Here is a 72089-nt window from a genome sequence, read left to right on the forward strand (position 1 = left end):
CATCGGTGCATAAATCCTATTCGATGTTTTATTTTAAAGGAGTGCATCGATGCACCTTGAACAATTTTTGGGATTTATCCTTGATGCATCGGTTCACATTGAATGTGCATCGATGCACATAGCCCAGAAATTGTATTTTAAGCCCGAAAATCATCCATTCTTCACTCAATTCTTCTATTTTAAACCCCTATAATGTCATTAAACTCAACTACCATTACTTAAACCAACTTATGTCCATATAAACCATCTTTATCTTCCATATCTCATCATGATTCTTAAAACTTAAGAATCTTACTAAATTTTCAACTTTGTTATTAATCCTTTCTAAATTCATAAATCTCTTACTCTTATTGATGGCAAGTCAAATTCAACTTTCAATTCTTATAATAAACTCTATTTCAAGATTTCACCCAAGAACTCCAAATCTTTAATCTTCTCTAACTCCTTTATCTTTTGATTTTAAGATAACTTAAGCTTTCCTTAAGCTTAGTTATCATCTAATGATCAAAACACATACTAAAAATCCACAAATAATCCACTAATTAGAAAACTTACCTTTGCTATGGAGACACGGGAGGAAGGAAGAAGAAGAAGAAAAGAGAGTTTATGGAAATCTCTTAAACTTATCCCATAAATATTATTATCTTATCCTTTCCAAGTCAAATGACCCCTTTGCCCTCTAATTCCTTTAATAATTACCAACAACCCTTTATCAAATATCTCCAAATAATTCTTGAACTATTCAAATATTTTATTTTAATCACCAAATTCTGAAATTTTATAATTCGGTCACTAACTCATAGTTTGGGATGTTACAAATCTCCATCCCTTAAGAAAATTCATCCTCGAGTTTTCATTGCACAAAAATAAAATAAGATACAATCTACACGTCTACTATTCATTTTCCCATATCACCTCTTCAATAAATCTTTCGTGCTATCATAACTTCACTTCATTACTTTAATCCTTCCATTACCTTTTTCTTTTATGCTCTCACATTCCTTTAATATCCCTTATATTTATCCCTCTTTATCATTTTAAGCATTTCTATCAATTCTTACTTCCGCCAAACATACAAATCATTTAACTTTATTACACTCACTATCATACTACTTAATTATTCAATTCATTTATTCCAATAAAACATACCCCACCATCAAACTATTCATATACTATACATTCTTTCCAATCAAAAATAGTTCGTCATTCATTTCCTTAACTCATCAAACCTTCATTCTCACTTATCCATAATACAATTTCCTTGGCTCGCATTCAAACATTCCATTTACCTTTGTCTTATAAACTGATTAGTGATGTACATATTTTCTAATTCCTCCAAAAATAATAGTATCCATCACTTGTTCTTTTAATATTCCCCTAATAGCACACATTCCTTTTACCTTATCTTGTCACTGAAGTAAAGAAACTACTTTATTTCAGAACGATAAAGATCCTCTAATTCTATAGTTTCCAATCTTACTTCAAATCATTTGAATAGTAATTCCATCAATTTAACAGGGAATTCACTTTTCTGAATTCTAATGGAACATTCTCAACATATCTTATTTATCCCAACACTGTACCCTAATAAATTTGTCACTTCCATATCACTATAAATAACTTCTAATTGAATTCTCAATTCTCACATCAATTTACTACTAATATATATACAAGTCCAGATCAATCATGATCTTAACGTATCTGTTACATAATAAAAGATACCTGTCATTATCTTGGGATCATCAAAATCTTCATTAGCATTAATATAATATACTCGAGTAGTGGAACGTATTTCCTGTTGAGTAAAGGATTCAGGTTGACTTCTACCTCTTCCTCTACCTCTTCTCCTTTGAGACATCGAAGCAGATCGCTCCGATTGTACTGGTTTTCCTGTCCCCAATAGAAAATCTCTCATGAAATGTCCCACTTCACCACATCGGAAACAAGCTCCAGTAACTACCCTACACGTTCCACTATGGCTTCTTCCATAAATTTCACATTGTCTAATTTGACTCTGCTGTGCTCGTCCATAACCAGACCCTACAGATTGAGTCTGTCTAGCTCTCATCTGATTTGATTCCCTTGCAACGGATTCCATCGACTCTGATTGTGCTTGAGATCTCCGAATTTCTACTTCTCTTAGGTGGTTTAAAACTTGATGAAGCCCCAGTTCTTTTAGATGGTTGGATTCTTTGATTCCCAAATCTTTCATTTTGAGCTCTCTCTAAGGCTTTAGCACGATTTACTACCTCTTGAAACGAGGATAAGTTCAACACTATCAGCATCTCTTTTAAACTCGGGAGTAAGCCCTCAACAAACCACTCGCAAGCATCTTTCTATGTAGGCACTAACTCTGCTGCAAAGCGACTTAATTTATTAAATTCGCACTCATACTCATATACAGTGCTGTCCAATTGCTTCAGGTTCAAAAATTCTTGTTCATTTGCCTAATAAACTGGTCTCCTATATATTTGTTTTGAACTCTTTTAAGAACAATGACCAGGTCACTTCATCACTTGTCATTCTCATAGTGACGTTCGTCCACCAGATTCTTGCTTGCCCACGAAGAAAGGAGACCACTCCATCTAACTTCTCTATATTAGAACAGTGGAGACCATCTAACATAATTTTTACATCATTAAGCCAAAGGTCCGCAACAACAGGACCTTCTTCAACTTCGTCTTAAACTCTGGAGCTCCTAAACCCTTCAACTCCTTTGCAACATTCATTCTCAGAGTTGAAGTAGCAAGAGGTTGGAAACGTGTCAATACGCATCTAATGTTCTAAAGAACACATCTTGATCAGTTACAGGCACTCTAGAAGGTGTCTGTTCTTCACCTTGCCTGGCCAGGGCAGGTGAATTACTACTTTAAGAGGGCATATCATCTCCCGCTTCACTTCTAGAGCTACCATGTCCGGACATCTATAAGAACATAACCATACCGTTTTATTAGCAAAAAACATACTTACTATTATATCATATCAAAAGTTTTCACTATTTTGTTGGCATGAATACTTTATAAGATACTCTAAACTCTGATTTATGCCAATAATCGACTAAACCGTAGCTCTGATACCATTAAATGTAACACCCTTAACCCGTACCCTACCCGGATACGAGTCCGAGATGTCACATTGACTTTTCAAACTTTAACTCTTGACAAAAAATCCAGGAAAATTTAACATTTCATTTAAAATAACAATACATTTAAAATAACATTGTTATTTTACACAAGTTAACCAAAACAAGACAAAATTGATCAGGGCATTTGTAACAGACACTTTTCTTACATGCCAACACTATACACAACAAAAGATATACTTTATCTGTTACTTCTGATCTGATCTTCTAGTAGTGTTGCTGTTCTTGCCACCCTATTTCCACTCTTCCTGATTCTTGGTACCTACGTGTAAATCACTTACACGCTAAGTCATAGACTTAGTGAGACATATAAATATAATAATAATGCATTCCGTATAAATATGAACATGCAATCTATCCATTCAATCATGTCATATACAAATCAATGTAATCAATAATAATATGGTAACATATACTATAACAATGCAATTACCTTTGATATCCTTTTATAGGCCCATGTACATTTTTGAGAACTCAAGGTATTCGAGTACATTGAGGTTGTGCACTATGCTGTCACCACAGCTCGTATGGGTCTCACTAGGGGCTATGAAATTTGTCCTGAAGGACTTATGTACTGTATTTGTCCCGAATGACCACTCCTTAAGAACCATATACATATTCTAGTGGATCAAATCTGTCTCAAAAGATTCTATAAATGTTCCAAAGGATACATATATGTCCCGAAGGACCACGTAGAACCCTCGACTCTTAGCATGCCAACTATACCTATAGCTCTCATATCGTATACCATGGACATTAATCTTATTTTTCATATATTCATGTATTCATGTCATTTCTCTTGTGATCATATAACTCATATCATTTACCATGTAACATATGTATTTGAAAGTATACATGTCATTTCTCTTGTGATCATATAACTCATATCACTTACCATGTAACATGTGCATTTGAATCTATTTACATATATCATTTATCAAATCATATGAACATATATACTTTATGCATGTATCATAATAATTATCATGTATGCATGTTCATAACTATTATGCTATGAAAATCAACATAGGAATTAGACTTATCACAAGTCTTATTCCATTGTACCATACTTATAATATGTACTCACCTTAGCCTTGCTTTGACTTGATTCTAATCCGTCAATTGTTCCAGAACGAGATTACGTTCTAATTCTACATAGTAATACATTGATACATATCAGTATACTAATTGATATATTCTAAACTATCGCTCCTTAGGATAAAAAGAAAGCTATTTTCAACTTTTAATGAATGCATGCATCGATGCACTACCCTATGTATCGATGCATCCCTATACGGGTGCATCGATGCACTATCTATGCATCGGTGCATAAATCTTATTCGATGTTTTATTTTAAAGGACCTTGAACAATTTCTGGATTTATCTTTGATGCATCGGTACATATTGAATGTGCATCGATGCACATAGCCTAGAAATTATATTTTAAGCCCGAAAATCATCCATTATTCACTCAATTCTTCTCTTTTAAACCCCTATCATGTCATTAAACTCAACTACCATTACTTAAACAACTTATGTCCATATAAACCATCTTTATCTTTCATATCTCATCTTGATTCTTAAAACTTAAGAATCTTACTAAATTTTCAACTTTGTTATTAATCCTTTCTAACTTCATAAATCTCTTACTCTTATTGATGGCAAGTCAAATTCAACTTTCAATTCTTATAATAAACTCTATTTCAAGATTTCACCCAAGAACTTCAAATCTTTAATCTTCTCTAACTCCTTTATCTTTTGATTTTAAGATAACTTAAGCTTTCCTTAAGCTTAGTTATTATCTAATGATCAAAACACATACCAAAAATCCACAAATAATCCACTAATCAGAAAACTTACCTTTACTATGGAGACACGGGAGGAAGGAAGAAGAAGAAGAAGAAAAGAGAGTTTCTGGAAATCTCTCAAACTTATCCCATAAATATTATTATCTTATCCTTTCCAAGTCAAATGACCCCTTTGCCCTCTAATTCCTTTAATAATTACCAACAACCCTTCATCAAATATCTCCAAATAATTCTTGAACTATTCAAATATTTTTATTTTAATCACTAAATTCTGAAATTTTACAATTCGGTCACTAACTCATAGTTTGGGATGTTACACATACGTATTAACAATAGAATTTTTCGTATGGGGTGAGCATAGATAAATTTCCAGCATGGGCACCTTCAGTAAAATGAACAACGAATATAAAGAAATTCGGATTTCAGGGTGGGTACATACCAGACCTAGGTAATGCATATATTCCCCACTACCCCTTTATAGTTAGAAAATATTAGTTAACACACGATTAATGCTCTAAAATAAGATTTTTTTACTCGAAAATAAAATGTTGAGGGTCAAAAATGTTCTAAAAATAGAATATGAGTCAAAGTGACCAATGGCGGATCTAGAAATATTTTTTAGGGTGGGCACATATATGTTAACAACATAAAATTTTTGAATGTGCTGGGCACAAATAAAATTTCAGGATGAACACCATCAGTAAAATAAGTAACTAATCGAAAACAATTTGGGTTTCAAAGTGGGCACAAACAAAATTTCAGGGTGGCACCATCAGTAAAATAAGTAACTAAGGGGTTGTTTGTTTACTTCAGAATGATTAAGCACTGGATGATTCAAATGCTGAATGATTCAGAGGCTCTGTATGAATTAGCTATGAATGTGAAATGCTATTTGATAATGGCTCTGAATCATTCAGAATGTACTTCTGTGTTGAATCATTCAACACTGTTTTGCTGAATCAGTCAGCACTGAATCATTCAGAGGTGCGAAACAAACACGCTGAATATTGAACGGTTCAACATTCAACGATGAACGGTTCAGCATTCAACGATGAATGATTCCATTCAGAGCCAAACAAACAACCCCTAACCGAACAAAATTTGGATTTTAGGGTGGGCACGCCTCAACCCTCAATGAATTCGCTACTGAAAGTGACTATTCTTTCAAATGTTAGAGGTCTTTTACCATAAAATAAAACGCTATAGGTCAAAATACTAAAAAAAAGAGTTAAAACAATCATTTTAATAAATGTTAAGGGCTAATTTTGATATTATGCCTAAAATCTTTCAAAAAAGATCGAATTAAAAGTTGACGTGAACATATATCTACCAACTCCAAAAGGTGCAACAACGTCTAAACCACAGAATATCTTGCGATGGTACGATCAAATTTTTTCCTGGTTCTGGAAAAGCTATGAAGAATTATGTATGGTTCATGAAAATCTTTCACGTGGCTCCTCTTTGGCCTTGTCCTTGCTTTTATTAAACAAGAGTAAATACAGTTAGACTGGTTGTTGAACCATGACTGCTCATTATTTTCCCATTGTTTTTATTATGAGGCTAAGAAAATTTTGGACTTGCTTTCATTAATGCATCAAGGGAAGTGCAAGTCTATTTGAATATGATAACGCATATATTTTATAAACGGAATTGTTCTGAAAAGAAAAATATATATTTTAATCACTTAAGTCGTTTAATTAATTTAGTGTAATTTAATTTCTTTGATTTATTTATACAACCTCAAATGATAAATTATAGTACGATAAATTACATCAGATACCACCAAACTTTAGGTATTGTATCGTTTATACCACTAAACTTTTAAATTTGTCAATTATAGCATTGAACTTTGATTTTCATTTCAATTATACCACTGAAACGTTAAATCATTAACGACACGATGGCTGAAGGTTGCCGATGTAGACATTTTACCAAAACGATTTCGTTTTGATTTGACTGTTAACAGTTTAATGACTCAGTGGTATAATTGAAACGAAAATTAAAGTTCAATGTTATAATTGATAAAATTGAAAGTACAAGAATATAAACGATACAACGTCTAAAGCTCGATGGTAACTAATGTAGTTTACCTATATTATATTAATTTTGTAAGTTTTATATGAATAAAGTTACAAATCATCTTCACGATAAAATGTAACTTCTACACAAATAAAATTATAAACTCTCTCACATTAAAATTATTGATTGCAATTTTTGAGGTCTCAGATTCGAGCACTCGGAATACTAGGGGTACGAACATTTAATGTTAAAAGACTGAAGGTTATCTTTGAACAACTACTACATTATATTTACCCTAGATTAATAAAAAAAAATTATTAACCGATTATATCATTTTCAACTCTAATTCAAAAAAATCAAATCTTATCCTTCATTTATGAAAAATGTTATTAATGAAAAAAAACCTTAAATATAAAAAAAATCTTTTACATCAGGATCTCTTACTATTAATGAATATTTATTACTTTGATTATTTATAACAATCTAGTAATTGAATATTAACAATTAAAATTTATGTGTGTGTACGAATCAAGTTATTTTAGTGGCTAAAGAGATGATTGTTATCTCAAGAAGTCCTAGGTTTGAACATCAGAGATTGTAAAAATGTATTTAAACTTTTATTGTCAAAGGGTTGAAAATATTTAAAATAAACATTATCTTATAATTACATTAAATTATTAAAAATATATTTACGTCATATATAACATTGAGAATATGAGTCAGAATTATCATCTTGAGGTCTCTATAGGCTTCATAAAGATTTGTCACTCTTTTTACACTTCCAATAATTATTCTCACATATGAGTGTACATTTTATAAAAATAAATAAAAGATAATTTAAGATCAAATTCAAAATTTAATATCAACTGAAACTTCATTTCAACGAAATTGTAAATAAACATATTAAAATAACATAACGATAGGTCTAAACATAATTAATAAAATAGAATTTTTGACACAAATGCAAAATCGTGTACTATGCCAATAATGCAACATCAAGAATAATATTAATAAAACTTCAATCATGGAACTGAAACATTCCCCATAAAATTATTAACATCTTAGCCCATGTGTCTTGCCCTAAATAAGAACCCCAAATAAATTACTTTGAGAAGCTTCGTGGAAGCTGCATCCAGTGTCCTCTATTTATAACAGTCTGCAACTCACACTTGAAACTCATCCAAATAGAATTTGAGTCTTTTGATTGCTTTTTGTCACCTCCCTCCATAGTGTTTTTTTGTTGTCTGAGAGATAAATAGTGTGGCAAACATACAAAAATGGCTTCCCTTCAAGAACCATGGCTATTGGAGAACGGGAACTTGAAGGGTTGTAGCAAGGAGATTCGCCATGGAAGAACTGCACATAACATGTCGTCTTCCTCGTTGAGGAAAAAATCGGATTTGACCCTTGTCTCCAAGGTTCGGTTTGTCATGCTTAGGCAGTTCCTCACCAATCTTCAAGAGGTCATTTTGGGGACAAAACTTTCGGTTCTCTTCCCTGCTATTCCATTGGCCATTGCTGCTGAGTGCTATGGCTTTGGAAGAGTGAGTTTCTTTCTTTCTTTTTACTCTTCTTTTTATGGAAGCTGGTTTTTGATGAAACAGTGAGTGAATACTAATTTGACTTATTTGGAAACTAAGTCGAATATGATTTGAATATTATTCCCACTTGATTCAAGGGCTGACATTTATGAGTTTTCCTTAAAATAATCAACAGCCCTGGATTTTTGCATTGAGTTTACTTGGACTTACACCATTGGCTGAAAGAGTCAGTTTCCTCACCGAGTAAGCCATATTCATATTGATTTCTTCTTCTTCTTCTTCGATCCTTGATCTCTAGAATTCAATTTGATTATCCATAATTTTTTTTTCTGCAGGCAAATTGCTTATTACACTGGTGCGACAGGTAAATTATTATCAGCACACTGCACATACATATATATGTTTTTCCATGATCGCCAACCTTACTAATCTTGATTTGATTTTGCAGTGGGAGGGCTGTTGAATGCAACCTGTGGCAATGCAACCGAGCTGATCATAGCTATATTTGCACTAAGCCAAAATAAAATAGACGTGGTCAAGTATTCCCTGCTGGGTTCTGTCCTATCGAACCTGCTTCTGGTCCTTGGGACCTCTCTCTTCTGTGGCGGTATTGCCAACCTCAGAAGGGAACAAAAATACGATAGAGTACGTATCAAACTTCAACATGCACCATCTTACCTAACAAATCTTCAATTTTGTTGAAAATTTTACTAATTTGGGTGTTAAAACATTGTTGAATTTCGACAGAGACAAGCCGATGTGAACTCTCTCCTCCTTTTGCTCGCATTACTGTGTCATTCGTTGCCGTTGTTGTTCCGAATGAGTGGCGCATCCGCCGCTCTCACGGCCGATCCTACGCTGCAGTTGTCGAGAGCTAGCAGCATTGTGATGTTGATTGCGTACATCTCGTACCTGGTCTTCCAACTATTCACACACCGGCAATTGTTTGAAGCCCAAGAGGTAGTTCATTAATGTCATAAGCTCATCTTCGAAAAACTATAATTTCTAGAATTTTTGGTGAATAACCCTTTATAATGCAACCGATCAGGAATCGGAAGACGGCGATGGAATATCAGAGGAAGAGCCGGTGATCGGATTTTGGAGTGGATTTATATGGCTTGTTGGAATGACTGCTGTCATTTCTCTCCTCTCTGAATATGTTGTAGAAACAATTGAGGTAACTTTGTTGCTGATAATGAATTAATCATCATTTAACAGAGCCTGTTTATTGAAAATTAATCAACTAAATATTCCAGGACGCATCGGATTCTTGGGGAATTTCTGTTAGTTTCATCAGCATTATACTGCTACCCATTGTTGGAAATGCAGCAGAACATGCAGGAGCTATCATTTTTGCTTTCAAAAACAAGCTGGTGAGTAAATACTAAATATATCACTGTGTCATCAGCAACTGTTTTATCAATAAACCAAATATGTTGACACATAAATTTCAAATATTGCAGGATATTTCTTTAGGTGTTGCATTAGGGTCTGCAACACAGATTTCCATGTTTGTGGTACGAAAACTAGAATAATTGAACCCTTCATTGTCGTTTACTAAGAAATTTTGGAGCCTTCTGAGTTTAACTCCACAATTTTCAATGTTGTTGACTCAGGTCCCACTCTGCATTGTCGTGGCTTGGATTATGGGAATCAAGATGGATCTCAATTTCAATCTCCTTGAAACCGGCTCACTCGCTCTATCCATCATCGCTGTTGCCTTCACTTTACAAGTAAAATAACAACACTATCATCTCTTTCATTTCAACCATGAATAAAACATCTTGAATCTAAACATTTTGTATTACCAAATTTGCAGGATGGCACTTCTCACTACATGAAAGGACTGGTTCTTCTACTGCTCTACATCGTTATCGGGGCTTGCTTTTTCGTATCGAAAATGCCTCTAAGCAACGGCGGTATTGACACGATCGTCGGAGTTTGACAGTGAAAATGTATCGATCATTTGTTATTCTTTTTCATATCTGGGGCCTGCCTGAAAGCTGACGAATTTGCAGTTACTACGCTGCATATTAGTTGTCATGACATCAAAGTTGAGATGGATATTATGTTATAGTAGTAGGTACTATGGTTAAAGATGGGTACATCGTTGAAGCTTGATGAAGACAGGCTACAATTACTACACAACAGCAACATTGTTCTGTGTGTGTGTACTGATCTCTCTTTTGTGTGTTTTCTAAATTATGTCCGTATATATTAGTAGTTGCAAATGAGCTTATCTTATGGAGTTTGTTTGTTTCCGTCTTGTAATGCATGCAGCTATCAATAAATGAAATCCTTGTTGTTTTTCGTTTAGCAATTTAGCTTATGCTTACATTTAAAACAGTACATATACATACACACGTGTATATATACACACATACATACATATATACATATCAACACAACAAACGTACGAACGTGTGTGGAGAAGTAAATATTTGTAGCTACTTCCCTGCAGGTGATTAAGATGGGTGATGGATCTGCAGCAAATGCATTTGTAGACCACATGGTTTTATGTGATTCTTACGAGATGAAGATGATCACGAATGGATCGAAAGGGTTTGGTGGGGATGGTCGTTTTTAAAATTTTTAAATTCTCATATAAATTTAATATTTTCTTTATATGGAAAATTTATTTTTGTGTTTTAAAATATTGTAAGTTCGTCTTTTTGACATAAAATTGTGTCCATTAGGGACATGCTCCTGTTTGTGTCGTGGTGCTCTCTAATTTCCCTCTATGTATGGATAATATGTTTCGTCTTTCTTCTACCCTGTGATTATCCAACTTTTGGTAGTTAGATATCCTTTTTATATCAACATCATTATTATTATTTTTTATAAAAATCACTAATTTTATTTAAAATAAAAAATATCCTAAATTACAATAAATATTTATAATTATAATCATAAATTAAGTATAAAATTAGGATAAATTCCTATGATAATTGAAACAAAACTAGCAAGTTAAGATCACATAAGGACCATACAAAGAACGATTAAAATCTAACCAATAAAACTCGAATAAAGATAGATACAAACAGATTTGATTGTATCGGTAAATGAACCACAAAAGAAGATCAAACAACTGAAAGACCACCGACAAATCGTAAATCAGACTCGAGCAACGTAAAAAGCTATCCACGAACGCATAATAGGTATCCAAATTAAATATGATGGTTCAAAGCAGGAAAAATAAACAATATAACATATAAGCGACATCTTAATTAGTTATGATGATGTCAAATTATCCCTTAAAAAAAATAAGTGAAAACAATAGTTAAACGATCGAAAAACACGTCAAAAGACGGAATAAAATGTGTCATAAATGCATATGAAAACTTGTCATACAAATAGACTTATTAAAAAAAATAAAGATATAATATAAAATAAAAGAATAAAACGAACACCGATAATAGGCAACCAATATTAAAATTGTTGCCGTCACCAATTAACAAAGTCGGGGAATGAACGGTTTAACCTCATTAATTTTTAGAAATCAAAAGCATTATTTTCTTGAGTTAATAAGGCTTATTTCAAGGAGAGATACCCAAAGTATTTGAAAGTAAAACATATCGAAAGCTTTATTCAAAAAGAGATCATACGGTAAAGTAAATCAAAAAGAATAATTTTGAGTTACTAAGGCTTATTTAAAAAATATATATTCAAATTAGATCATTTTTAGGTATATATATATATATATATGGGTACGAATCCCAATGATCTCGGCTGTAAAAGAAATTATTGTTATTTCTTAAGGTCTCGGATTCGAATACCGGGAATGCTAGGGGTACGAGCATTTAATGTTAAATGGTTGAGAGTTATCTTTGAACAGATAATACCTTGTATTTACCCCAAATTAATAAAAATAGTTTATATGTGAAAAATAGATATCTAAAATATTTTTTTGAATATCAATATCTAAAATTGTCTTTAATTCTTGTACTCATACGAGTCTAATTAAATTTAAAAAATTATGTTTGACAACTTAAAATCAATAAATTTATCGTGATATTATCAAATATTGTCTTGTTTATATATGATTTTTTAAACCGTCTAAATATAGTCTTTAGAACACAACATATTGAATGATTGAGTACAAAATTTATATTTTTTTTTTGTTGAAAGATGGGTACTTTGTATTGATAATGATACAAGGTGGAAAGAGCATAGAGGCAGGACTCACACAACATCACACAAAAATAATCGAAACCTACCAACGTAGTAGCTCTAACCATGCTACTAGGAAACACACAGCCTAAGAACAGAAGACAACAGAGAACCAACTAACCAGAATAAATGCAAAAATCTACAACACGAAAAACAGAAACCAGTCGAAGTGAACAAATCAGTAGGAACAGCAGTACAACTAGACACAACCTCCGCTAAAACAACAAGAAGAACCCAACACAGAACTCTTCGAAATACTCCAAAACTTGGATTCGGGAAAAGAAAACAACCATCAGCACACCAACCAGTCAACCCTATCCGCCGAACGAGCCTCCACTGAAAGAGCAAATAAAGGACTACCTAGCTCAAAAACAACAAGCACAAATCCTAATAAACAGAACCCTGACCTTCGAAACGAAAAGACCACCATAACACCCCGAATAACAAGATTTCACACCCATGGAACTTCCAATTAAAACACTCCCATCTACCTTCTCGACAAAAACCTTTAAAGACCAAGACTCACACCATCTCAGACAAAAAGCTTAGGCGTTTTCACACTATAGAATCCTATGATACTCCCCGAACCTGACACCCCACTGCAAATCGAACTAAAACACATAGAATCCATAATAATAACCAATACCTTCAAAATCACTTAATAGAACTCAAAGACCGAAACGCTAGAATCTTAAGAACCCCTACAGTAATGTAACTACCCTCAACACCTTACAAATACAAGATTTATATATATATATATATATATATATATTTTGTTGTTTTCCAGTTTGACTCGTGCTTAAGCATATCTTGAATATTACTGTGTATATTTTTTTAAATAAAATTCATATAATTTTTTCACATTTTTGGCCTATTATTGTTATTTTAATAATGGATGACATCAATATGAGAGTTATTATTCAAAAAAATCTACCACATTGATAAAGAAATGTCCAACAAAACGTACTTTTTAAAATATGTTTTTTTATATACACGTCTTTATCAAAAAAATCATTTTAATAAATAATATTATTTGAATATCATTATGATAAATGATGTTATTTTGGGTATTAATCCATTAATATTGTCATGTACAATGTTATCGTTTATATACACAAGGACAAGCCTTTGCTTTCCTAGTGTTAAAATAGTCCACTTCACTGTGAGAGACATCTTATCTTCTTTGAAGTGCGGAGCACGACACCGTAGCCTTAATGGGAAATTTTCAACATTAACCTTTCTAAATTTGAGAATTTAAAGATAAGGTAATGGTAAATTTTCAATTTGACCTCCAAAAATAATAAAATTTCAGTTTAATCTCTTTAAAAATGTTTAATTATATATTTTTTAATAAATTTGGGTTGTATCCAAGGTGATATCTATTTAAAGACTTTTAATTATTTGACAATGAACACTTATATTTTGACATATTCGATGCTTGAACCTGAGATCTCGAGAGATAACAATAAATTCCTTAACCATGAAGATAATTAAAAAAATATTTTTTAACAAAAATTTAAAAGTTGACGTGAAAAAAAATAATCATTAGTACTAAATTTATGATTATGGCATCATGATCTAAAACTATAAAATGTTTTTATATATTGACGAAAAAAACAAATCATACAAGTCCAAAATCTTCCACATGCCGACAAAATTGGCTGAAATAGCTTTCCCTGTTCCGCCAAAACCTAGCAATACCAATGTTCTTCTCTCTGCAATTCTCCTCGCCTACGGTCATCACCCATCTTCCCTCAAAACCCTTCTCGCACGTGCCACACCACCACCACCTCGCATTCAACATCCTCCTGTCAACACACATTTTTCGTCCTATTAGGATTCAAACTCTCAAAAATAGGATAGAATTCTGCTATGATTCAACTCCTAAAATAGGATAGAATTTTGCTATGTTTTAAACTCCTAAAGATAGGATCCACAAGAACTATAAATAACCATTGTAGCTCACGATTTACACACAAAAACATAGAGGAAAGCACGGAAAGATACAAAGGCAAAACTATTGTAAAGGATTCGAAAAGGAAATAAAAGGTAGCATTTTCTTTTTTCTTTCTTTTGCATGTGCACGTTATTTTTCTTGAAATTTGGTTCGAATAACCCAAAACGTAGGTTGCGCCGATGACCAAAACGGGTGGGGTTTCGAAGTTTCGAACCTAGATCTACCCCGAGGCTTATTTTTAAAAACTAGTTTGATTTTCGGTTAAAAGAGGGGAAGAGCTTTTTAAAAATCTATATTAGTCCCTTTATTTATTATATGGATATTTTATTCATTTATTTTTATTATTCATGTTATTATTATTATGTATATATATATATATATTAAATTATTTTCATTTATTTTTACTATATTTTACTATTATATATATATATATATATATTTTCTTTAATATTTTACTTATAAGTCTAATATTACTATCTATATATATTGTAATTATCTTTATCTAGTCATATTTTTTTTATACTTTAATAGTTTATTTATATACCTATTATTAATATATATATTCTTAATTATTTTTATTTGATTATTTTTTTTATTTACGTAATATATTTATAACTTTATATATATTTTTTATTATTTTCGTTTTTTTATTTATTATTATTATATTATTTTTAAAAAAACCTTGTGTCTTTATCATTATTATTATTAAACATTATATTATATACTACTAACCTAGAGGGTCTATTTTTTGTCTTATTTCTTACTAAAGCCCCCACTTTCGGTGAATTGAGAGGGTATCTATTCTATTTTTAAGTATTTGGTGTACATATATAGCTTATTTATTTATTAATACTTTGATATATATATATATATATATATATATATTTATATTTTTCCTTTTTTCAAATATTACTATATACAATTATTACTTTACTATTTTTTTTCTTATCTTACTTATTTATTTTATTTTTCCCTTGTATCTTATTTGTTTTCTTTACCTTGTTTATCTAACACATTTCTCGATTTTTTTTTCAAATCAATCAAGGGTAAGTAATTAGGATCGAAACTTTACTTTTTAATTTAACTTGTCATTTTTCTTAATTAAGACAACTGGAAATTACGTAGTACCGAAAGGGCGGTTCAAGGGTGCTAATCCTTCCTTGACCGTAACCGACTCCCGAGCCCGACATATTTCTGGTAAGACGCAGATCAGGTAAGAAATAGGGTATCCGATCTACCCATTTATTTTTAAATAAATGATCGGTGGCGACTCCAATCCACATTTTTCAAGTCGAAGCCCAATTCTGGGGCCCAACCGAAAGACGGTTACGACAGCTTGGCGACTCCGCTGGGGACACAGGTAAGTGAGTCAGGCTAAGGTAATTTCCAGTTGTCTTTTTAACGAAAAGGGTAAGTTTAAATTTTAAGGTAACCTTTCGATCCTTATTGCTTACTTTTGATTATATTTTTTTCGAGTAAATAGTTGTACTAACCGTTTTCTCAATGATTTCAGCCCTTAAAGTCTTTTTTCATCTAAAGCTCTAAACCCGAGCTCTGAACCCATTTTAAATGGGGGTGAAAGTGACGCATTCGTGTGAATTTATTCATCGCATATGCCTAGCAAGTAGCCTTCGGGATTCATATACCTTATGTCTTCGTGTGAATTTATTCTCCGCATAGACATAAGGGAATGTGTCCTCTCGAGTTTAACTTAGTCCACACAAGCTTGTAATAGGCTTAGGACTAAGGGTCTGGCAAGCCCAAGGGGCACCAGCAATGAGAACTCAGGTACCATTTTTTTTAGAACCTAAACCGGGAGACGATGGAGAATTAGAGCCCACCCCAAAACCTCATTCCAAACCTTAGGCCGCTTTGATTTTATTTCATGCCTTACTTTCTGTTCAAAGCATGCGAACTAGACAAATATGCGGTTAGGATTTGTTTGAGATTAGCATGCGGGATAGAGATCATGTCCGGGTAGGAATAATAAGCATGTGGGGTAGATATCATGTGGGGTAGGACTTTCATTTTTATGATCTTTTTTTATTATTTTTTTCACCTCACTAACTCTTTTCATCTTTCTTTTATTTTATTTTATTTTTATCACTTGCATCATAAAAGAGGTCACTGATCCACTAAAACGTGTTTGTTAAAACTCGAATAATCTGAATCCATGAACAAAGGTGTTGTAATACAAGAGATTAAAAACCCCGAGGTACGACTATGGTCCGAGAAGACTCAGAAGGAAAAATGGAGATAGTCTTCAAGGAAGCTATGTGTCAGAGCTAGTTAGCTACGCCTCTATCAGTTTAAAACAGAATAATGTGCAAGAACTTCGAGACATATGAGATAGTTGGAAGAATGATCGGAAACAGAAGTTCAATCAGCGGTATGGTGACATTGCACTTTTGCTTCATGTTAAGACCAATGAGCCCTTAATCAGAGTCTTGGTTCAATTTTGGAACCTGGGATACAGTTGCTTCACTTTTAACCAGGAGGACATGGTACCTACCATCGAGGAGTATACTACACTATTGCACTGTGAAAGCATTAAACTGGAGCGAGCCTACATCAAACACATCAAGAGTCAGCCTTTCAAGAACGGACTGGCTAAGATTGCAGGAGTTGATGAAAAATGGGTGACTGACAGACTCCGAAACAAAGGTAACGGGCAAGACTATAGACCTTTTTGCACTAGGTCTGTATGGCTTGATCATCTTTCCGAAGGTTTTAGGATGCATTGACGCAGCCGTGGTGGAACTGTTTGAGCAACTTCCGAAACGAGTCAACCCATCACCGACCATCTCAGCCGAGACCTTTTGGTCTCTCAACCATTGCCGAAGAGCTGGCGGAGGTAGATTCATTGGATGTGTTCAGTTCCTTCAAGTCTGGATTCACATCCACTTCTAGAAGACTAATGGGGTTGCCTACTGTAGATTTAACACTACGTATTCACCTTTGAGAGAGTTCATCACCATGACAGGATATGAAGGCGCTTCAAAAGAGAATGGATGAAAGTCTTCACTCATCTACAGGACCGGGATATTACCTGGAGAGCCCCCTGGTTGTTCCTCAGTGATGTTCTTTTCAAGTGTGGGAATTCTGACACTATGACCCTATTTGGACTTTGAGGTGCAGTTGGGTATGCTCCGTTGTTGACACTTAGACAGTATGGGGCACATCAGTTTGTCCTAGTAACATATGGATTATCTATATCAGAGTTTATGTATCACGGTGACAGTTCTAAGAAGATGATCAAAGAAGCAGTCGAGTCATGGAAGAAAGTATCTCGGATAGATGTCTAGAAGATTTAGTCCGAACATACCTTTTATTGTTTTTATGTCTCTTACAAGATAAAACATTTTTGTCTGAATAAGGATTATTTATGATAATGGACACTTTTCTGGATCAATGCCTCGAACATTTCATGCATTTTTGCATTTTGCATATACATTTCATTTTTTAAGTATTTTCATAAACATGAAATCTCTTCATGGAGAATTCGATGAAGTGGTTTTAACCACATGACACCACATGGAAGCAAGATTGTAACATCATAAAAAAACTATCACAACGAATGAGCCCAATCAGCTGGTTGTACGACTAAACCTGCCAAGATGATCTGAGAAAAAAGTCCACATATCCTAAGGGCTACAATGTTGAAGCTATTTGTAGTTGCCACATAGGATGCTCCAAACATTCCTCTGAGAACTATAAGGCGCTGAAGCGCAAGATCCAAAACCTGATGGATTCAGGGGCATTGACAGCCGAAGAAGGGGGCATGGCATATACCATTTGCACTTAGAGGATTGTTTTGTTTGAACACGTCACTGATATTTCATGTTTGCTTAATCTTTTAAACGATTGAATTTATGCTACTTTCTAAGGTGGAGCAATTGAACAAATTTTAATCTTTAGTTCTTCGAATATTAAATGAATTAAGGATTCTTTTAACTCTTCAAGAATTATAGATTTTTGACATATGACAAGATTAGACCTTTCTTATCATGTCTCAAACCCCAAAATGAAATACCTTGATCATTACCAAAAAGACCAAATTTTGACATAACTTCCCTTTGAAATTCTTGAACATTGTCTTTATCTTTTTGATACACCCATACCTTTCTTTGAGTCAAATAAAGTCACACCATTAGACTCAAAATTGACATTTTAATACCCCAAGGCATTGAGTTGTTCATTTGAACATGAGCATTCTTCTAAGACACAATTTGGGGCATCTCGCCGGGAGCCTGAACATTGAGATATGTTGGGAGCAAGGAGTAAAAAAAACAATTCATTCGAAATAATTCTATCACGTTAACTACACTGTTTTCATGTGAATGAAATTAATCCTGAAAATCTATCCCCCTGGGGATACCTCTTCTGTGAGGACTTCCATGTATGAAATGATGAACGACTTTCTTTCTTTATCCCTTTACAACAGGAGAAAATATATATCCCTTGTGTCCCCTTTTGAGCCTGTAGTATTTTTCTTCTGATTCAACCCTAACCAAGGATCACCCTCCACATTGGGGGGTAAGGTGGAAGAAATCTGCTCACATGAGTGAAGACATCAATCAAAAGGTGGACCAAAAGGCAAGTGCGAAGATCCAATCAAGAACGAAAAAGAAAAGAAGAAAAAAAAACAAAGAAAAAGAGAAACAAGAACAAAAAAAAGAGCAAAAATCAAAAAGAAAAAGGGACAAAAAGCACATGCAAAGATTCCCTAAAGACAAATGGCACATCAAGCTTCAAACTATGAGATTGATCAAGCACAATCATTCTCGAATCTCTGAATCACTTCACTCGAAGATCATGGAATATCCAGAGAAAATCCAGAGAAACATATGAGCAGATCCAATTGAGCAAGACAGATTGAAGGCATCAGAATGAATTGATCCTTGGTTCAACACCCTGAAACACTTGTTTGGGCCTATTTATCCTTTTCTTTCATAACCATGAGCCTTGGCCTACATTACGTGCCTTAAAAGTCCTTTCTAATCATACATGGATTTCTAAACAGAAGATACTATCTTCAGATTTCATCCCGCCCATCAGGATTAATCTTTGTTTGCAAAAAAACAATGTAATTAATGCATGGTAGAAAAAATAACAAAGGGGGTTCAAGACGTAAATCCTGAATAACGTCTTGAAACCAAAGGAGGGTTCGAGTTGAAAACCTGAAAAGGCGGCTCGAATATAAAAATTGTGCAACTGAGGCGATCACACAAATTCCTTGATAAGGCATCGCATAATCCGAGTATGACCACGAATACTGGGAGTCGAAGAACACTTCCAGTAGAGGAGCATGCAGGCTATCCCATCAATCCTTTGAGCATCAAATACCAAACCTTTGAGCATCAAATGCCAAACCTTTGACCAAACACAATGACCTGGGACTTTTTATCCTTTCCTTACTTGACCATCTCTGAAAGATAGCTTTGATATTGACACTTGTCAAATAGCTATAATTTATTGAAGGATTAACATTGTAATTAATTCTTTGATATCCAATGAACTCTAGTTTTATGATTCGTCTCAATTGTAAAACCGTGAAAGGGGCAATATTTTTTTTCAAACAAGACAGTCTCTCTAGAGTGGATCTTGGTAAATGACATGTGACTCTTAGACACAAAACTCATGCTCAGAATCAATGCTGAAGCAAGAATTGAGGAACATTTGAGGCATCTTTGAAGATTCAACATGAAATATTGGGGCATTTTTTTGGGCATCTTTGGGGATTCAACATCCTAATGCGAATTATCAGGCCTTTTTCAAGAGATAAAATATAACCAATTCATGTTATATGCATCTTATGCATACATTTTAGAGCATCATTTTTTCCCACATACATAATTTTTGCAGCTTTTAGAGTCAAGTTTCGACTTCAAGACAAAGGATACTCGATTCAAAAGCACCTTTAAAGATTGATGTTGGTTGCTTAACTCAGCAGCAAGAAGCTACACTTCAACCAATTTGACATATTGGAAGATCGACAGATCTTAGAATCAACTTCAGACGAGTTCGAGATATAATTCAGAACCGATCCAGTTCGCATTTTCAAGTTGGATTTCAACTTCACGACAAATGATATCCAATTCCTGGCTCAACTTCACGACGAAGGGGCCACCCACGATTTCAACTTCACGACGAAGGGAATCGTGCTCACCATTGTCTCTCTTGAGACAGTTTCCCTTAAAACAAACTTTGTCTCTCTTGAGACAGTTTCCCTTGAAACAAATTTTTTTCTCCCTTGAGACAGTTTCTCTTGAAACATAAACATTGAAAACATTTCCCTTGAAATGAGTTTTGTCTCTCTTGAGATAGTTTCCCTTGAAACAAAATTCTGTCACCATTGAGATAGTTTCTCTTGAAACATAAACATTGGAAACATTTCCCTTGAAATGAATTTTGTCTCTCTTGAGATAGTTTCCCTTGAAACAAAATTTTGTCTCCCTTGAGACAGTTTCTCTTGAAACATAAACATTGAAAACATTTCCCTTGAAATGAATTTTGTCTCTCTTGAGATAGTTTCCCTTGAAACAAAATTTTGTCTCCCTTGAGACAGTTTCTCTTGAAACATAAACATTGAAAACATTTCCCTTGAAATGAATTTCGTCTCTCTTGAGATAGTTTCTCTTGAAACATAAACATTGAAAACATTTCCCTTGAAATGAATTTCGTCTCTCTTGAGACAGTTTCTCTTGAAACAAAATTTTGTCTCCCTTGAGACAGTTTTCAATTGAATCATCATCTTTGAATATGTTTTCCTTGGAACTAATTTCATCTCCCCGTGAGACAATTTCTTTTGGAACTAAGTTTTATCTCTCTTGAGACATTTTTCTTAAAACAAAATTTTATCTCCCTTAAGACCGTTTCCCTTGAAACAACAAATATCTTTGAGATCGTTTCCCTTGAAACGAGTTCTGTCTCTTTTGAGACAATTTCTCTTGAAGCATCATCTGAACCGTTACACTCAGCTCAGGCACATACTTTGGATAGCATTTCTCAAATCAAAAAATAGAATGTGCACATCAGATTTGAACATTTGAAGAATTTGAGACCATGGATCAGAACTTGAAGATTCCAGAACCAAGATTCCAGAAAAATAACCAGAGATCGAGATTTCTCTCATGAGCCCCAAAATAACATATGTTGCATATGCATTTTAGGCATACCTAAGAGCATTGCATCCATCTCATCACATATGCATAACTTTTTAGGTTTTAGCTAGAGTCAATTTCGACTTCACAGAGAAGGATATTGGACTCGAGACAACACAAGTTCAACTTCACAACGAAGGGACGGCTGGTTGTCAACAATAATTTCCCAGTTTCAGGGCCAATTTCAACTTCACAGTGAAGGATATTGGACCCAAGGCAGCACAAGCTCAACTTCACAGCGAAGGGGCGGCTGACTGTCGACAAACAATTTTGGAGCTAATCTCAACTTCACAGCGAAGGATATTGAACTCGAGACAACACAAGTTCAACTTCACAACGAAGGGACGGTTGTATGTCAACAATAATTTCCCAGTTTCAGGGCTAATTTCAACTTCACAACGAAGGATATTGGACCCAAGACAGGACAAGCTCAACTTCACAGCGAAGGGGCGGCTGACTGTCGACAAGCAATTTCGGAGCCAATCTCAACTTCACAGCGAATGATATTGGACTCGAGACAACACAAGTTCAACTTCACAACGAAGGGACGGCTGGTTGTCAACAAATAATTTCCCAATTCCAGAGCCGATTTCAACTCCACGACGGAGGATATCGTGCTACCCGAGACAACACAAGTTCAACTTCACAACGAAGGGACGGCTGGTTGTCAACGAATAACTTTTCAGTTTCATCCGCGATTTCAACTCCACGACGGAGGATATCGTGCCACTCGAGACAACACAAGTTCAACTTCACAACGAAGGGACGGCTGGTTGTCAACAAACATTTTTCAAATTTCAGAGCCAATTTCAACTTCGCAGCGAAGGATATTGGACTCGAGACAACACAAGTTCAACTTCACAACGAAGGGACGGCTGATTGTCAACAAGATTTCGTTCAGATTCAATTTCAACTTCACAGCGAAGGATATTAGACTCGAGACAGCACAAGCTCAACTTCACAGCGAAGGGGCGGCTGACTGTCAACAAACAATTTCCCGGTTCCAGAACCAATTTCAACTTCACAGCGGAGGATATTGGACTCGGAACAATATTTGGATTTCAACTTCATGGCGAAGGATATCCAATTCTCAGGCTCAACTTCACGACGAAGGGGCCCTGTACGATTCCAATTTCACAAACAGATTGACCCAACTTCACGACGAATGAGTCATCTGTAACGCATCAACACCGAAGTCTTCAGGTCAAGTTTCACCTTCACGACGAAGTATCTTGATCCAGAAGATGATTCAAAGGCCACTCGCCAAAAGCTTTGAGTTCGATTCCAACTTCACGACGAAGGATATAGTGCTCAGAAGCTTCCAGATGAACTCGACTTCATGACGGAGGAGTCATCCGTAACTCAATTCGACAGGGAGTTATTGAAACATCAGAGTCAATTTTCAATTCCACCGAACGAAACGCGTGTCTTTCAATCTTTGCCCTATCCCCGTTACACGACTATGGGCAAAGAGGGGCAGCTGTCAACACACATTTTTCGTCCTACTAGGATTCAAACTCTCAAAAATAGGATAGAATTCTGCTATGATTCAACTCCTAAAATAGGATAGAATTTTGCTATGTTTTAAACTCCTAAAGATAGGATCCACAAGCACTATAAATAGCCATTGTAGCTCACGATTTACACACAAAAACATAGAGGAAAGCACGGAAAGATACAAAGGCAAAACTATTGTAAAGGATTCGAAAAGGAAATAAAAGGTAGCATTTTCTTTTTTCTTTCTTTTGCATGTGCACGTTATTTTTCTTGAAATTTGGTTCGAATAACCCAAAACGTAGGTTGCGCCGATGACCAAAACGGGTGGGGTTTCGAAGTTTCGAACCTAGATCTACCCCGAGGCTTATTTTTAAAAACTAGTTTGATTTTCGGTTAAAGGAGGGGAAGAGCTTTTTAAAAATCTATATTAGTCCCTTTATTTATTATATGGATATTTTATTCATTTATTTTTATTATTCATGTTATTATTATATGTGTATATATATATATTAAATTATTTTCATTTATTTTTTACTATATTTACTATTATATATATATATATTTCTTTAATATTTTACTTATAAGTCTAATATTACTATCTATATATATTGTAATTATCTTTATCTAGTCATATATTTTTTTATACTTTTAATAGTTTATTTATATACCTATTATTAATATATATATTCTTAATTATTTTTATTTGATTATTATTTTTATTTACGTAATATATCTTATAACTTTATATATATATTTTTTATTATTTTCGTTTTTTTATTTATTATTATTATATTATTTTTTAAAAAACCTTGTGTCTTTATCATTATTATTATTAAACATTATATTATATACTACTAACCTAGAGGGTCCATTTTTTGTCTTATTTCTTACTAAAGCCCCCATTTTCGGTGAATTGAGAGGGTATCTTTTCTATTTTTAAGTATTTGGTGTACATATATAGCTTATTTATTTTATTAATACTTTGATATATATATATATATATATATATATATATATATTTATATTTTTCTTTTTTCTTTTTTCAAATATTACTATACAATTATTTTTACTATTTTTTTTTCTTATCTTACTTATTTATTTTATTTTTCCCTTGTATCTTATTTGTTTTCTTTACCTTGTTTATCTAACACATTTCTCGATTTTTTTTTCAAATCAATCAAGGGTAAGTAATTAGGATCGAAACTTTACTTTTTAATTTAACTTGTCATTTTTCTTAATTAAGACAACTGGAAATTACGTAGTACCGAAAGGGCGGTTCAAGGGTGCTAATCCTTCCTTGACCGTAACCGACTCCCGAGCCCGACATATTTCTGGTAAGACGCAGATCAGGTAAGAAATAGGGTATCCGATCTACCCATTTATTTTTAAATAAATGATCGGTGGCGACTCCAATCCACATTTTTCAAGTCGAAGCCCAATTCTGGGGCCCAACCGAAAGACGGTTACGACACCTCCTCTCTCCTCACTCGCCAAAATCTCCACTCTGCTCCACCATAGGGCACTTCACACTCAATTACCACGGCAAAGAAGAAGAAGCCCTTGATGGGGGAGTAGAAGTCGACCGAACGCTCCTATTGGGACTACGGAGAGAGGCAATGCCGATACACGTGGCGATCATCATGGACGGGAACCGGAGATGGGCACGGTCGAGAGACTTGCCAGTGAGATCCGATTGTGGAGCTCTGTTGTAAATGGGGGATAAAAGTTCTGAGTGTCTTTGCTCTCTCTAGTGATAATTGGTTTCGCCCCAAAGTTAGTTTTGTTCTGGTTTTTTTTTTTTTTTTTTGACCTCTGAAAATTGTTTCTTTTAGTTGGAGTTTAAGTTTATAGCAATTATATCATTGCAGGAGGAAGTGGAACTTTTAATGAGTTTGTTTGAATGCAGGAGGATACTGGGATCTTTTTGAGGTAATATATTTCTCATCTTCCATTATCGTTATGCTGTTCATGTTTAAAGTCTGTAGTTGTTAACCGATAAATGAGAGAAAATTGAAAAAATTAAACTAGCCAATGTTTTTTGTTTTCTCTTTATATCTCTCGATAGAAATCATCTAGATTATTGGGTTTAGGATAACAATAGGTTCTTGAATTGCATGAATGAAAATTTATGTTGTGATATAAGTTTCTCAAATATTACTGCACATCAACAAATAAAATTTTAAGATAGATATAATCAATAAAATAATAAATAATTTCTCATCAACATAAATTTTTACATAACGAGTACAAATAAAATTTTAAGATGGATACAATCAATAAAATATTAAAATAATTACTTAAAAGAATATTTGAATTTTAAGGTTACCCTGACCAGCGTGCATCTATTCAAGAAAGAAAGCTCCTAATGTTTCACTTCTCGATTGCCTTGCTTTTCTTTAAGCTGAGTCTCCTTTTAATAAAATATAAAGATCAAATTCTACTAATAGACCCCGTATTAGTGGAAGTTACAGATTTAATCCTTTTATCTAATTTGATATTTTTAATTTATATACTATTTGAATTATCTGTAATCCTTGTACTCTAATCTGATCATTTTTAATTTATATACTGTTTGACCTTTGAAAGTTATTTTTAATCTATAAATATAAATGCTATGAGTCTTCAATTTTCTCGCATAATTTCCATTGATTCCCTGTTTTGACTTGTTGACAGCTTCTAAGGAAAAAAGTGGTGATATGTTGTCTTGCTCTTATAACAGGGCAAATATCAGAGTATCTGTCATTGGAGATCTACCTAAGCTCCCTGAGGCCCTTCAGGAACTGATACTCAACTTGGAGGAAACCACTAAGAACAATACACATTTTCAACTAATCATAGCTGTCAGTAGGGTTGCACATAATTCGGATTTCAATCCGATCCGGATCGGTTTTTATCCGATCCGATTTTTTCCCATAGAAAAAAAAACCGGTTTATAAAATAACCGGTTCGGTTTCTAACCGGTTTGGAGGGCCGGATATCCTAACCGGTGTAACCGGTTTCGGTTTTAAAAAAATCGGTTTTTTTAAAAAACCGGTTATAAAAAAACCGATTTTAATATTCCAGATTGCTCATAGGGAACCGATTCCCCCCCAAGGGGTACCGATTCCTCACTGAATGGTTTGGCTCCAAGATTTCCAGAATGCTCGGAGGGAACCGATTCCCCCATAGGGGTACCGATTCCCCCTATTCAACGGTCGAAATATTTGAATTTTACACTTAGGGAACCGATTCCCTATGAGAGGAAACCGATTCCCTATAAGAGGATACCGATTCCCCCATGCTCCAAGCATTTTTATTAAATATTTTCACACTTAAACGGCTATATTATCTTCATTAATTATCACTAACGTTCAGAAGTGATTCAAGGTGTATTTAAGCAAGCTTAGAAGCCATTGATCAAAGACAAGAAACATCAAGCAACTAGAATCAAGAGAGAATCAAAGAGAAAGCATCAAACCTCAAGTTCGATAAATTCAAATACTTAATTGAAATACTTAATTAACTCAACATAATTGAAATACTTAAATACTTCCAAGTTTGATAAATTCAAATACTTAAAAACTTCCAAGTTCGATAAATTCAAATACTTAAAAACTTCAAGTTCGATAATTGAAACAAAGTTTACGATAATTGAAATAAAGTTATAAAATAAACTACATTGCCATCTCTTCTTCATCATCTTCGCCTTCTTCGTTTGGAGGGGATATTCCAAGTTCGACTTCTTCAATGTGTAAGTTTGCTTCCAAATCGGCATCAATTGCATCTTCTAGGGTGGTGATATGTTGCTTACGAGCCGCTCCATCCAAATAATCCTTTAAACAAATGCATACTTCCACCGACTCGGGACTTAGTCTTGATCTCCGTTGTGATATAACCATGCCACTAACAGAAAAAGCGGATTCCGAAGCTACCGTAGAAGCTTGGACGGTTAGTAAATCACGGGCCATGGCGGCTAGAATCGGAAATTGTGCTTCCTTTTCTTTCCACCAAGCCAAAATATCCAAACTTTCAAACTCTTCAAATGTCATTTTTGATAGAAAATCGCATGACATGTAATTTCCCAACTCGCTACTTGGGGTGGTAGTACGTGATGGTTTGAATTGGAAATTTACAATAGTGTTAAAAAGATTCAAATTTATGTTACTTGGACGTCTACTAGATGATTCCGCATTCATTCTCATTTGATCGTGTATTACACTACTTGATCCGTATTTAGTTAAATAAATTGCAAACATGTCTCGAAAACATTTGTTAAAATAATTTATTTGGTTTTGGACAAAGTTGGGTTCATCATCGGTTAGATTAAAAGCAAACGCAATTTGTTCAATTAGTGTTTCAACCCCACCAACATTTAACGTTGGGTTTAAAGCGGCGGCACAAGTAAAAATGAGGGGAATCTCCTTAAAATATTTTAAAAGTTTTTCCTTCATTGCAAAGCCAATTTCTTGAAAAACTTTGGTTTCAAATTCAAAGTCATTTAGTCGGGTAGCCAAAAAAAATATTTGATTAAGAACCAACGGGCTAATAGGGTAATAAACACCGGATAAAAAAGTTGTTGCATTTTTAAAAACCTCAAGCAAATCGGTTATTTTGGCTATAGTTTCCCAACTCGAATCCAGATAAATGTTTGGGACATAACCCCTCTCGAAAAGCCGATCGTGAAATGTTTGCAATGTTTCCCTTTGCCTTAAGGCAGTATGCATCATCATCCAAGTTGAGTTCCAACGAGTTGGACAATCCAAATTAGGACTCAAAGCTTTTTTATTAACAGACTTACAAAATCGTTTATAATCATTTAGTCTTTTGTTGTTGTTACAAAGAATCGATTTTATCATTGTTTTAAATTCTAATCTAATTGGCTCAATAACCTCCAAACCGGCTTGCACGGATAAATTAATTATGTGTGCAACGCAACGGGTATGAAAAAACGCACCGTCTAAAATCGGTGAAAGTAATATTTTCAATCTTGGAACCGCGTTTGTATTATTCGATGCATTATCAAAGGATATAGAAAAAACTTTATTTTCTAATTTATAAAGACAAATTACCCGTTTTAAAAGTGTAAATAAATTAGCACCGGTATGCGGCTCACCGAATAATTCAAACGCGATTGTTCTTTTCATCATTTGCCAATTATCTTGATCTAACCAATGTGATGTAACGGCTAAAAAAGAATTTCCGGTATTATGAGGGGAACTCCAAACGTCATATGTAAGCGACACACCATAACGGTGTTCTTGGAATCCTAAAATCATTTTTTCTCTCGCCGTACGCCACATTTTTATAACATCTCTTCTAAGGGTAGTACGACTTACTTGAGTATAACGTGGTTGCATTAGTTGTTGAATTGTTGTCGTGAAATCTTCATCATCAAAGTGGTCGAACGGCAATGCTTTTGTAATCACGAACTTTGTAAACGCATCTCGTAATTTTTCGTTGTCGTAAACAAAAAATCACCTTGCGGTGTAAGATTCGATTGACTAGGATCCGATCTTGAGCGAAGTGTCTTGCATGATTTTGTCAAATGGTTCTTCAACGTTGTGTTTCCTTCCGATGCAAGAAACTTTAGACAAAGTTTACAACGCACCCTCCTCGAGCCATTTGACATCTCACATAAATCGTAGTGATCCCAAATATCTTTGTTTCGAGTGTGTTCGATCACTCTCACGACTTCAAGGTTTCCCCCGACGGAAGATTCAGCAGTGTTACTCATGATGAACAAAAAATTACAAAACTAAGATTTGAGAGATGTTTAAGTGTTGTGTAATAAGATTTGAGAAAGTTGTAATCAACCAAATACATCCCCAACCTATTTATACATGTTTAGGGTGGTAAAATGGTAATTTTTTAAAGAAAAAAACGGTCAAAAACGGTCACAAACGGCTATATTAACGGCTAGTTTTTTAAACCGAGACCGATTTTTTTTTTCAGATAAAAACCGATTTTTTAACCGGTTTTTTTCAAACCGGTTAAAATAACCGGTTTAAAAAAATCCGGACCGGTTAAAAAAACCGGTTTTTCCCAAATCCGGTTTCGGATATTTTTTTCGCAAAATCGGATATTCGAATTTTTTGTGCACCCCTAGCTGTCAGTTACAAATGTCGTTCAAGCTTGCCAAAGGCTAGCTCTAAAAGCAAAGCATGGTCTTATCGAGCCTACTGACATCAACATATCTCTAATGGAACAGGAACTACAACGAATTGCACAGAATTCCCCCATCCAGACCTACTCATACGACCAGCTAAGAGTCTACAGTCGGCAATTTCATGTTATGGCAGTTACCATATACCGAGTTATTCTTTGCACAAACACTATGGCCTGATTTCGGAGAAGCCGAGTTTTTGAAGGCGTTGCTAGCCTTTCAGCAACGGCAGAGAAGGTACGGAGGATGAAGGGGGTTTATGTTAATAAATTGGTGGGGGCACTAATTATTGTCACATCTTATGTACATTATGGCAAAGCTGTTTATTTAAGTTTTTTGGGAACCAGAATACAATTATGCTAATCACCAAGGGGACTTCAAATGTCTTGACAAATATATATATATATATATAAGAACAACAAAGGAAAAAAGATTGAAGTAAGTTCAACAGCTAAATTTAATGAGACATGATGCATAGTATCTCACTAGGGTGTGCATCTTCCTGTTAGTAAATATATACTGGATAAACAAGAAAGATACTAAAGCATCATGAAGCTAAGGTATTCAAAGAGCTACAATTTGACCTACAAGTATGAACATACAAAATATAGATGCTTTCTGCAATGTTTAATCATGTCGTGTCCAAAGTAACCACCGACTTTCAATCATCATCGTCCTCCTCTTCGTTATCGTCCTTCCAAAAGGTGGCACAACATCAGATTATAGAAGGGACATGCAAACAAGTAATGCACGTAAAAACATGACCCAAAGAGATGCAGACAGATATTAAAACTAAATTACCTCTCCACTGGCCCCATTCTCTTCATCATTCGCCTCTTCAGCATCCGCCACACCATTAGCAGAAGTTCCCTATCAATTATGACAGTTCTAAAAAAATCAGTAAAAAGTAGAGCAAAATCATTGTTTGAAATGAAGAAATCATAAGGCAATTTGTTCACCTGCTTCTTGTTGTAGTCCTTCATTTGCTTTTCATAGTCACCCTTCCTTTTTTGAGCTTTGGCCTCATATGGGGCTTTGTCCTTCATAAACATGCAATAAAGTTATCAAAGGAAACTATTACAGTTAGGAACAACCCTTTCATGAAAATGGAAATTTTACCTACTGCGACCACTAATTTGCGCCACCAATGGAAGTGTTTAGAAGAAATGATAATGCATATGCCAATGTTCAGAGTTTCATACAGTAGTAAGCCACAAAGAATTCCAAAGTTGAAGCCAAAAAAGATGGAGATGTTTATCAATGTCCAAAGTCCATGCAAATTGGAGTATTCTGACAAAAACAAAACATCTATATAATAAAGGTTTCAGAACTTACTTCCTCGGACATGGATTTCCATTTCTCACCAGCAGCTTTTCCAACCTTCAAGCAAAGAAATTCAAATTAACAACCATAGCATTCCGAAAACATAACTTCAATAACATGCTCTAAGATTGCAACTTACTGCCGATACAGCCTTCACATTAGGATTTTCCTTCTTGAAAGTAGTTCTAAACTCTGCGCTGTTACACAAAGAAGATTAATCTCAATAAAAAAAATAGAGCACCACATTCAAGTAATTATATTTATACAAATACATACAGGAAAACAAAGAAAGCACTAGGAGGCCTCTTTGGTTTGTTGGGGTCTTTATTAGCTTTTCTCTCCTTCTTAGCTTTCTGAACCCTGCTTCTATCGACAGTTGCCTTTTGCTTCCCAACCTTTCTGAAAAAGAATAAGAGAGATAATATATACATCACTGCAATATTCCTATATCAACCATATTCATATCTAAAAATCCATTAAGCATCAACAAAACTCAATGACTTAACAAACTCCACTGGCACAACTAGCAAATTCTCGTATGTGAAAATTAATTATAGATGTAAAAAGAGAAGAAAAGCATAACTAACCTGTCATCAGCAGGCTTCAAGGCTGTAGTTGTGTTCTTCACAGCACCTTTACCTCTAGCTCCTGTCATTCTAAAGTAAACCAAAAAATGAAAAAAGAATAGCAATAATCACTTATATTAAACATGCAAATCAAAATTCAGCATATAATGAACAATTTGACTTCGATCTTTTTTAAAAGTAGTAGAATAATTATAATAATAATAATAATAAATAAAACAAAATGATATTTCAAATAACAAGCTACTCTTCAAGAAAATTGCAACTTAATGAATAACTCGAAAAAAAATCCAGGAAAATAAACAGAATTCCAGTAACATGAGTTGCTTAGATAATCCTATTCCTATTACATGATTATTTACAAATTAAAAAAATATTATTAAAAAAAGAGAAACATAATTGCTATTTTATTCAATTTTGCTTGCTTGCTTCACCTTTCTAATTAATTAAAAAATATTAAAAAAAATAAGAACAAACATGGAATTAGATCTCGAGAATACCAACGCTACCTCACGGAGAGAAGATTACAGACGACAGAGATGCTTTTGAGAGAAGAAAAAAAAACAGAAGAAACAAAAGTAGGAATCGCTGAGTTCTTTCTTGAGAATATCAAGAGGGCAGAGAAAGAGAAAGGAGAGGAGGGGCAGAGAGCGGTGAAAAAAACTTGAAATGACCTGTTATTCAAGTCAACAAATTTATGAGTTGTTGGAGTTGATTAATAACCCATATTTTATTTGAAAATTTATAAAATTCAAGATAAATCAAATTATTTGAATTTTTATTTAAATTTAATCATAAATATTTATAATATTATAATACTATTTTATTATAATTTAAATGATATTTTATAATTATATTCAATATATATATATTTATATTTATTCATATATTATATAAATATATCATACAAACTTAAAAATTAATCTTTCAATTATAAAAATTTTAAACTGAATTAAATTTATAAAATTATAAATCGAATCAATTCGAGTTAAATTATTTTAAATCAAATCAAATAAAAAAACAATTTTTTAAATTTGAATTTAGTTTTACTCAACTCACCAAAAGAAGTCAATACTCAATAACTTCACAGGAAATAGCCGGTTTGATGTATTCTAGAACGTGGTTGATGATTTTATTAGTTGTACTTAACTATTAGGGCCACGTACTTGATTTTCCTGTGATGGATGAGTTTTAGAGTCGATCATTATTATTGCCGCCAAATTACTCCCTACGATGCTGATAGGGTCTACATTAATTTAAAGATTATATTAAGTGCAAAATAAATTTAAAAATTATCAATATCCATACTCTAGTATCTCTTCAGATGGTGAAAATGATTAGAGGAAAAACATGCTTATGGTGTGTTAAAATCGATGACGTTTGTTTTTTCAATTGATTTCCGTTATATATTTAATTTTTGTAATTGTATAAAACGATTATAAAATAGTATGTTTATAGAATTTTTTTAATATATTAATAATAAACACATTATACAAATACAATTATTTAAATGTGATCTTTTAGAAAGAATAATATTCATTTTATCATTGAAACTACTAAATAAATTTATATTACATATTTAGTTAAATAATACTCTTTTGTCACAATAAAATTAAAAAAATTTTGTTGTCCTTCCGATTCTAAGACTTTGCCTTAACTAATCTGTACCGATTCGCGTCGCACATCTGATTTTGGTGGGTAAGTCTCCCAGCAAAGATTTTCTGCATATACAAGGACTTGAACTCAAAATCTTACTTAAGTTATATTAAATTACTTACTACTTGAACTAACCCCTATTAATAACAATTAAATAAATTTATGATTTTAGTTTAGTGGATAAGTCTTAATTACTCGCGTATTAATTTAGTGATATATAAAGAATAAATTTTAATATTATACTAGTTAGTTATTTAAGATAATTATTATCCTAATATTACTCACTCTTGTAATTCCAAACATCATGTTTTGCAATATGAAGTATACAATTAATAAATCTAAATTCTAAAAAAATAATTATTATGATATTAACCTTAACGTGTTTGTTTAGATTTGGAGGAAAAAGGAACTTACATTTTAACACTGTTGAATGATGTCATGATATGTTTTTTTTACGATTTTTTTTACTCGAATATCATTCAATAAAAAATAGTTTTCATTTTAACATTCGTATATGATTATTTTTTGGATTGACACCTGACAGGCGTCGTGTTAAATAATTTATTATTCTAAAATAAATAATAAAGGTAAAGAGAAATAAAGAGAAATAGGGTTGATTTTCAGGGATTTTGAAATTTATGTAGCTGTGTACTTTCTAATTTTAGATTGAATTAAGATGAGAAAAAAATAAGGATATGTATAAAGATAAAATTAAAATGGGGATTTTAAATTGTTTGAAATAAGAGATAAGGATAAAATAAATAAATAAATAAATTGAGATAAATAAAATTTATGTGAAATCAGCCTCAAGTTTCAGCTTTGCCTCAATTCCAATTGATCATCGGAATAGATTTTTACTTTGGATATTTGTCTATTATAGTTTACAGAGCTCAACTCATGTAACTTGTTTATATCTCTTGTGAATCGATAATCCAAAATCTATCTTTGAATTTCAGTCCTTATGGGGACTAACTACTATTATTGTCGTAAGCACCAACTTAGTTTTAAAGATCTGAAAAAATCTGACTCGGACTATGTTGTCTCAATGAGAATTGAGCCCGATCTCAATTTCACTTAACGGATCGCTGCTAAGTGTGTTCATAGGAAGTCGAACTTACTACTAGTCGATTCTTTCTCCCAACTATAAACCAGAAAACCATACAAACCAATGTCAACTTTTGATTTAAAAGTGTTTTGATTTTAAAGGAAAGGTCGACTGTCAATCCTATTTCTCTAGAAAATTATTTGAAGGTATTTTTGGTGCTTTTCAATCCTCACAATCGAAATTGAGTCATCGCTTCAACCCTTTGCTTATGGAGAAATTAACTAAGTATGACAATCATAATTAATATCTTTTAAAATAAAATTAAAAAACTTTGAAAATAAAGAAAAACTTTTATAAAACCCAACGCAAAGAATAAGAATAAAATCTGAATGTGTTTTCAAGCTTACCTTGAGGAGTATTTATAGCTTCTAAATCTCTAAAAATAATGAAAAGATAATTCTTAAAAACAATAGATAATTCCTAAAGATAATTATTGAAAATATTCAAACTAAAATCCTAAAAGCATGAGATAATTTCGAATTCGAATTTCAAAAAAACGGTTGATCTGTTCGTTCTTCTAGAAGCGGTGATTGAACCTTCTAGAAGATACTGATTCAACGCCACATCAAATGTGTTATCCTTATTGACATTACTTAATATGTGCTCTTACTCGTTTTTTTGCAATTAATTGTCAAAAATATGCATGGCACGCCTTCTACCACATTAACAAAAAGGCATTTTTATGTAAAAAAAAACATGACTTTACTCATTTAACATATAAAGATACTAATTCGATAATTAATCAATTTTGGGGGCCATATGGTAAATATTTTTTAATGGGTATATTTAGATAGAAAATTTGACTTTTACTCTAAAACTTATATCACTCATATAAAAAAGACTTAAATGAAAAAATAAGTGCTAAATTTATATTTTTTATTAATTTTAAGTGTTTATAGTATTTTTCGCCTAAAGTAGTTGTCTAATATTTCTAATGTTATTATTTTAAGAGACTACATCGTAATGATTATTAAAAAAACTATTATATGACACGTGTAACATTTATATTTTTTAAGATCTTGAGAAGCATATTAACTGCGTAATGACATTGTATGGTCAACCCATAGGAATCATATGTTTGGCATAAAAAAGAATTTGAATTAAAACAATAATATCATCGACATTGATCATCCGTCCTTGGCAAAAGTGTTAATATCTGGAGATGAATCCATAGAGTTCATGGTAGCAACATCAACCACAAAGTAGAGAAAATAATCTTAGTGACAAAAAATACCTTATAATATACGATTTTAACCAAATTTTTTTGGATTTATCAAAATGACCAATTAAATCACAATGCGATCGATAATTCGCAACGCGATCTCCGGTATCGCAAATCAGTTTCCAGATTCGCAATGCGATAGTCGACAACCAACACTTGTTTCCAATACAATGTGATTATTCAGGAAATAATTAATAATCATGCACCTTAAAACAACTGAATCAACAACCAATTGCATTAGTATTATACGATTAAATATGTCATAATTAAATGTCAATCTACAATCAATCGCGATTATTGCAATTTTAAGCAAAACATTCAAAAATAATATCACTATTTAAGACTCAATCTCACATAGTATTTGGAACAAGTGTTGGTAATGCTCAATCCCACATAGTATTAGAAACACTATTGGGAATGGTATTTAAGGCTTGGCTTTCCCACTTCCTTGTTGAGTGATAGAGAACAAGGGAGACTCTCGCGCGTCGCCGCCGTCTGTCTCGTCTCGGGTCGGGTCGGGTCGGGTCGTGGTAATACATGTCTTATACACGTCCGCGCGAATACTATCTTTTTAGAGAAAATTCTTAAGAAACAAATGCAATAACACCAGTCGTTGCGATTTTGGACTATCGCAATGCGATTTTGGACTATCGCAATGCGAATATGTAAATCGCAATGCGATAGTCGAAGTTCGTATTGCGATAGTTGAAGTTCGCATTGCGATAGTCGACTATCGCATTGCGATTTACATATTCGCATTGCGATAGTCCAAGTTCACATTGCGAACTTCGACTATCGCATTGCGATTTACATATTCGCATTGCGATAGTCCAAATTCGCATTGCGATATTCCAAAATCGCATTGCAATAGTCCAAAATCGCTTTGCGAATCTGGAAACTGATTTGCGATACCGGAGATCGCGTTGCGAATTATCGATCGCATTGCGATTTAATTAGTCATTTTGACAAATTCAAAAAATATTGGTTAAAATCATATATTATAAGATATTTTTGATCACTAAAATTATTTTTTCCACAAAGTAATGCTCTAATCAGATAAAATAACACATAATGCTTAGAAATATAGCCAAATACCATTGGCGACACAGCAAAACGATCAAATCTCCGGACCCCACAAACAGATAAGGCAGAGATAAGGCCACTACTTCCTCATTCGTCAGATAGATACGCCTTCTTCATCCAACGCTCTCCCTCTTTCTTCATGGATATAATCTCGAAAGGTTTGTTTTTATTGTTTAAGGTTTTCAAAGCTCTTATGACTGCTTCGAGCAGATTACGCGCAGACATTAGATTTCGCAGACCGTTTATTTTTTTAAAAGACAGAAGTTCTTCTAACGTCTACGCGTCCTCTTCTTGGCGCAGACGTAGACTTATGTCTTCAAAACTCTTCTAACCTCTTCAAATAATCATTTTTACTAATAATTTTTAAAAAATTATAAAATATCATTAAATTTAATGAATTATTATAAAATAGTCACTATAATGTTGTAATAAATTATAAAAGTTCGATAATATAATAATTATTTTATAGTATTTAGATAAATTTATTAATAATTTTATAATATTTTAATAAATTTAATAAATATTTTATAATTTTTTAAACTTTATTGACGAAAATGATCATTTATATATAACTCAATGATATCTAATACACTTTATTTGAAAAAATATATTAAACTTAGTAAAAAATATTATACAATTAAACTTAGTAAATTTTTTTATATAAAAACTTAGAAAATCAAGGGACATACAATTATTAGCATTAAAAGATAAAATAAATGTTTTAATAAAAAAATATTCACACTATTGAAAAATATGATTCTTATCTTTTAATTCTGGTAAAGTACGAAAGTCTTTTTATACAGAATAAATAAATAAATAAAAATAATATATTTTTTCTAAATAGAAAAATATTAATTGATGTATATTATATGGAGTATATATTATATATATTTTTTGATGTTACTAGAATCGGATTGTACCGCTCGAATAAATTAAGATGATTTAAATGATATTATAAAATCGAGTATTGATATATTTGTGAATCGATAATAATTGAGAATTAAAATATAATTTTTTTAACAATTACTTAAACCGAAACAAACAGATTGAATTAAAATCAAATTGATTTCATTATCGATTGATTTAATAATAATTTTTAAAATGATATATAATATTAAAACCAAAATCTAATAGTTCATAGATGTAATAATTTATAATAATAAAATTCGTATAATATTTATTTAATATATTTTTTCAAATAAAGTATATTGATATCGTTGAGTTATATACAAATGATCATTTTCGTCAATAAAGTTTAAAAAATTATAAAATACTTATTAAAAGATTATAAAATTATTAATAAATTTATCTAAATACTATAAAATAATTATTATATTATCGAACTTTTATAATTTATTATAACATTATAATGATTATTTTGTAATAATTCATTAAATTTAATGACATTTTATAATTTTTAAAAATTAATAGTAAAAATGATTATTTGAATATAGCTTAAAAAATAAGTTTACAAAAACAAATACCACCTAAACTTTGATTACCCACTTCCTTTTTTTATGAAAATATAGGACATTCAACTCCCCAAACTCTCACAAGTTCACTTCCATTCTTGTCTTCACTTAACGTTAACTTCCTTCGGAGTCGACCAATGGCCGCCACCGCCTCTGCCGCCGCTACATCCTCCTTCATCGGCACCCGCCTCCCCTATGTCTACTCGGGCTCCGTGTGAGTCGTTGCCAGGTTCGGTTTCGGAGGTATCCGGGAGCCGTAGCACCCGAGTGGCTTGACGGAAGCTTGGTCGGTGACTACGGGTTCGACCCTTTCGGGTTGGGCAAACCCGCAGAGTACTTACAATATGATTTAGATTCTTTGGACCAGAACCTGGCTAAGAACTTGGCCGGTGAGATCATCGGGACCAGAACTGAGGTTGCAGACGTAAAGGCGACACCGTTTCAGCCTTACAGTGAGGTCTTCGGTCTCCAGAGGTTCCGCGAATGCGAGCTGATACATGGGAGGTGGGCCATGTTGGCTACTCTTGGTGCCCTCACCGTCGAGTGGATCACCGGAGTTACCTGGCATGATGCCGGCAAGGTTCGTTTAGTTTTAACATATAACTTAAATCTTCCACGCTTTGTAGGAAGCAGATGTTGGAGTCAATTTCGTTGAAAAATGTTTGAATATTTCAGGTAGAGCTAGTGGAGGGTTCGTCATACCTGGGGCAACCCCTTCCATTCTCGATATCAACATTGATTTGGATTGAAGTTCTGGTGATCGGGTACATCGAGTTCCAAAGGAAAGCGGAGCTCGACCCAGAAAAGAGGCTGTACCCAGGAGGAAAGTTCTTCGACCCACTAAGCTTGGCCGCAGACCAGGAGAAGAAGGCCGTCCTTCAACTGGCTGAGATCAAGCATGCTCGCCTCGCCATGGTTGCTTTCCTCGGTTTCGCAGTCCAAGCTGCTGCGACTGGCAAAGGTCCTCTCAACAACTGGGCTACCCACTTGAGTGACCCTCTTCACACTACCATTATCGACACCTTCACCTCTTGAAAATGCATCCATCCCTTTGCTTTTCAGTAGATTTTGCTTCTTGCAGTCGTTGTATGTGCCTTATATCTATGTTAAAATATTACAACATCCCACAATTTCAGCTAAGACTGTTATTAATTAGCTCATAATCCCTCGTTTTGTAGTAAAGTTATATAAATTGAACCATGCTATAATATTAACGACAATTTGATTCTTCCATGCACCGTTTGGTGGTGAAGATGACATAACTTGTAAGAAGGTGACGATAGTACTTAAATAAATTAAGGGTCAAATACACCCCCAATTCAATTAATTATGTGTTTGGTAACAAATGACTCAATTTTTTCTAAACATTACAATTTATTCTTCAATTAAAATTTTATAACAAATAAGTCATTGGTCGTTAAATATCAGACATAATAATGACGTGATATGGTATAATAATAGTTTATCTTAAAATTTATATGTTCTATCAATTTGGTCATAGTTAAAAATAATTCAATAAATTTAATTGTTCATGTTTAGAAACTCTATCAATTTAGTCTTGGTTCTTCTCCAATAAATGTTATATTATTTTCTTGTTACGTTCTTGTCATAACAATAGTTTAACAGTAACTTATTACTTTATGATATAATGCAGCTATCCAATTATTGCTTTAATTCGATGGATTTGTTTGATTTGACAGTATTATAGAAAATGACTAAACTGATGGAATTTTCAAATATAAAATGTTAAATTTATTGATTTATTTTGAATTAGAATCAAATTTATAAAATGTATAAGTTTTAAGACTAAAAAAATTATTATACCAGTCACATTATGCATCCATTCCAATTTTAACGACGGAGTGACCTATTTCTAACAAAATTTAAATTGAATGATTAAGTTGTAACATCTTTTAAAAAATAACTCATTTGTTATTAAACATATAATTAAGTGGCATAGTGTCTTTTACCCGTAAATTAAAAGCATTTTTACGTAGGATGTGTTTGGTAAGTTACCAATTGATTGAATTTAAGTGTAATAGCTCGTATCCATACAAGTCACCATTATAATTGATAAGTACCGATGATTTTTTAAAGTAATAATTGGATGTTTTAATTACATTTAATTCAATAGGAGTGCAATTATAATATTTTATAATAATTGATATTGATTTATTAACCTACTAATTTAAATTGAATACTACAAGGTTCGGTACGAAAAAACTATTCAAATATAATTTTCTACGTTCACGACACCTATCAAGGATGGAGCCAAGATCAAATATTAGGAGGGGAAAATTATCTAGTTCAAGATAATAAAGACTTATTGTGTATTTAATCTAAAAAATTGGATGAGGATAAAAGTCGAATTTTATTTGAATTTAAACCGATATGGACCTAAAGTGCTATTATCTGAACCAGTTAGCTCCTGGTATTATTAATACAGCACACACCATAAACGAACTGTACAAAATTCTGGTGACTTCACATGGTAGAATACACAAGAACCTAATTGATTAAATGGAAGCAATAATATTTGTATGTACATGCTAACAGAACTAATGCAGTACCAGTATCTAACCCTCTCATTTAACAGAACCCAAGCATGGCAATGAGCATTCATACTACAGAGACTATAACGTCTCGTATAGTCTAAATGAGCTACAGAAATCTTAAACCACTGAGAAGCTTCTGCAATGTGTTACGGCCCCATTGGTCATCACTCTGCAACATGTTGCTTCGATAAGGCTCCAGATCAGGTTGTCCTTCTTTGGCTGCCAGGGGTTCCAGAATATGTTGGTTGAGCTGTTCCACATCTTCTTTGGCTACCACAATTGTTTCTTCTTCCTGTGGTTCACCTTCTGGTTCTTGCTTCTCTTCTGACTGAATATTATCATGTCGGCATTAAAATATGATAGAAAAAGGAAATGACATGAAAAATATAAGCTGCAATACCACAACCATGGCAGATTTTGCACGGGGAGAGAATGACATATCATTGTCAGGTGCACATCAAGGTATCACAGATTGTCAAATGAGCAAGTAATTGATCAAGCAGTGAAGTTTATCCTTTACATTTGGAGCTTCATATATATGAATAACTGAAAAATGCAGCATTGCTATGATAGAGCATTTCGAATAATGTGCTAATACTTCATTGATGAGGGATTAAAAGAGCAGCATTGCTGATTACACATCCTCTCAAGAAGATACAAGCTAACATGAAATTTCTTAACAGGAATGGAAGAGAAGACAGAGAAAAAGAAAAGAAAGAAAGGGCAGAGCAATACACTCATCAGACGATTACCTCGGACACTTTGTGATTTAAAGCTTCATTAACTTCAACTGATGCATCAGTTGTACTAATATTCTCATCTTCACTCACCATCGATTCTTCAGGTGACATTGCTGCTAAAGGACTCAAGCCAGGTACTAAGACAGGATTACCTTCATATTCTACCAAATTTCCCTCGGCATCGGCAGTTTCTACTCTGTCAATATCTCCAAGGTCTTCTGCTACCAAAACATTCTTATTCGAAACATCTGAAGCTTCATCATCAGGGTAGTCAGTTTTATTCGAACCGAGCACTCCATTATCTGCATTTGCAATTAAGTTTCCTGTTGTGTAACTAATATTCTCTGCAACAATAGCCAAGGGCTTCTCTGGTGAAGGATCATAATCACCAGTGGCTGATTCCTCAGATAATGCTTGTAATTGTTCCTTTGCAGGAGAGGTGGGATTTGTCTCAAGGACTAGTTCTTCCTTTGGAGGTGTCAAATTTTCTGCAACAATTGCAATCTCAGAATCAAGAAGATGTCCATCTTGATTAGCTATTGGCTCTTCCTCTGTGACTTTTTGATTTCCAGCTTTTTCCCAGTCTTCACAAACAATAATGGTATTCTTAGTTTCGCGGGACTCGAATATCCGGTCAGGGTCCGGTTGCCACAAAAGTTTCCCAGTTCTAGTTTTAAGAATGAATTTGAATCGGATAGGTACTCCAACAGGTATGTCCTGAGCAAGTTCAAAACAACAAATCTCTTGGCCTTTGCAAGTTTCAACAAAGAACATTTCACATTCTTAATAAATTCCTCCTTACCAGCTCTGCAGTCCAAACATGTCCTGCTGACCAAGTCAGTGGTACAGCACTTTCAGGGTCCCATGACCCTAGCATAGGATGATCCCCTACTATGAAAAAATGCTCTCCAAAGGAGCACTCTTTCTGTAACTGGAATTTGATATTAATAGTCTTCGATGCAACTGTGCATTAGAGGGGATTGAAGATGAGACTCAAAATTCCAGAAATATCAACAACAAACAAATAGTTAAAGGGCTAAAAGATCTTACTTTCTTGTTCAGGTTGAGTTTCTATATTCCCCAAGTCCACCTACATAAAGGGAATTGTAAAAGGAACACATGCTTAGGAATCATACAAACAAGTTTCCTCGACAACAAACAACAAGAATTACAGTTTCCAGAAACCAAAACCATTCAAGAATCAGTAAAAAAAACATAAGGGATAAAGGGTACATGCCTGTGAGTCTGGTGAGGAAGAAAGAGATGAAAGAACAGGCTGAAGACGCCTGTGTTGCAGTGAAAGAAGATGCAAGAATCGGATTCTAACAAAATCTCTCGAAGGGAATAAGGATAGTTGAGCTCTGTTGCGGGAAAGATCCTCAAAAGAAGAAGAAAACCCTACATCTTTGTGCTTGTCAATGATGGACTTGGAACAAGAAGTATGTAAAGTTCTCATCGTTTCCAGTTTCCCAACAGTAAAAGCTTTCAGTTGTGGTGGATAGACATCAGAAGTTTGTCTATTATGAACACTAAATAGTAGTATAGTAATAGTATCATCTTCCACGTGGCGTTTAGACACGTAAACAGCGTTGACGTAGGGGGTTGGAAGTCGGAATCTCATGTCATAAGTCTCAAAACCCTTGTGTTTTGATCCCAGACCGTTGGATTGCAAGATGTGCGGTGACATGTTTTATATATTCAGAAACTTGGGATCAACCTATAATAAAAACTTAGTGGTGCAGCTCCATTTATGGACACGAGTTGTTTGCTTGAGGGTCCAGGTGATAAAGCTTTAGGCTTTAACACAGTCCACAATCCATTTTATCTTTTAAAAATGTGCTTTTGGGACAATCATATTTTGGAAGCACTTGATTCCTGGAATGTCGTTTGCGGTATGATAAATCCACAGAATCACTTGTGAACTTTTGGTTGGGATTGGGAAGGGTTCTCTGAAGCCAGTCCAGTTTGGGTGGTTTATAATGGGCTGCTAAAAGAGAGTGGTTAGGCCTGGGCATTGAGGTCTAGTTCTAGGATGATTGCAGGTGTTAATGAACAATGAACAGTTGAACACCACTTCCTCCATGCATGCCCACAATTTAAGGGAGGAAAACTCGATTAAACTCGAAAAATCGATTATTTCGACTCTATTTGATTCGTAAAATCTCGATTTAAATTAATTACGAGTTTTAATTTTATAAATTCGAATCGACTCAAAATAATTTCAAATTCAAATCGAGTTGTAAAATATAACTAGAATATTAACTTTCTTCACCATGTTTCTTTTATGATGGAATAGGTTGAAAGATGAAATGGACTTGAATGTTCTTAAGTTTCACGTAAGATAAACGTATATTTTTTAATGTCGTTAGTCCTTATACTATATACGAATTGTGAATTTAGTCTTTATACATTAATTTGATAATTTTTATCATCTTCAATTTAAAATTTGAAATTTCGGTCTTAACTCAAACATTAAATCAATAATATAATTAAATTACAAGAAATTAAAAGGATTAAATTGGATAACATATGTTATATCTAAAACTTAAGCATAATACATTAACTAATAATAAAATCTGACTTCACAAATTTAATTAATACTCTTTGGATTTTGATTAATATTTTAAAATTACAAGAATTTATATTTTCGAATAGTATGAAGTGATTATAATGTAATATATGTTCATAATGTTTTAGCTTAATGCCAATGCACACACACTCTACAGACGCAATTACTAAAACTCAAATTCTCAAAGAAGAATAACATTTATTTTATCGTTGAGATCACTCAAAGAACTTCAAGAATTAAAACAATTAAATCAAAATCTGAAGATTAAATCTATAATTGAGACAGGATATAAGTATTAAGAAATTGGTCATTAACAAATCTGAATCAGACCTATACTATACTAATGTGGACGGAACGTGCTTAAAGAATGAAGATTCCTTCCAAACTTGATAACCAAATCACAATTTGACATTATATAATTATGTACAATTAATTGAGCCAATTCAGAAAATTGAGACATATGGCCAGTTGATCATTATTAATACATATATTATAACATAATATACTATCATCCTTGCACGATCCATGCCCAGAGTTTAAAATAATCGACGAGTTTCCTTTATTTTTAATCTTTTTAGATATTTATTGTAATAATTCTTAGTAATTAATAATTTGTACTTTGTACATTACTTGATTCTTAACAGTGACTTCTCATCTTCCAAATATACGATTAAGGACCAATTCGGTCCAACTTAAATTGTTTGTTTGCATTTTTCTTTTCAAATCAGATGTTTAAAATAAAATAATGTAATATGGATTTCGATGAAAATTTAAAAATATCATATGTATAATATTAATTTTTTATACTCGATTGAATCCTTAAACTCAAAAAATAAAAAATCAATACCATCGTTTGATCGACAAAACTGATTAATAATTATAATATTAATGTGACAATAAAGCCTAATTTATTATCTTAGTAATTTTGAGAGTTTAATTATTTTTTTATAAAGTTTGAAGGTTTATTTAATCTTGAAATAATATATATACATATATATTAAGGAACTATTTATAATTTAAATATTAAAATATTAAATATTAAACAATTAATAAAACAATATTAAAAGTTCTAAAAATTAAATAAAAATAAAAATATAAGAAGCTAAAAATAATATATTATAAATTATAAATTATTAAAAAAGCCAAAATTACCAACAACTTGGTTCAAGTGCTAAGCAAATTGATATCGCTTAAGCAAGGTCTCGAGTTCGAGTCATTGTGTATGCAAAAAAGTACTTGCTGAGAGACTCACTCACAAAAATCAGATGTGCGACACGGGTTAGTCCGGGCTAGGAGCTGAATTCCCTTTTCCCCTCCCCTTGTGTAGAAATTGTTCAAAATATTTTTTTTACTCTAATGCAATATTAATTATGCTAAAAATATATTATTAGATTCATGTTGACAAGAGACAATTGAATACTTTTACGATGAAAATGTTTAATTTTTTTAATATATTATAATTTTTTAAATTTTAAATGATTTAGAATATATCATTATATAGCTTTTTATACTTTTATTTTTTAACATTTTAATAATTTTATTTTAATTTTCTTACTTAAAGATTAGAGATATGTCATTGAACTTTGCCTAAAGTATTTTGTGAATCGGTGGCTTCCGAGGATGGAACAAAGAGCAAGATTTGGAAAATTGTTTGGGCGAACCTTGCCCCTCCTAAAGTGGAGCTACTTGTTTGGAAACTAGTTCATGGGAGAATTCCAACAATTGTGGAGCTTGTCAAACGAGGGGTATCCCTGATTCTCAGTCAAGTGTTTTCTTCAATTTCCAACCCAAATCTGTTTCCCATCTATTCATGGTTGGTTGCCATTGTTTTCCTCTTTGTTATTGACAGGGGTTTTTGTATTTGTTCTTCTTTGTCTGTTTGTTACGACCACCCAAGGGCCGTAGAGTTCCTTGGTGTGGATATTTGGAGATGCTGGCTGTTCTTGTTGCTTCTCCTTTTCCAATTTAACTGTCGCTGTCTGGTTGATTGTGCCGCAGTTTTCTTTGGTGTGTCCATAGACTCCGCATGTGAAGCAAATCTGTTGGAGACCCTCATATTCGAGTTTTTGGATGAAGTTGTCAATGAGCATGCACGCCTTTAGCGGTTTATTTAGGTCTATCATGACTGTTAAACCTTGCAAATTTTCCCCTCTCGTCAGTCGTCTGTCTGAGTGTTATAATCAACCTTAACTACTTGTCCTACCAACTATGCAATTCTCCTGAACAGCGCCTTGCAGTAATTGTTGGGGAAAACGGGTTATTTCCCACACGAAAATAGTTTTAAAATTGACCTAAAATGTCAAGATTAAAACCACCAAAGGTTGCACAGCGGATAAACCTGTCAAACTATTGAATATTGAAACACAATGGAAAAGAATCGAATAAAAAACAATAAAGGAGAGAACACACCAAATTTACGAGGTTCGACGAGAATATCGTCTACTCCTCGGGCACCACACCGGATGATAACTTCACTATATCGCCAATATTACAACAAATGGAATTCTTTGGAATTCCCAAAGTGGGAGAATGAAGAATACAAGAGGAAGAGAGAACTTGTTTTTGGGATGATTTCTAATGGAAATACTTAAAGTCTATTTATAGTTGAGTTTCAAGAACAATATGTTCAAAGTTTGGCCACCTACCAAAGAATTTTCCAATGTGTACAAGTTAGCCACCAAATATGGAATTCACATGTTCAAAGTTTGGCCACCAACCAAGATGAAATTTCCAACAAGTTGGCCACCAACCAAGATGAAATTTCCAACTTGTCAACTTAATTTCTAGACAAATCTAATAAATCTCCACCTTGGCTTGAAATTACCAAGCCTACTCAACTTCTTCAACTCCCCAAATTTGTAGTGCCTCTAATTGCGCTCACAAGCGCCACACACCCGAAGGTGTTCATACTTTCAGGATGTTAATCAAGTTCAAACAATGATTGAACTTGATTACTGTTACCACCTTGGTCATCATATCTGCAGGATTTTCTGATGTCGCAATTTTCTGAAGTAGAATCTTTCCTTCTTCAAAGATCTCCCGCACAAAGTGATACCTCACGTCGATATGCTTAGTCCTTGAATGGTAGACTTGATTTTTCGTTAAGTGAATAGCGCTCTGACTGTCACAATAGAGACTAATGTGACTTTGAACAACTCCCATGTCTTCCATCAACCCGTTAAGCCAAATTGCTTCCTTTACAGCCTCTGAAACTGCCATGTATTCTGCCTCTGTAGTAGACAAGGCCACCGTAGATTGCAATGTAGACTTCCAACTTACTGGGGCTTTAGCAAGAGTAAACAAATACCAGTAGTTGATCGACGCTTATCCAAATCACCAGCATAATCGGAATCAACATATCCAACCATACACTGACCAAGTGCTTCATCCTGTTCAAAAACTAAACCAACATCCACGGTTTGTTGGAGATACCGTAGAATCCATTTCACAGCTTGCCAATGTCCTTCTCCAGGATCATGCATGTACCTGCTCACAACTCCAACTGCTTGTGAAATGTCAGGACGCGTACACACCATTGCATACATCAAGCTCCCAACTACATTAGCATATGGAACTTTTGCCATATACACTCGTTCTTCGTTAGTTTTAGGAGATAATTGAGAACTAAGTTTCAAATGAGAAGCCAATGGGATACTTACATGTTTGGTATTTTCATTCATGCCAAAACATTGTAATACCTTTCTCAGATACTGCTTCTGTGTTAAACAAAGCTTCCCTCTCTGTCTATCTCTGCTTATCTCCATACCAAGAATCTTCTTGGCCTCACCTAGATCTTTCATCTCAAACTCTTGATTCAACTGAGCCTTTAATTTGTCTATCTTCTTTTGACTCTTCGAAGCGATCAACATATCGTCAACGTACAAGAGAAGATAAATGAAAGATCCATCTTTGAGCTTTTGCAATTACACACAATGATCATATTTGCTTCTAGTATATTTTTGCCTCCTCATAAAGCTATCAAATCGCTTGTACCACTGCCTCGGAGATTGCTTCAATTCATATAGCGATTTGTTCAGCTTACAAACCCATTTCTCACGACCACCATCTTTGTATCCTTCTAGCTGAGTCATATAGATCTCCTCTTCTAAATCACCGTGCAAGAAAGCCGTCTTTACATCAAGTTGAGCTAGCTCCAAATTCAACTGTGCTACCAAGGCCAACAATATTCTAATGGAGGAATGCTTCACAACAGGGGAAAATATTTCATTGTAGTCGATTCCCTCCTTTTGAGCTTAGCCTTTAGCTACCAACCGTGCCTTGTAGCGAACATCTTTCTTGTTATGAGATCCATTTTTCTTTACAAATACCCACTTGCATCCAATGGCTCTTTTACCTTTCGGTAATTGTGTCAGTTTCCAAGTGTTGTTCTTTTGGAGAGATTGCATTTCTTCATCCATGGCACTTTTCCACTTATCACTTTCCAAGATTTGTATTGCTTCTTGGTAAGTGATAGGGATATCATCATAAATAACTGAAAGAGCATAGGCCACCATATCAACAAATCAAGCAGGTCTACGAATTTCTCTCATTGGCTTGTAACTGCAAGTGTTTCTGGTGTCTCCAATGGTTCTTGGGTTTGAACTTCTTCATCTTATGATTCTTCTATTGGAGTTGAAGAATCAGCCGCATCAACTTCTGGGATCATCGTCTGTTGAAACTCCACCTGTTTTGGAGTATGCTCCACCTGCTGCGGAGTACTACTTGTTTGGACAGCTTCACTTGTTACCTTCTTTACTAGGGCAGATTTATCAAAGGTGACATCTCTGCTACAAATTATCTTCTTGGTGTCTAAACACCAAAGGCGGAATCCCTTCACTCCATGGGTGATTCCCATAAAGAGAGCCTTCTTTGCTCTCGGATCAAGCTTGGATTCATTCACATGATAATAAGCAGTTGATCCAAATACATGTAAGGAATCATAATCAGTAGCAGGTTTTCCAGACCACACATCCAATGGTGTTTTTCCTCCTATTGCTGATGACGGCAGACGATTGATGAGATGGCCAGAATATGTCACAGCCTCAGCCCAAAATGCCTTGCCTAACTTAGCATTAGACAACATACATCAAACTTTCTCCAATAGTGTTCGATTCATACGCTCTGCCACCCCCATTTTTGTGGTGTATGTCTAACAGTGAAGTGTCGAACAATACCATACTCATGGCAAACGTCAAAGAATGGGTCACTTTTATATTCCCCTCCATTGTCCGTCCTAAGACGTTTGATCTTTCTACCAGTCTGGTTCTCGATCATATTTTTCCATTTCAGGAAAATTTGAAGCACTTCATCTTTAGACTTCATCGGATACACCCAAACTCTTCTGGAAAAGTCATCTACAAAAGTTACAAAATAATGGTTTCCTCCCAAAGACGATGTCTTTGAAGGACCTCATACATCTGAGTGAATATAATCTACAATACCTTTTGTATTATGTATAGTGGTGCCAAACTTCACTCTCTTCTACTTTCCCAGAACACAATACTCGCAAAAGTTCAATTTGCAAGCCTTTGCACCTCTCAACAATCCTTTCTTTGCCAGAATTTGCAAGGATTTCTCTCCAGCATGTCCCAATCACCTCCGAAGCTGCTGCAACTGCTCTAATAATTGTACTACCTTGGTAGTAATACAAATTATTTTTCCTGATGCCCTTCATCATCACAAGTGCACCATATGTGACTTTTAAAACTCCATCTCTCGTAGTGACTACTGAGCCTTTGGATTCTAAGGCTCCCAACGAGATGAGATTTTTCTTCAAATTGGGCATGTATCGGACATCCGTCAGAACTCTGGTTGATCCATCTTGATTCTTCAATCGAATTGAAACTATCCCAACAGTTTTACAGGCATTGTCATTGCCCATATAAACAACTCCTGCATTTAGTTCCACTAAATCGGAGAACCACTCCCGATTATGGGACATATGATAGGTGCAGCCCGATCTAATATCCACTCATCGGAATGGAATGTTGTTGATGAAGCAACCAATGATATGTCAGAGTCATGTGCATCATGCTCTGCAACATATGCATCTGGAGCAGCTTTTCCTTTCTTCTTCAGCTTCGAACAATCTTTCTTCCAATGGTCTTTCTCATGACAAAAGGCACATTCATCTTTTCCCAGTCTGGACTTCGACTTTGATCTCCCTCTCCACTTTGGCTTTTGACTTTTCGAGCGACCTCTTGCCACCATGGCCTCCGCTGCTTCGTACTTGCTCTCCTTCTTGGTTTACTTCCTGAGCTCATAACTATACAAAGCAGCAGTTACATCTTTAAGGGTAACATTATCCTTATCATGAAGTAACGTTGTCTCAAGGTGTTCAAATTCATCTGGAAGAGATGACAACAACAACAAAGCCAAATCTTCATCTTTGAAGGTTTCATCCATGCCCAATAAGTCTTCCACTAGCTCATTGAACGCAGTGATGTGTTCATTCATACTGTTGTCTGATTGATAATCAAATCTGAACAATCTTTTCTTGTGAAGACGATTCTGAGAGCTTTTCTTCAGGAATTTTTCCTCCAAAGCTTTCCACATCTTACTTGAAGAAGTCTCGTTCTTGTAGCCATACTTCTGCTCCCTAGAAAGACAAGATCGAATCGTGCTGCACGCCAAACGATTGATTGTTCCCCATTCTTTCTCCTCCATACATTCGGGCTTTTCTTCCTCATTGGCGATGTCTAGACCTTGTTGGAATAAAGCGTCTAACAGCTCGCCTTGCCACATGCCAAAATGACCGGATCCATCGAACAACTCCACCGAGAAATTTGCATTTGACATCACCCTCCTCACCGGTCCAGATGAAGAGCTTGATGTCTCAACTGATCTATATTTTGGCATTTTAATTCTAACTAACAATATTCAATATCACGAACTGTATCTTTTCAGCAACGGAACCACCAGGATAAACTCAACCGAAGCTCTGATGCCAATTGTTGGGGAAAACGGGTTATTTCCCACACGAACGTATTTTTAAAATTGACCTAAAATGTCAAGATTAAAACCACCAAAGGTTGCACAGCGGATAAACCTGTCAAACTATTGAATATTGAAACACAATGGAAAAGAACCGAATAAAAAAAATAAAGGAGAGAACACACCAAATTTACGAGGTTCTACGAGAATATCGTCTACTCCTCGGGCACCACACCGGATGATAACTTCACTATATCGCCAATATTACAACAAATGGAATTCTTTGGAATTCCCAAAGTGGGAGAATGAAGAATACAAGAGGAAGAGAAAACTTGTTTTTGGGATGATTTCTAATAGAAATACTTAGGCCTATTTATAGTTGAGTTTCAAGAACAATATGTTCAAAGTTTGGCCACCTACCAAAGAATTTTCAATGTTTACAAGTTAGCCACCAAATATGAAATTCACATGTTCAAAGTTTGGCCACCAACCAAGATGAAATTTCCAATAAGTTGCCCACCAACCAAGATGAAATTTCCAACTTGTCAACTTAATTTCTAGACAAATCTAACAGTAATATCGATATGGGAGTCCGAGCAGTTTGATACAAACGATAACTTGTGATGGGAGCTTTTCCGATGTTGAGAAGGACATACTCCATGGCTGTACAGTTTCCGTAAATAGTCCATGCCCCTTCCGTCAGGACATCGCCATAATCTATTTCGTCTTCGAATTTGACTAGGTAGTAGTTATTCTCTAAGTCGACAAGTTGTAACTCCCCTCGGGATGCCATAGTGCGTGAATCCCGTCGAGTAGCGCTTTGTATCCTATTGGACGTCCAAGGAGCCGGACGATTACTGAGTTTCTCATGCTCCAGTCGATTTGTTTGTGGACTCTTTCTGAGAACTTGATCGTTGGTACCTCCCCAGTTTCGTCTACTATGCAGTCTTCATCCGTTACTATCACCTCATCCATGTCGAAACCTGGCTCTCGACTTCCATCTCTGTACGGAATCCTTGCAGCCATGGATGCATAGGATATTTTCCCATGTGTAGCCTTGTTCGATCCTGATCCCTGTATAGAATCTTGATTGGTTTCTTTCTCTTCTTCGGCATCCATATCGGTTGTTTCGGTCTACATGGTTAATGGATGTTTCATGCTTTTATCTTTTTTGATTTTCTTTGCCGCTTGTTGATCTTCTTTCAGTATAGGGGATCCTGGCCGTTCCAGTACAGGTGGATATTCCAGACTGGGAGTATCCTCTGGTGGCCTACCATTGATGCTGCTATAAGATATGATAATAAAGATATTTAGACTGGTTTTTACCTCTGACATGAGCCAAATGTAATAAGCAATCTTATCAAATCGCAAGAAGTAATTTGCATAAGTTTAACACTTGGATGCATGACAGCGACATAAACGTCATTAAAAAAAGAAAAAAAAATAGGCAAGACTTAATTAAATATTAAGTATATATTAGAGTTGCTCCTGTCAGAATTTTATAATATATATTCTACCCATATTAATTGCATCCTAAAGTCAAAGGAAACTCTTGCAAGTAATAAACTATTTATTATATAATACAAAAATAACGGCAACTTAAATGAAGATAATCAAATGATTATCCCGTAAATCTTTTAAATTGAATCAAACAAAACTCTAATATCTTTAATGATTTGTGAAAAGATAATTGCATTTAAATATTTTGAATAGATATAACATGAAAGATAAGTATAATTATGCCACTGGAAATGGATTAATTTTTTAATAACATTTATTTGAAGAGATAAAAAACAAAATATTCGTAATAGATATTGAATCTTTAACATAAGATAGATAGAAGGTGTCAATCAAAATTTTTTAACCAATTACTCTATAAGTTGTTGACTATTTAATGGGTTGAAAACTACATTCAAGGTACTCAATATGTTAAGGTATGTAGTACGCTCCATTCGTCTCATTATTTTTGTCTTAATTTGGCTATGTACATAGTTTTAGGAGATAAAATTGATCACATGTTAAGTTATATAAAATGAGAGAAATAATAAAATTATCATAAAAAATGATCGATAGATTTATCAAATTTATTTTGACAGATATAAAATAATGGGACGAACAAGATTAAAAAATTATAAGTGTTGTTTAATTTTCAAAAAGTATATTTTAAATGGAATAATTTTAAAATAAAAAAAATTTAAAAAAAAGGAGACAGATAGAGTATTTAAGAGCTATGGCTATATGTCTATGTGGGTCAAACTAAAGACTTGTAAAGAAAACAAAGGAACAAGTAACCGAGTAATTTTTCACTGGTTTGGTAACTAGCAAGAAATGTTCAAAATTATGACTTTTATTTCTTTAATGTCTCTCAAATTCTAATATAATAGTATGGTTTTAGTAAATTGAAACCGATGTTATTATCAATTGTTTTTATTAAATTTGAAATCATAACAATATTGTGATAAAACTAAGTGTAAACTACTTAAATGGACCATAAACTTTTATGATAATTATATCTTGGTCACTAAACTTTTTAAAACTTATAAGACATTTGATTAAATTTTAATTCAATTTCTTTATAATCATTGTCGTCAACTATCGTAAAGATATGAAGTGACACATTAAACTCTTTTTCTAAATTGGCAATCGAAACATTTATCGCCATCATTTCTTTCAAATCTCAAGCACAAAAGAAACTCTCTCACACCATCCAAACCCTATTTTCTTATTGTCAATTCATCAGAGTGATACTTCGATTAAATGAAGAGAATATCTTAATGGTGAGAATTTGATGTGAACTCACAAAAAATAGAGTGTGGTGTTCTTTGCACAATTTAGTCATAATCATCCTTTGGATAAAATTGGACGATTATTTAATGACTTAATTAATTCCAACAATAATCCATTTACTATACAATTTCAACTATCATTTATGATGTCAAAAATATCAAAATGTTTGGTCCCAAAATTTCGTTAGAAGTAAACGTAGACATGACATCATTATTGTCCTTTAAAATCTCATCCAAATTTCTTAGGAAGATATCATCAACTAGTTGGTCTACTGAGATGAGATACTAGATCCCTTAAGTAAGGTCAGATGTTCAAATTTTGACGTTTGTGAATCAAGCAAATTGGGTTGAGAGGATCACTCTCGCCTATGCAGTACCCGATCTAAATTAATCGATAAATAGATTGAATACCAGTGATTAATTCAAAAAAAATTCCTAGGAAGATTCAAAATCAAAGACATGCTACTTTTATCTTTCATGAAAACAAAAATATTAGTCATTTAAGGTTAGCCCACGTTTTATCTCCCTAAAACGATGCGCACTGATCCAGGAATCACCATGGCGGCTTACGGCTTTTCAATCACTTACCAATTATGACTAAACAAAAAGATATGCTTCCACTATTCTTCGATCAAATAATAAATCCTGCCGTTAGTCCCTATACTACAAGGAAGTTTTGGATTTAATCCTTTTACTTTTACAAGTTTGAAATTTCAATCATAATATAAATAGTAGTTATAAAACTTATTAAGTCAAGTTTTATTCTTATGAAGATTTAGTTTTTGGTCTCTAATAATCTAGTCATATATTCTTTGTACCATTCAGATCAAGACTAAAATTTAAAAATTATGTAAATTCAAATTAAGTAAATTAAAGTATAATGATTAAAATTTTAATTTATGAATATTAAAGAGACTAATAATAGAATTTGACAATAAAAAGAAATCAACCCACCAACGAGGTTCAAAGAAAGGGGAAAATCGTAGTTTTCCATATTTATGTATTGCTTGATAGAAGTTTCATTGGAATATGTTTTTGACCCTGTTTTATCACATAAAAACCATTTAGTTGCTCTGACCGCCATGAAAGCTTCATCTCTATGGCTCTAATTTCCAGTTGTTTCTCAAAACTCAACCCTTCAAGCCTCAACAGTTCAACCCCATATTTTACCATGTCATTTAAACGATTAGTTTATCATGAAATCTTTGGTTACCGGCTTGTTAGCCGGGCCAAATCGTCTCTAATCTCTATTGTCTTGTTTTCCCTTCTCCTGTTCTTCATGTTTACGTACACTATGGTTTCTAACGTGCCTCTGCAATCGGCTGCTTTCACGGAAAAAGAAGACTCTGATTTGATGCAGACGAGGAAAATGAATCCGGGTGTTCTTCCTATATCGTTGACTATTTCTACACAGAGGAATATGATTGTTGAAGTTGATAGTGATGATCGATTTCACGGAAGAATCCGGAGAAAACTCCCGGAATCCGATATTTTCCGGACAGATGAGTTGACGGAGAAGTTCCACGGTCGAGTCTTGGAGTTCTTTAACAACAAGTGCGAGCTTCAATTCTTCATGACATGGATTTCAACTGCAGAGTCTTTTGGTAGACGGGAAATATTAGCTGTGGATAGTGTTTTTAAAGCACATCCCAATGGCTGCTTGATGATTCTATCAAGAACAATGGACTCTCCCCAGGGTTACACTGTCCTTAAACCGCTAATCGATCTCGGCTTCAAGGTTCAAGCAGTGACACCGGACTTCCAGTTTTTGCTCGAGAACACGCCGGCCGAAACTTGGTTCGATAATATCCGGAGTGGAAAAAAGGACCCCGGCGTGATCCCATTGGCTCAAAATCTATCTAATTTAATGAGACTTGCGGTATTGTACAAGTACGGTGGCATTTACTTGGATACGGATTTCATAGTGGTGAATAGTTTCAAAGGGTTGAAGAACACGATCGGAGCACAAAGTGTTGACTCGACGACAAAGAACTGGACTAGATTGAACAACGCAGTGCTCGTTTTCGATATCGAACACCCCCTCCTATTCAAGTTCATTGAGGAATTTGCTTTAACCTTTGATGGTAACAAATGGGGACATAATGGACCCTATATGGTTTCCAGGGTAGTTCATAGAGTTGAAGGAAGACCTGGTTACAATTTCACCATCTTGCCACCTATGGCCTTTTATCCTGTCGATTGGATTAAAATAGTGAAACTGTTTAAGATGCCGAAAAACCAGGCCGAGTCGAAATCGGATGAGGCTAAGCTGCATCAGCTAAATGGGAAGAGTTATGGAGTTCATCTATGGAACAAGCAAAGTAGCAAGTTAATGGTTGAAGAGGGAAGCGTTATGGAAAGAATAATATCAGAGCATTGTGTTTTGTGTGAACAGGTATACGATTCTTGAAATGCATCAATGTAAAGCTTATTCAAACACATATACTGTAATTGCAATTTACCTGTAAATGGTTGCTTTTTGTTTGCATAAATGGGTGGGGTACAATTAGAACAATCTACCACAAATCATAATCCTAAGTCTTTTGATTCTCAATCTGAATGTAAATCCTGGCAGCTTCCTATATGACTTTTTCATGGTCAATCTATATTTAGTGTTTCTGATTTTGCTATTATTTGATTTTAAGGTTAGTTCCAAGAATTTACTTTGTACCCAACAGAAAATAGCCCAACTCCGATTATTCCTTGCCTGTCCTGGCCCAGTATAGATATTGGGTCAGTTCAAGCTGTCAGACACTTATTTCTACCATGAAATTAAAATCAAATGCCCCAAGGAGTAGGTAACGAGATTACCCATTTCCAAATCGAAACCTTAAAACCTTTCTGTTCTTGTACAGGTAGTCTAAGTCTTTGCAATTATACAAACATGGAAAACTAAAGTTTGATGTTTGAGTTTGAATCTCCTGACAGCAAAAAACAGAGTTCAAAGAACGTGCCCTAGAATCCTTAAGAGACTGATTCAACTCGACTCTAAGGATTAAAGTTGAATAAAATACTTGCCTATTGTGGCTAATTCCCTTTAATCGTAAAATGCCCTAACCTTATCCCGTAACAGAGGCGTATATAAGAAGTATTTGATTCTTGGTTTAGTTTGCAGATTTGTTGCTGCAACAAATGATGGCTGTGAATCTCACACGTTAATCGTTACTTCGTTTCAACGGTACAAATAAAGAACACAACAAATAAGCTTATTATAGTCAACTAGTGCGAACCAAATGACCTTAATGTTTAAAGGGATTATTGTTATCCTTAGAAGTCTCAGATTTGAACACGACAGCTGTAGAGGTGTTTGAGTGTTTATTATCAAATTGCTAAGAATTTGTAAATAGATATTACTTTATAATTACGTGTAGTGATAAAAAAATTATATGGTCAACTAGGGAAAACAAGATATTGTTTTGCTTTGAAGGAATCTTAAGATTTTGGATATTTAAGACCCATATATATATATTATATGGAATTTCAGTGCATTTATACAGATAGGAAGCTAGTAAAGATAGAATCCTAACTCCTGAACCTCTGGTTTTGCAATCAATATGAGCGTTAAGAGAGTGCAATAATTGCATGAAACAGAGAGTTAATGAAGTAAACATGCGGTAGATTTGGTCAGTACCAACAATATCTTATTGGAAACCAGATCTCCCACATGGTTTACAAATTGTATCAGTTTTTCTTTTCCCCTTGCCTAATCAATGAATAAAATGTTCTAATGGCTACCCGAAATCCGGTAAATGCCTAATCAATGCTTGTTTTGATACACTTTTGAGATAATATATACTATGTAGTATGTAGTATAAGGCCATAATCTTTGGTTTCTTTAAAAGCTTAGGTATCTACTCAGTATTCATGACTGAATTGATAATGATGTTTTACGACGTGCATGATATTTGGTTAAAATTCGTAATAATCTTCAACAAATTCCTATCTAATTAGCATCCCCAAGTATATTTGTTTTTAACTAATATAGGGACGAATTATATTTTCACCAGATGCTATAGCCTATTTACAAAATTGTAGTGTTTAATTGGTTAAAAGTGAGATAATTTTTTTTAATCACTATTTTATTTGATATGTTGTACTAAACATCGGAAAAATAATAATTTCAAAAATGACTCAACATAATATTTAAATTACATTTTAGTTAGAAAAATCGATAAAAATCATTTAAAAGTTAGTTTTTAGGTATTTTGTCTTTTTAAAATAATGCTTCTCATTGTTAGAATTTTCAAACAACCCCTTAAATCTCTTAAATCTACGAAAGTCCCAAGCCCCTAAAAATAGTACTAAATTTTTTGATTTAGTTTCGTCGATTTTGAGTGAGTTTAGTAGAAAATCAATCATATAAGAAGAAATATGAGTGAAATGTGAATGCTTAGTGACGAAATCAATACACTCCTAAAGTACATAAATTATTTTCTTCTATCATCCTCGAGCTTCAATCCTTTTCAAATAATACTTAAACCAAACAATCCAATCCAGTCCTATACCTTTAGAAATTAGGTTAGAATCGATAATGATGGATCTAAAAATTTAAAAAAATGAGATTTAATTTCCTTTTCTTTTTAAGAATGAGAATATAAATTTCTTTTTTTTCTCTTTTTCTTAATAAATTAAATTAAATTAAACTAAACTAAACTAAAATTTTAAAACATAAGAATTCAAAACATCTGCCCTGGGCATCGAATTGACTTTAGGGTGCGTTTGGTTCACGAATGTAAGATTACCGGTGGGAATGTAAGATTATCAGTGGGAATGTAAGATTACCAGGGAATAAATTACTGAGAATGTTGTATTTTGTTTGGTTGGTTTAGCATGAATGTAAGATTATCGTGTTTGGTTAAAGGAATAAAAGATTATTGGAATGTATATTTGACTAAATTGTCCTTATTATATATTTGTTTTTTAACAAGTTGGAAAATATTTATATATTTTCTTTAAAAAAATTAAATTCATAAAATTATATATATATATTTTTTTTTACAAATTAAAATATAAAAAGGTTTAATGAAAGGGTAAAATTTATTTTAACCCCTGAACTTCATATAAAATTTTAATTAGACTTTTTTTAAAATCTAAAATAGTTTAAGGATAAATTTGTAATTTAACCTTTGTAGAATTTTTATTATTCAATTACAAAGAAAGATATTTTTGAAGAAAAAAAAATTAAGAGCATTTTATAATCCAACAATACCTAAGGAATGAGATAATGACATTCCAGGTAATATCCAAAAAATCTACTATTGGTAATAAAACATATCGGGAATGAGATTCCCGGCCAACCAAACATGGAATGTATATTCCATTCCCATGAGAATCCACATTCCTTAAACCAATCAGCCCCTTAGGTTGATGGGAATTAATTCTGAAGATTTATTTTGAGAGTTTAATAAAAATGTGTTTTAAAATATTAAATTTTGTCATCTCCTTAATTATTTTCTTTGTTTATATGACTTTGATGTGATTAGGCATTAAACCATTAGAGACAACATAACATGAATTTGGCGTAGGGTAAGTTCACATGAGAAATTGAGGGAGGGAATATTTAGGAGTGAAGAGTGGCACGTGATTAACATACGAGTCAACGTGCAAGCCATGTGAATGTGGGGGCACATCCAATTTAATTTCAAAAGGACAGTCCAAATAAGAACAACATCTGAATTTATATTTGAAATGATTTGATTAAACAATTAAGTAGGTATAATTAAGCACACTCTTTTGATTTTGAAACTAGATGGGGATTAAAAAATATTAGGGGTAAAAAAAGGAGAAAATGCAAAATCTAGCACACATCACATGTAGGGGGAGATTTTGCAATCTCCCAATGTATGATACAAGAAACAGGGGAATCCAAATTACAGCTCAGTGGTGCACTGCACCTGCTGCTGGTGGAGCCTTGCACTGATAGCACTTTGCAAACAACCCGAATGTGTCGATTTGCCTGATGAAATTGGTCATGCTAGCCCATCCACCGAACCCGAATCCAATCACCAGAACCCACACCACGATCACCGCGTTTACCGCGTACATCGCGGTCCAGCTTGGCAAGAAGAATGGTGGCTTCTCTGCTGCACTCTGCATGTTTACAAAGTTAGGCAAACAAGTTAGTCGAAATTCGGCATTTGTTGATGGAAAAATGTGACCAACTGGATGGAAAAGAGTCAAGTCAGCCAGCTAATACAAGATAGGGTAATGTTTTTTTTTCCCAAATCCAAGCCTTAAATGCTTTTGTACATTTGCTGCAGTTTCCCCACATGAACCATTCAAGTGGGACAACAAGATGATGGCCTAAGTGATAAAAAAAATTAATAATTACCTGACGAGCAGAGGCTGTTCTGTAGGTGATCATATGGGCTAAAGCCGGGATGATGTAGACGGTGAAACTAACCAAAAGAGCACCGACGGCGGAGTTTATCGGCCCGAAGAATGGGAAGATTATGGCCAAGAACCAGATTGGAATCACCACAGGCAGCCTAGCCAGTGCCCTCAAACAAATGCTTTTGGTGTCATGCATCCCTATCACTTTCTCCCACACGAAGTACAATGGAGTACAAGCGAATCCGAATGTTATGAACTGCAAATACCAATCATTACACGTTCAAATCCAGTAATTGTGCTGGTTTAAAAGACGTATTAGCACTTCTAACAAGTAAAACGAACCTGGTGAATGAGCATTAGGATAACAGCAGCGTCACGGAAGGCGGTTTTGGGGAGGAGAGAGAAGGCATTGGAATGGTTGAGAAGCTGGTCCCCGAACGCCCAGTAGACGGCAGAAGCGGATGGAATGGTTAATGTAAAAACGTATAATGTGGCCAACAAGTATATGTATTTGAATTTTTGAGGCTTCCACATTGCATGCATGATTTCCCTGGAAAGAAGAGGTGAAAAGCAGATCAATTATATTCAATTACTAGCTTAATATTTACAATTGATGGAGAAATTATGCTAAACAGGTAAAAGACAAAGGATAGTAAACTAGATTAATGTTGAACATACGACTATTTAGCTGTTCAATTTCCCTAGAGAAATGGATAAAATGTTTGTTTCCGAGCAAACAAAAGTAATTTTGCATGATTTTTTTGTCTGGGACTCGAACCCCAAGATGACCGGCAAAAGCTGCAAAGAGAAGCCGCGTAGAAACAAGACAAGGGAAAAAAACAAATTGAAGGAAAAGTGAAATGAACATCTGCTAGTTTTCCAAGTTTCTGAAGGAAAAAGAAACGTAAAAAGCTTACACAGTCACGGCATGTCCGCCAAAGGTGTAGAGAATGTTGGTAGCTCCGGTGAAGTAGAGGACTAGCTTTGTTGGACCACTGTGTGTGACGCCCTCAGCCTGAGCAGCAAAAAGAAATTATGTAAAAGCATTGAAAACGGTTGTTGCATGGCCATTTCTTTACATTTTATTACCTACCTGGCCGTGAATAAGGGCAGCTATGGCCATGTACCAGGCCGTATAGGTAGTCATTCCAAGACCTATAAAAGACCAAATCCGGTAGTTGTGAAAGGAAGGTATGAAAACTGTGGTGGCACAGCAAGCTCCAAAAATATAGGTCCATGTCCTCTTGTCCAGTTTATCATTGATGTAGTAAATATTGCTATCATCATACAAAAAATAATGACATATTTAATGAACCCCAGTTTCAAATTCTTGTTAAGTATGATGTTTAAATAAAAAATAAGGATGGATCCGAAGCTCAAACCTTGCACAAGCAATGAGTTGTATGACAGATCCGAATAAGAGGAAAGTACAATTGAAAGCAAGTCCAGCTGCCTTCCAGTATGGTCCCAGCAACCCATCAAGTACTTCAAACCACTGTAATTAATGAAAACTTCTTAGTATAGTAGAACTAGCGGTGGTGATGTGCGGCGGGCGGTGGAGGAACAAACCTGGATGACATGGTTTTTGAAGCTGACATTCTCTTTCTCCTTCCGGCTTCTAAACTCTACATAGAGCACACTTATGAGATATGCAGTCCAACTTCCCATTAGCCCATAAAATACCTGAAGTAGAATCCCTGATAGCATGCCCAACTGAGAGAAGGAATAGGGCAGTGTCAACAGCACTTGCGCGACTTGATTTGAGGCGCAGCTGAACCAGGCATCCCAGGCGGAGCCGCCGTGCCATAGGATGCTCTTGATGCTGAACATTGATTGTTGTGACTCGTCTTCGTTTTCTTCTTCTCTGGTTTCATGGCCCGTCTCTTTGGACACTATTGCTTCTTCTGCTTGCTTCTGTGACAACATTGTTTTGTTTTGTTTTTTTCTTCTTCTGTGAAACATGTAAAAGACAAATTAAAAATCAAAACGTGAGCAACCCCAGGAAAACGAAAGTCAAATAATTCTCCAGATCCAAACACCCAGAATTTTCTTTTTAGAAAAACTGAAACTTCCATTTCCATAAAAAAACAACAAAAGAAAATAAAACGAAGCTCAACCTTGTTCGGAGACTTGTCTCTTTCGTGCAAAAGATTGGAGAAAATCAAGCAGAGAGAGAGAGCTTAAATGCCTAGAAAATCCTCTTCGTCTGCAGTAAAAGCTTCTTACTTTAATGCAGCCACCACTATTCTTCTGCTGAAATCATAAAATAAAGAACAACTCTGTCGCATCCAACGACGGCGAGACCTTAAAAGCAGGGGAAAAAGGAGGAAAAAAATTAAAAATCTCTCACCTCATATGCCCAACCAGCTACAATGGTCTTTGAAGTAGTTGAATTAAAGACTCTTTTCACTCCTATTTATATACTGTCACAGTAATGATACAGTTTCTTTTTTGAAAAAATTTCACCAGCTCAAACAGTAAGCAGCTAAAGATACTTATTTGTTCTTAATTATTAATTTTTTGGTGAGTGGAGGTTGAAAAGAAAAGTGTGAGAGTGACTAAACCCCGAAATTCCCTGTGTATTTATTTCACTTTTGATTCGATTCTTCTGGGTTTTGGTGGGTGAAAAAGAGAATTATTAAACATCTAAACGACTGAGACGTTGTTCTCATCGCAAATGGAAGAGAGTTTCAACCTAACCAAACACCTTTGCTTCTTTATACAAATACCCCTCTCCCTAACTTTACATCTCCTGTATTATATCAAATCAAATTTATAATTCGAGTTTAAACAATTACATTAATAAATTATATATATTATTAATTATTTAAAAATATTTGAATGGATAAAAAAATTTAATCACTCTAACTATTTAATTTTTTTTTATGATTCTGGGATTCATTTGCCTTTCCCATTAATGGTGACTCAGTTGCCAGCCTCCATGATCAGACCCAAATCTGAGTAAATAATTCTGGGGGATTCTTTTTTCTAATTCAGGGTTCATCGTGTATCCAGAAGGACCAGAACGAGGCTCAACCCAAATGGAAAGGAATCCATTCCTCCTCAAAAACCGTGAATTACACCAATTCAATGAATCAAAATCAAACCTTTAATCCAAATCTAATGTGGGAAATCAAATATTTCTATTTTCTAATGATTCTGACTAATTACGCAATCAGGAAACTATTTAATTCTGGTTGGTCAAGATTGTAATGTTTGGTTTCGGGATTAAAGAATTAGAACTTTTATTAAAATAAATTATTAATTATCTTTTAATAGGGCCGCTGCGGGATAGTCGGAAAGTGAAAAGCGGAGGCGGAGGTGGAGCCGCCACAAAGCGGCACGCTTTTAAAGGAAAACACATGTGCAATGAAATGAAACCCCCCACTTTGTGAACGGCTTATAGTGTAAACACGCCCTTTAATCGAACGGCTTCTTGTGGCCCGCCATTCCTTCGCTTTTTCCAATTTCAACCTTCCAAATTATTTATTCTACATTTTTTATTTACTTCTTATCAAAATAATATATTACAAGTACGAATGTATTTTAACATGGTAAACTATATTATTGATAAATTTCGTTTAAATTTTATATTATTTTTTTATTAAGTTTAAAAAATATAATATTTAGTCACTTTTAAAATATAGTTACTAAGAATTTACTACCGTTAGATTTTTAACTGATGTAATAAATATATAAAATTAAAAATGATAAACTACACAAATGATCACTAATATTTAAGTAAATTTTCGTTTTCCCTACTAAAATTTCAAAAATAACATATTAGACGAGACCATTTGTAGTATATGCCTAAGAATGATCTGAACCGATAATGAATACCATCGGCACAAAAGGAAGCAGTCGAAGCATTGCCATTACTAGGTTCTTTTCCTGCATAGGGAGATTGAAGTACTCAGGTACTTTCCTGCATGGTTACGCAGTACAAGAAAACAGCGGTAACGAAAATTCAAACAGATGTTAGAAAGTTAATTATGAAGATGATCTTCAATTGTGATGTCTCTGCAGGCCATGTGTTAATATAAGAATAAGATTTTCGACATCAAAATGTAGAACTCATTTTTTTGACAGGATCTGGTATTGAATTTCCTTATTCATCCAAAATATTTGCTAGAGCTTTAATCCCAGGAAAAAATAACAAGCAGGATACTGCTTTGTATATTGAGATCCAACTACATCTAAAATCTAAATAACAAATCCTACAGACAACTCCCTTGAGCCAAGCGTGAATAAAAATGAACTGATCACACAGTAAGCAGCCATGCACATGAAGATGCTAAAAGTAATGGTTCCTAAAATTTCTCGCAAGGGCCAAAATCAAGATCTATGCACCACAATATCAAAATCATGAGTCAATGGTTCAACTCATGCTTTACAGCAATAAATATTCTGCTTAACTAATGGGATCCCGTTAAAAGAGCAAGCAAGTTCAAAGAGAATAATAAAATCATCACATAAAGATTGCTAATAGTTTATCCAGGTCTAAGCATTCAAATGAACAAAGTGGTAAGTTTATTCCAACTAGAAATTATAAAGAAAAGAAACCCACCAAAAGATAGGTAGCCAAGTTTAAGAAAATGCCAACACTTAGTGACCAATTTGTCATTTTTAAACTTCAGTGAAAAAAATGAAACTTGCTTAAATATTAATGGCCATTTGTGTAGTTTATTTTTTATTTTATATATCAATTGTAACCTGTTAACAATGTTAAAAGTCTCACAATAGTTAATCCTGAGTAATTCATCTTAATTAAATAAAACAAAAATAATCAAATATTATTTTTTAATTCAATAAAAAATATTTAAATCTTAAAAATAATAATCAATCCTATAATTTACCCTTTTAATAATTAGTATAGGAAAAACATAAATTCCTCGTTACCATAGGAAGCTAGTCTAAAGGCATAAACTATTTAATGCTAGATGTCATATTGATTAATAGTCAAACTAAGTTTTCCATAAGGATATAATATAATATTAATTATATATCAAATCACAACGTTTCCGTTTTTCAGATGAATAAAGAATAATATTTTGGAGTATCAATAGTTAAAAAAAAGTATTATTTTCTTTGAATATATTAAGTTTAGAATCCTTTAAAAAATATTAAATTTGAGAAGTTGTATGTATATGCATTTTAAATAGTTAATAAAGATTATGCATGCACGAATCAACCCTACCTCAGTTGTAAATGAATTGTTATTATTCTTTGAGGTCTCATGTTTAAGCATCAAGAATATCAGAGGTGTGAGCGTTCAATCTCGAATGGTTGAGTTATAATCACTCCAGACTGTTAAAAAATATATTAAAAATTTAAAAATATGAAATTAAATCATCAATAAAAAATATTTAAATTATATAAATATTTTAAAATTTCAATGAATATCACTACATCCCAACATTCTTCCATTCATCTTGGATTCAGACTAAATGTGGAGTACTGCACCTGCTTGGCCGCTGACTGATCAATTCAATCGCGTTCCCGTTCACATCGATGATTGCATCAACGCCGAAACATGAGTGTGCGTGTGAGTTGCACTTCTTCATGCTGCATGCACGGGAATTCCTGTCGGAGAAAGTTGTGTCCATATCTTTGAGGGGATTTTATCCCAAATTCTCATAAAATATCATGAAAATCCCCCTGCAAACCCTAAATATAATAGTAAAAAGAAGAGTTTTACGGTTTCAACCAAGCTTTTACTACTACAACAATTATGTATATACTTTTATAACTTTCACTTGTTTTACGATTCATCGTACATAAATTGCAATCTATTATCTTGTTTTTATTTTAAATATATAATTTAAAGAAATTTAAATTTTTGTAATTTCATTTTTAATGAATTTTGTTATTACCCTTCTAATTCTAAGGTTTCGCCCTAACTAATTTGAATCGACTCGACTCACATACTTGGTTTTATAGATAAATCTCCTAACGGAGAATTTTTACATACATAAAGACTCAAATCAGACATATTTAAATTATATTAAATTATAATATAAAGTTTTTATTGCTCAATAGGCATGCCTATAAGTTTTTATGTACAAAGTTATGGCAAAAGTGGATGAAAATTTTCCGTTAAAAAAGGTTAAAGAAAGAATATGTGAAGTTAAACGTAAAATGCAATACACTTAATGAAGAGCAATAATGATCATGTGACATTAGGCAGTAACAGAGGCTTCATTGATTGGGAGACCGCCAACGCAGGCGGCGCCACCGGTTGTGTCAGAGCATGATTTTACCGATGCCAAGATTACAGCGACAGATAGCTGTTCGGAATTTCACCAATTCGAAGCAACATTGTTTAATCCAATTCTCATTCAGAAACCAAAAGTTGCAAAGTTCGAGCAAAATCATAATAAATTCTGACTTTTATGTATAATATCCCTCGGTTTCATAAACCTTTTATAATTACTTCACGTCCACTTGGTTTTATGCTTCAAAAAAAAAATCTGCCAAGTCTGATTAAATTAGAAATTCTATAATATAATTTGTTAAGGTAAGATTAAAAAATTGACATAAATAAGTTGTAATTGAAAATTTTATTAAAAATATAATTTTTCAGAATAAATTAATATTTTGATTATAACATAAAATATTACAATATTCATAATATTTTCGATTGTAAATTTTAAACCTCACGATATAACTTTTTGGTTACACGAAAATATTATAAATTTATATAATTTTTTATATTAAACATAATAGTATTATAGATCGAAACCGTCTTTTAAGTTAATCTTAAATTAGACTAATGTATAATAAAACTACATGTGGTAAAAAAATGTTTCATGATTCCGAATTTTGATGCTCAAATCTAGCTAAAGCTGTCATTTGATGACTAATTATTTCACTTGTCTGAGAAGCCGAAATTGTAGAAACAAAGATTGTTCATCATTTTATTTAATTGGTGAACATTTTTGGGTCATTGAAATTCTTCTTCTTTACAATGGTTTTTTTTTTCTTTTTCGAAATATCATTTTGTGTACAATCGGTCAAACGTCAATTATTAATATCATATTTTTGAAGTGTTCATATTTATTTGAATTATGAGATTTCATCTCATATAATTCATGAATGAATGCCAAAAATGTATTGTAATCACTTATGTCCTAATGGACTAAATGTTAAAAATGAAGTAGACCACAATTGCCTATTGGATGAGACAATTCATACGTCTACGAGTTGGTAAATTATATGTCATTTGAAATTGACTTAATATATGATTAACAAATAATATTTATCCCATATTAATTAAAAATAATAATTTGATTATATGATTAAAAAAATATGTTTTTGACTATATAATATGTAAGATCTTTGAAGGTAATCATCACTCATAATTTTTACTTTTTTCTCAACCGTAAACATCTTTAGCCGTTTGCCTCTTCTTCTTCTTTGGTTGTAGGCGGCGGTATCAATCTTAGAGTTGGTAACAGTCGTCAATGTTTTTTTTTTTTTTTTCATATATTTTCTTAAGTTACATATTTAGTTTTTCTTTGTTTCTTTAATTTTTAATAATTCTATTTTTGTAACATATTTTTATCTACTTTTACAATACATTTTCTTTATTTTCTGGCACAGTTTCGGTCGTTTGGTCATTGTTTTTGTTTATTATTTTTTATTGTTGAATTTGGCATCGCCACAATTGATCAAGTCGGTGTTTATTTATTATCACGATGATATTCTCTGTTTTGGACCATCATATTGAATTTAGATACGCGATTTGCGTTCGTGGATAATTTTCTCATCGCTCAACTCTGATTTATAATTTCATATCCTTTTGTGGTTCGTTTACTGATGCGGTAATGCATGTTTGTATCTACTTTTGTTCGAACTTTTTGGTTAGGTTCTTTAAACTTTTTATTGTATGGTCTTTGTGTTATCTTAAGTGGCTAGTTTCTTATTCAATGGTTATAAGAAAATGTTCTAATTATATGTTTAATTTACGATTATGCTTGTAAACCATCATTGTAATTTTGAATATTTTTTATTTTTAATAAAAGTAGTTTTTTTGTAAAAAAATATTTTAAAATGTAATTCCAATGATGTTGCTTGGATGATTACGTTCTAAAGGGCATGCATTGAATGCTAAGGGTAGAATGACTAAGTGTTACTTGAATGGTAATTTGAAATGATGATTGAGAATCAAGTTAAGAGTATGTTTTTTTTTTTTTTTTGTATTTGAGCGAACTCTCTATGAATTTGAGTTCGAATGGATTTTAATTATTTGGTATCGATATTGAATAAAGAATATCGATACCAAATAAGTAGGAGATATCAATATTACCCTAATAAATATTAATATCTTAGGCTAAAATCATCAAATTAGTATGAATACTATGTTTGAAGTATTAATATTATGTTTACAGTAACGCTACTGTAAGATCAAATATTGATACTCATTCAATGGAATTGATATTATCAGTATAAAATGTATAAATTATACAATCAGTCCCTGAATATGTGTTGCTTTGTGTTAAGATCCTTTTAAGTTGTGATATAGTATGTGATTGTTAATAGAATTAGTCTTTAGAATAATTTACTAGACAATCTCCAATCTTTTAGATAATTACGTGTTAGTTCTTAAAAGTTTGAAAAGTTTTAAATTAGTCCAAGTATACCACTAGTATTATGGGGATGGATATGCTTTAAAATGAATCACCAAATGTTTGTTTAGCACGGTATGGTCAATGTTTGATGTTTGTATAGTAGCTTTCTGTTATGTGTTTTTTTTTTAAAATCGAATCTATTTTCGTTTAGATCGTGTTAACGTCTTTATCCTACATGATCGAAAGGAGTCTTATATTTCTAAACAATTTTTTAAGTGCCGTTTTCTTAATTAATTATATTTTTACATAAGAAACAATCTTTTAAAAAAAAAAATTTCGAAACTGATATTTAAGATCTTTTATGTGAGAATGGAGCAATGAAGTATCGGCTCCACAGTCTTGGAAACGAATGAGTGTGGGTCGGTACAATCAAAAACAAAAATGATAAGAAAGACATCACATAATTTGCATGAGAGATTAGGGTTTCATTGATAGGAGACCAAGTGTGGACAAAGTCTAGTAAACACGCACTTTGTCCCGTTAGTGCCCCCTTCAACTTTTCTTTTCCACTTTAAAATTTCTTGAACGGGTGTAATATAAGGTTGGATTAACCGGAACGCCATTATGACAATACCAAAAGTCTATCATTTGTGTTGCCAATTAAAGCTACTTGTTCACTGTCAAGCATCTAATGTCTACACTAATTAAAATTTTGGATAAACTATTTTTTACTCACTCGACTTTAATTTTTTGAAATCATCACTAACTTTCGAATTATTTTTATTTGGTCACTCGATCGTTAAATCTTTTAAATTTCTTTCGTAAATTTATGCAAAAAGCCCTTGAAACTTTTCTCTCAAGCCTGGGATTTCATATTCTCTTTGATTCACTCACACCAGATTATATTCTTTCAAATTAGAATGGTAGAGAGGTCAACAAGGAGAAGAAAAAAATATATTTTGATTTTAAGTGGATGGAGGCGATGAAGATTGTAGACTGGAGGAAGTTAAGTGAAAACTTTAATTTTATTTTTTCCCCGATTTTGAGGAAAATCAAACTAAGAAGAAGAAAGAGAATACAAATAGAACTTTTTTGTACCAGTTACATTGAAAACAATGGTCAACGATGGTCGAATGAAGGTGTAGAAGGATTCCAGCGATCAAGAAGAAAATGTTAAAATAGGAAAAATAGAAAAAAAAGTCTTAAAATACAAAATTTTGGTGTTGCGGTCAGACACTTAATATGGTTGAATGACAAAGACAAAAATAATTCGAAAGTTTAGAGATAAAAATTTATAATTTTTAAAGTTGAGTGGCCAAAATAGAAACAAATGTAAAGCTGAGCAACCAAATATATAGTTTACCCTAAAATATGAAAAATTTAAATCATTTATCTAAAAAAAATTAAATTTAAAGATTGTCATATATAAAATTTTAGAATTGAATGATCAAAACAGAAATACAAAATTTAGTGATAAAAAATCATCCTAAAATTTAAGATGTTTTTTAAAATTATTTTTTAAAAAAAAAATTAATGTTCTTAAAAAATAATTTTCAAGATTGTTATATATAAATTTAGAGTTAATATTTGATATATTGATGATATAAAATTTTATGAATAATTAATAGATTTGATGATGTCACTGAATAAAGTAAGTGAATTTGTTTGAATTTTTTTATGATATGTTATAAGTTGGTTTATTAACTCTCCATAAAGTTATAGGCCGTCCATACATTAAATATAATCCATAAATTTATTTTAAGATTATCAATTATTTTATTTATCATAAAAAATATTATTAAATTTAACATCGTAGGATAAAATATACGAAAAATATTAGTATTAAAGTTATCTTAGGTTATATGTCTTTGATATATTATTTCTTTTTGAATAAAATTTGTATTATTTTTTATACAATTTTTATTTTTTATTCTCATTTCTTTTGTTATGTTTAAATGAGGTCAGTGTGAGAGATATCATCTGAAAAACATTTAATAGAACACGTCTTTTGAAAAACACTTTTTAAGTGATATGTCTTTACGAGGAGGGAGTCATTTAACAAAAACACATTGTTTGGATGTCATTTTAAATAAAAGAATTTTGGATATTATTTTCATGATATTACCAAATTTTAACAGGATTTTATTATCAAACTCATTTTTTGCAATTTTAACCGATTTTTTTTTAATTCTTTTTCTTGAATAGTTTGGAGATTATAAGATAGTATTTGTTCAAAAAAAATTTAATCATTGACAATGTACACACCTATAGACTCATCTGCTTGAATCCAAAACTTCATGGGAGAACAATACTTTCTTTAACAAGTGAGACACTCAATGAGTTCACGGATTCTTTAATTCTTTGATTCAATTCATATGATTAAACCAAATTTTGATGGCAACAGGAGTAGGAGAGGGAGATAGGGGTGCATTGCAAATGGCAAGCATGAATCATGGATGGGTTTTGAGTGGTGAAAGCTGTTTGAAAGGAAATTGGTGCGGCTATTCAAACCATGCAACCATTGTGTTCGACGAAACAAAAAATCAGTGAATAGAACCACGCGGTGCCAAGCGTTTCAGTGGGCGCCACTCACACATCCCCCGACTCGACGACAACGCGGGGCGCAAGCCGAACATGGTGGCCACAAATTCTGGTTTCGTCATCAAATGGAACTAATAATTACATTTCTTGGTGAATAGTGTAAATACGTAAACAGAAAACTTTCATGCCCACTCCTGCTGCCCCCTGCAAATCTTTCTGTGCCGATATCATTTTTAATATCGATGCTCATTACTCTTTTCATATGCAATTTGTTAAGGCTTGGCCAAGAAGAAATGGATTGCAAATGTAAATTAAATATTTTCTTTTTGTTTTGCTCGAAGATGATAATGGAAAAGGGCCTTGGATTAGGAGACATGTCAGATGCCTGACTTTTTGGTTACATGGACATGTGGGAGTTGTTGGAAAAACCCGTGGCATAGCAGTGACAATCTGGCTTACGAATCATATATTATATTAATAAACCCTAATAATGCTTTTCTCTACATGTTCATCTAGTGTCTATACCATGTTTTTTTGGAATGAAATTGTGGATGCTTATCAGATTCTCTTGCGAGTCTCGGCCTTCATTTGCACGCCAAAAAAGGAGTTTCAACACCTGCTCCAGGAACTTCCCATGGTTTAATTACTTTATAATTTAACTACTTGCTCTTATATGTAATCTTTAATGAGACATCCGGAGCTACTTAAAGATTCTTGATCTCTGGGAACAAGAGTGCCATAACCTTCGAATTAGCTATAGTACATAGATAAGACCTTTAATAGATTCACATGATCTACCAAAACAAAATTCAAAATCTGACAATTAGATCCATCTAATTAGCTAACCCACAAATAATCATAATAGTCCTATATTTAGCGTTTTCAACTAGAACTACTATATATATATATACCTCAGCCATGATGGAACATAGTATAGACTTTCTCCTTTATCACACTCCTCATTATGCTTTCAACACTTTCACATAATAACATCAAATGTGATTTTCCGTCTAAATTGAAAAAAAAAATCATTAATTACTGACGAGATCGATTTATTCCTATCAATAATTGTCTCTAACAAAAAATGTCATTTTCGAAAATTTAAATTTAAATGTAAATGTTATAAATTATTTATTAGAAATAAAATGATAATTTTAACAAATAAATAAACAAATAAG

The 72089-nt window shown here is 33.3% G+C and overlaps 6 protein-coding genes and 1 pseudogene across 12 annotated transcripts; 4 read left to right on the plus strand and 3 right to left on the minus strand.

The window, feature by feature from the left end:
* The first annotated feature begins 8147 nt into the window (after positions 1-8147).
* LOC120198351 (vacuolar cation/proton exchanger 3-like) lies at positions 8148-35305 on the plus strand. 2 transcript variants are annotated; one of them, XM_039199692.1, is made up of 12 exons: positions 8148-8513; positions 8686-8753; positions 8846-8874; positions 8959-9155; positions 9258-9470; positions 9559-9687; positions 9767-9883; positions 9974-10027; positions 10127-10243; positions 10330-10467; positions 26893-26897; positions 35294-35305. In XM_039199692.1, exons 1-10 carry the CDS (start codon positions 8247-8249, stop codon positions 10453-10455), a joined length of 1317 nt encoding a protein of 438 aa, XP_039055623.1. In that variant the 5' UTR covers positions 8148-8246; the 3' UTR covers positions 10456-10467; positions 26893-26897; positions 35294-35305. The 2 variants fall into 2 exon arrangements, with proteins under 2 accessions (XP_039055623.1, XP_039055622.1); XM_039199691.1 differs by lacking the exons at positions 26893-26897; positions 35294-35305 and having other exon boundaries at positions 10330-10490.
* On the plus strand, positions 14326-29689 carry LOC120198499 (annotated as a pseudogene).
* Positions 29896-32003, minus strand: LOC120198352 (high mobility group B protein 1-like). Of its 2 annotated transcripts, none has more exons than XM_039199693.1 (8): positions 31856-32003; positions 31350-31418; positions 31039-31161; positions 30902-30959; positions 30775-30819; positions 30399-30479; positions 30241-30309; positions 29896-30133 (listed from the first exon to the last, which is right to left on the minus strand). In XM_039199693.1, the coding sequence occupies exons 2-8, from the start codon at positions 31415-31417 to the stop codon at positions 30101-30103; spliced, it is 477 nt and encodes a 158-aa protein (XP_039055624.1). In that variant the 5' UTR covers position 31418; positions 31856-32003; the 3' UTR covers positions 29896-30100. The 2 variants fall into 2 exon arrangements, with proteins under 2 accessions (XP_039055624.1, XP_039055625.1); XM_039199694.1 differs by having other exon boundaries at positions 31847-32003.
* A 2697-nt stretch (positions 35306-38002) lies between the features above and the next one.
* LOC120198500 (chlorophyll a-b binding protein CP29.1, chloroplastic-like) lies at positions 38003-38934 on the plus strand (the record flags this gene model as incomplete). Its single annotated transcript, XM_039199823.1, has 2 exons — positions 38003-38464; positions 38560-38934. Coding segments are annotated over 2 exons (822 nt in total), but the record flags the coding sequence as incomplete, so codon positions are not given.
* Positions 38935-40427: 1493 nt separating this feature from the next.
* On the minus strand, positions 40428-42668 carry LOC120197811. Of its 4 annotated transcripts, none has more exons than XM_039199209.1 (5): positions 42417-42668; positions 42230-42269; positions 41982-42142; positions 41192-41896; positions 40428-40767 (listed from the first exon to the last, which is right to left on the minus strand). In XM_039199209.1, exons 1-5 carry the CDS (start codon positions 42633-42635, stop codon positions 40546-40548), a joined length of 1347 nt encoding a protein of 448 aa, XP_039055140.1. In that variant the 5' UTR covers positions 42636-42668; the 3' UTR covers positions 40428-40545. The 4 variants fall into 4 exon arrangements, 3 of the variants coding, with proteins under 3 accessions (XP_039055140.1, XP_039055139.1, XP_039055141.1); XM_039199208.1 differs by having other exon boundaries at positions 40428-40788; XM_039199210.1 differs by lacking the exon at positions 40428-40767 and adding an exon at positions 40839-40985.
* Positions 42669-54516: 11848 nt separating this feature from the next.
* Positions 54517-55996, plus strand: LOC120197812 (lactosylceramide 4-alpha-galactosyltransferase-like). The gene has a single exon (XM_039199211.1). It carries the CDS (start codon positions 54567-54569, stop codon positions 55875-55877), a length of 1311 nt encoding a protein of 436 aa, XP_039055142.1. The 5' UTR covers positions 54517-54566; the 3' UTR covers positions 55878-55996.
* A 3260-nt stretch (positions 55997-59256) lies between these two features.
* On the minus strand, positions 59257-62120 carry LOC120197810 (auxin transporter-like protein 2). 2 transcript variants are annotated; one of them, XM_039199206.1, is made up of 8 exons: positions 61918-62120; positions 61370-61745; positions 61183-61295; positions 60894-61077; positions 60718-60815; positions 60143-60350; positions 59799-60056; positions 59257-59557 (listed from the first exon to the last, which is right to left on the minus strand). In XM_039199206.1, the coding sequence occupies exons 2-8, from the start codon at positions 61724-61726 to the stop codon at positions 59345-59347; spliced, it is 1431 nt and encodes a 476-aa protein (XP_039055137.1). In that variant the 5' UTR covers positions 61727-61745; positions 61918-62120; the 3' UTR covers positions 59257-59344. The 2 variants fall into 2 exon arrangements, with proteins under 2 accessions (XP_039055137.1, XP_039055138.1); XM_039199207.1 differs by having other exon boundaries at positions 61370-61751.
* Positions 62121-72089: the final 9969 nt, after the last annotated feature.

Source organism: Hibiscus syriacus, unplaced genomic scaffold, assembly GCF_006381635.1.
Source record: "Hibiscus syriacus cultivar Baekdansim isolate YM2019G1 unplaced genomic scaffold, ASM638163v2 tig00117056_pilon, whole genome shotgun sequence".
NCBI classification, from domain to species: Eukaryota; Viridiplantae; Streptophyta; class Magnoliopsida; order Malvales; family Malvaceae; genus Hibiscus; species Hibiscus syriacus.

Coding starts and splice junctions, on each gene's coding strand:
- LOC120198351 (XM_039199692.1), top strand. CDS start 8,247: ATGGCTTCCCTTCAAGAACCATGGCTATTGGAGAACGGGAACTTGAAG. Junction 9,471..9,558: donor AATTGTTTGAAGCCCAAGAG/GTAGTTCATTAA, acceptor GCAACCGATCAG/GAATCGGAAGACGGCGATGG. Junction 10,028..10,126: donor CACAGATTTCCATGTTTGTG/GTACGAAAACTA, acceptor TTGTTGACTCAG/GTCCCACTCTGCATTGTCGT.
- LOC120198352 (XM_039199693.1), bottom strand. CDS start 31,417: ATGACAGGAGCTAGAGGTAAAGGTGCTGTGAAGAACACAACTACAGCC. Junction 30,960..31,038: donor AGTGCTTTCTTTGTTTTCCT/GTATGTATTTGT, acceptor TTTGTGTAACAG/CGCAGAGTTTAGAACTACTT. Junction 30,134..30,240: donor AGAATGGGGCCAGTGGAGAG/GTAATTTAGTTT, acceptor ACCTTTTGGAAG/GACGATAACGAAGAGGAGGA.
- LOC120197811 (XM_039199208.1), bottom strand. CDS start 42,635: ATGAGAACTTTACATACTTCTTGTTCCAAGTCCATCATTGACAAGCAC. Junction 42,270..42,416: donor CTTCCTCACCAGACTCACAG/GCATGTACCCTT, acceptor CCCTTTATGTAG/GTGGACTTGGGGAATATAGA. Junction 42,143..42,229: donor AACTCAACCTGAACAAGAAA/GTAAGATCTTTT, acceptor TCTAATGCACAG/TTGCATCGAAGACTATTAAT.
- LOC120197812 (XM_039199211.1), top strand. CDS start 54,567: ATGGCTCTAATTTCCAGTTGTTTCTCAAAACTCAACCCTTCAAGCCTC.
- LOC120197810 (XM_039199206.1), bottom strand. CDS start 61,726: ATGTTGTCACAGAAGCAAGCAGAAGAAGCAATAGTGTCCAAAGAGACG. Junction 61,296..61,369: donor TCAAAAACCATGTCATCCAG/GTTTGTTCCTCC, acceptor CATTAATTACAG/TGGTTTGAAGTACTTGATGG. Junction 60,057..60,142: donor TCCTAATGCTCATTCACCAG/GTTCGTTTTACT, acceptor TGGTATTTGCAG/TTCATAACATTCGGATTCGC.